The 72,089-nt window shown below is 41.2% G+C and overlaps 2 protein-coding genes across 2 annotated transcripts; both read left to right on the top strand.

Annotated features, from left to right (window-relative positions):
- Positions 1 to 16,717: 16,717 nt before the first annotated feature.
- LMAN1 (lectin, mannose binding 1) lies at positions 16,718 to 46,375 on the top strand. Its single transcript, XM_081320245.1, has 13 exons — positions 16,718 to 16,979; positions 21,773 to 21,927; positions 22,127 to 22,234; positions 22,364 to 22,425; positions 23,124 to 23,223; positions 26,061 to 26,184; positions 27,383 to 27,441; positions 28,778 to 28,910; positions 32,433 to 32,629; positions 32,739 to 32,809; positions 38,849 to 39,005; positions 41,488 to 41,609; positions 43,125 to 46,375. Exons 1-13 carry the CDS (start codon positions 16,739 to 16,741, stop codon positions 43,159 to 43,161), a joined length of 1,566 nt encoding a protein of 521 aa, XP_081176371.1. The 5' UTR covers positions 16,718 to 16,738; the 3' UTR covers positions 43,162 to 46,375.
- Positions 46,376 to 48,796: 2,421 nt separating this feature from the next.
- CPLX4 (complexin 4) lies at positions 48,797 to 61,761 on the top strand. The gene is made up of 3 exons (XM_081316929.1): positions 48,797 to 48,990; positions 51,488 to 51,575; positions 61,112 to 61,761. Exons 1-3 carry the CDS (start codon positions 48,824 to 48,826, stop codon positions 61,337 to 61,339), a joined length of 483 nt encoding a protein of 160 aa, XP_081173055.1. The 5' UTR covers positions 48,797 to 48,823; the 3' UTR covers positions 61,340 to 61,761.
- The last annotated feature ends 10,328 nt before the right edge of the window (positions 61,762 to 72,089 follow it).

The following is a 72,089-nucleotide window of genomic DNA, read 5'->3' as shown; positions in this document are numbered from 1 at the left end:
TCTTTTATGACTCATGGACTTCAACTCCCAGAATTCCTGAGCCAGCCAAGCTGGCTCAGGAATTCTGGGAGTTGAAGTCCATGAGTCATAAAAGAGCCGAGGTTGCCTACCCCTGGTCTAGACTCTAGAACAGACATGTCAAACACAAGGCCCGGGGGCCAGATCCGGCCCGCGAAGTGGTTTCATGCGGCCTGCGAAGCCATCATGGAAACAGTGAGGGAACGGACCCCACTGCCTTGGCCCTGGCCCAGGGACCCTTCTCCTGCCAGAGACCCTCAGATCTGTCCCACTCCTGCCTAGGCCCCCATAGGCACCCTTGATGCGAACGATGTAGAGCTGGCCATGCCCACCCAGTAGGCCGTATGCACTTTAGCCACACCCACCCAGTAGGCCACGCCCATACCATACCCACCCGGCCCCCTGAGGGCAACCGCAATGCTGATGCGGCCCTCAATGAAATTGAGTTTGACACCCCTGCTCTAGAAGAAAGGTTGTAGCAAGTCCCAGAGACCCCCAAGCCAGGAGAGAATTGGGGTGGGGGGCTGGGGGGCAAAGGATCGTCTCCCCTGTCATCTCATAAATGAACTTTGGAGAACTTTCCCTCTTGGCTGCCTTAAAGGCATCACAAGATCCTGTTAGCTCTCTTGAATGCCTCTACTCTACTATGTAAAGGCCTTTCAGTAAAAGAGGAATAGTGCTTTTATCCACCTACATGAAGCCTTTCCCAATGTTTTTCTGCAAATGGAAGAACCGGCATTTTAGCTTTCTGCTTTTAAGAGGAAATTGGGGTCCCTAACCAACCTCAGCTGAATCTTGTCTAGTACTTTAAATTGGACCTGAAAACAAGTCGTCAGTGCTGTGACTGCAACAGACATCAGCATTGTTCATCCTGCCTAGCACTTTTTGAACCATTTCAAGTTCCTCAGCTGTCTTCAAAGGCAGCTCCATGTAGAGTGCAATACGGTAGTTCATCCACACTATTCTCCATTAATAGTCCCTATGATTAGACTCAACAATCTATAGGCAAAATGCTTCTCTATCCAATGTTGAGATGTTTTATTTCCATTTAAATTGGTTTAATGCAAATATTTGTCATCTCTGGCTTCTTTTGGTTTTAATGTTTTCAGGCGTCAACATTTCTCAGCAGGGCTAAAGCACATAGAGGCAGGAAAAGTGTGGCTGAAGCAAAAAAAAAACAACCACCTGATTTAAAAATGAGCAAAGTGTGTATTTTTCACTTGTCTTCTGAGAAAACTATGACTCTCTGATTGTATCACCCAGAATTCATGAAAGAAATAAACAGAAATTGGAATTAAAATCACTGGGAGAAACATCATGACCATACATGCTGATGGTATGTCTTTGATGGCTGGAAGGGGGAAGACTTAAAGGATTTCTTAGTGAAGATGGAAGAGTATAAAAATGGATCTCTGAATATTACAAAACACTTCCTTCCCACCCATCAACAGGTAATGCAAAGCCAATGCAAGTAGGTGGAGTCTCAAATCTGATCTCCCAAGGCCTTAAAAAAAATCACAGCAATGAAATAAACTTAAGATCTAAAACATGGAAGAGCATGGACATCACGCTGATAACAGATCCATATTGTCAAGAACATGGTTTCTTCAGTCTTAATACAGTAATGAAAGCTGGACCATCAAAAATACTGAACACCACCCAAAATGATGCTTTTGAAGAAAATAGTTCAAAATACTGTGAATTCCAAGAAGGGCACGTCACTCAGTATGAGATGAAGTTCAACCCAACTTCTCACTACAATCCCTTGTAATGAAGCTAAAGCTTAAATATTTTGGACACAAAACCCAAAGGCAAGTGTCATTGGAGGAGACTCTGATGCTTGAAAAAGTGAAAGGCAATTTAACCTCCCACCCCTTACTCTTGTAAGAGTAAGCTTACAAGACTGCAAAGAAGCCAATATAGTACAGACAGGCTGCCCTGACAAATAATGGACATTGGATACCAATATTAGGAAGCAACTGAATCGCTCAACAGCAATAATCCTTTAACACAGTGTTTCTCAACCTTGGTCACTTGAAGACATCTGGACTTCAGCTCCCAGAATTCCCCAGCCAGTGACCAAGATTAGAAATGCAGCTTTAATCATCCTCTGCGACTGGGCTTTTCCAGGTATATGGAACTACATCTTCTGGAATTCCTACCAAACAGAGGAGATCAGGTTAGAGGAACCGGTTTTAGGTAGAAATAATAGTGGCGTGCAGGTAAGGGTTATCAGTGGGAAAGGTCTTTCCGGAGAATGAGTCAAAATATTCCCTGATAAATAAATAGGTGACTTTTCACGTTTGGCATTTTACTGTTTGCTCCAGGATTAGTATATTTATTTATTTATTTTATTAGCCTTGCTAAAGGAGCAACATGGATTTCTCTTGATAAAAGATATTTTGACACGTTTGGATTAAAATACAGTCTGCACAGCTGCTTCTTGTATGCCGGTATTTACACAGCCAGGATTATGTTAGAACGTGGGATAATTCATTATTCTTGCATTTTAGTAAAGTATTTATATGAGTTGTGTTGAGTATTTTATCGGTTGTTTGTCCTGTTCGTATCACTGAGAGCAAAGTAACCCAGGAATTAAATAACAGTGAGTCTCCTCAGAAATAACCTTGTTGAGTTCAGCAGGGTTTACCCTGAACTAAAGGATTATAGACTTGGACCTAAATATCCATTATCTGGCATAATAACTTTTATTTATCTCCCTCCATATCAACTGTAGAGCGTCCAAGATTGATTTGATTTTTACTGAGAAGCAATTCTCCTTTAAAGAGCTCTTTCTTATGTGCTAGTTTGGCAGTGACAGCATGCTGGCCAACAGCCAGGGTCTAGCTAAATGTTTACTGGGTAATTTCTATTCACAGTCTGAATTGAGGGCTGGTTGTCTCCAGATTCTCTTCAAGCTTGTGCTTTTGCTTTCTTTTCTAATTGTCACGAAAATTGAGGATTTCCTTGAGAATGGAGAGGGGAGCAGTAAATGACTGTGAACAAATTACAATTAACTGATGTAAATAGAGGTTAATCCAAGGCATTAGCTACAAAGCAGCAGGAGAGGCTGGCAGCAGCAAGTCTGAAGTTTCAAAGAACTGGGCCACTAAAACAAAACAAAACAAAATGCTAGCATGCTCTAACAGACGGATTGGTTAACACTAAGCCATCCTTCCATTACACAGGATCCTGCAGATGGGTTAGACTAACATTCGCATAATTCCTGGACAGTATGGATTTGGTCATATAGGTAAAGGTAAAGGTTCCCCCGCACATGCGTGCTAGTCGTTTCCAACTCTAGGGGAAGGTGCTCATCTCCGTTTCAAAGCCGAAGAGCCAGCGCTTGTCCGAGGACGTCTCTGTGGTCATGTGGCTGGCATGACTAGACGCCAAAGGCGCACGGAATGCTGTTACCTTCCCACCGGAGTGGTCCCTATTTTTCTACTTGCATTTTTACGTGCTTTCGAACTGCTAGGTTGGCAGAAGCTGGGATGAGTAACAGGCCCTCACTCTGCTACGCCGCACTCGGGATTCGACCCGCCAAACTGCCGACCTTCTGATTGACAAGCTCAGGGTCCTAACCCACTGAGCCACATAGAACACAGAATATCATCAAAGTTGGAAGGAACCTTGGAAGTTTTCTAGTCCACCCTCCTCCTTAAGCAGGAGACCTTATTCCATTTCAGACAAATGGCTGTCAAGTCATATTGATCAAAAATGGCGGAGTGACTACAGGAGGTTCAAAAAAGTCAAGATGATGGTTGCAGCCATACAATCAATGTGCATCATTCATGTGATGCTCACACACACACACACACACACAAACACACACAGGGCAAGGCTTTCATAGCACCATTGTGGCCATCATCTTGACTTTTTTTATAACCACCCTTGCAGACTAACTGCTAACATTCATAATCTTCTCTCCGTGCACTAGGCCCAAAGGAAAAGGTTTAAAATGTGGCAAAACAAACGTATCCACATCTGAGTACTCTATATAGTAGGACCATTTATATTTAGGCTGCAAATTAGTAGATGCCAGCAAAGAAATGCATCCCATTGTAGAGCCCATTTGGGTTTGTGCAAGCCAGACATGGTGGCTATATTATATAGCAGTAAATTAACAGGCTTGCTAAAACAGGAAAGCTTTCAAGGACCAGAAGAATACAAATGTACAACTAGATAATGTAGCCTCGCAGGGCAGGGTGCATGAGTTTTTCCAGGCAGTGTGATTACAATTTGATAACTTCAAACAAATTCTTGCTGTGGAGTAGTCAAAAATACACTTGAGCCATTCTTTATCCCATTTATCAATCTGAAAGTAATCAATTCAGGCCTCATTCTGTTAAGTGATTGCTGCATAATTGAAAAGGGATGTGAACTGTAATTATAATTATAAAGTTCATTGAGAAAGGAAAGGTTTAGAATGTACACAAAGAATGTGGAAGAGAGATGATTTATGCAGTGGATACTAGCAGCCAAGACTTGCCTTGTTTGCAAGTGCAGTGTTAAAATACATTTTTGCTCTTAAGAGACTGGGTTTTTTTCCATGATTATTGTAACTCAAGCTCTCTCCGGATGCACTAATCACTGATGACTTCAGAAAGTTACCCAAATTTTACTTCCGAAAGATTCAAAAAAATTAATGATGATTTATTATAATTTATCTTTATTAAGTCAATTTATATGTTGCTTAAATTGCCAAAACAATATACACAAATTTACCCAATCTCAGCTGCAGATTCATAAAATATAGGTGGTCCACAACCATTCATTTATTGACTGTCGGAAATTACAAGTGTGTCTGGAAAAAATGACATGGCTAGTTCTCACACTTATGACCATTACAGCATCCCTGCAGTCACATGATCACAATTCAGGCACACGGCAACTTGCATGAATTAATGATGGTGCAGTGTGCCAGGATCATATGATCGCCATTTGTGACCTTCCCAGCCAGCTTCTTGACAAGCAAAGTCCTAATGACCACAACAAAAAAGGTCATAAAAGCAGTCAATCCTGTGATGATCCACTTAACAACCATGAGCAGGATCCCATTTGGGATCTCCCAATCTCCAAAACCACCATTTAATGCCACATAACCCTGAATGGCTGTCACAAACAATAATACAAATATAAAGAAATAATCAGTCACCATCAAATAATCTCACCCACAAAACAAGGGTTTCTCCATAGCTAATATCTAGAAAATAAAACATAGATTTATGGGGCTGAAGATGACCTCGGAGGTCATCTAGTCCAGCGGTCCCCAACCTTTCTAGCTTTACGGACTGGCAGTGGTGGCGGTAGGAGAGGAGAGGGGATGGCTCCACACAAATGGAGCTTCACACACAAGCAAGCACGCCTGCTTCTCACGCAAATGGAGCTTGTGTACATGGGCACACTCACCCACTACTTGCATGGCCCAGTTGTGAATGGGACACAGCCCGGGGTTGTTGTTGTTAGCTGCAAAGTCGTGTCCGACCCATCGCGACCCTATGGACAACGTTCCTCCAGGCCTTCCTGTCCTCTACCATCTTCTGGAGTCCATTTAAGCTCACGCCTACTGCTTCAGTGACTCCATCCAGCCACCTCATTCTCTGTTGTCCCATTCTTCTCTTGCCCTCAATCTTTGCCAGCATTAGGTTCTTCTCCAATGAGTCCTTCCTTCTCATCAGGTGGCCAAAGTATTTGAGTTTTAGCTTCAGGATCTGGCTTTCTAAAGAGCAGTCAGGGTTGATCTCCTCTAGGACTGACCAGTTTGATCGCCTTGCAGTCCAAGGGACCCGCAGGAGTCTTCTCCAGCACCACAGCCCGGGGACCCTTGATCTAATTTAACCCCCGGCTGAAGGCAGGAGATTTTATACCAACCAGGTCAAATGGCTGTCTAGACCAGGGGTAAGCAACCTTGGCTCTTTTATGACTCGTGGACTTCAACTCCCAGAATTCCTGAGCCAGCATGGCTGGCTCAGGAATTCTGGGAGTTGAAGTCCACTTGTCATAAAAGAGCCAAGGTTTGCCTAGTCTAGACTATTCTTGAAAACCTCTAGTGATGGAGCATCCATAATTCTAGGTAAGCTGTTCCACTGTTTAATCATTCTGTCAGAAAAACTCTCCTTACTTCTAGGTCGGATCCCTCTTTAACAAGCTTCCACCCATTATTTCTTATGGGCCCCAGTCTCACTGTAGCCCAATTACAATATACTTTATAATGGCCTAGAAACATAGATGGTTATCTGCAATTGCATTTGTGTTCCTCTTTCAGACATTATAAAGGATGAGAAGATAGAAGTATCTGATGGATCATTAGAATAGCTTCTCATGGCTCCCCTCCGAAAGTCAAGAGTTCAAAGGCTGGGCTGTTCCATAGTTTTTCAGGGTTCATTCCAGGTCACTGGCTTGATAAGATTCTCAACTTTCCAGCTACCAATGGTCAAAGAGTCTCCAAGATGTCCAAGCTTGTGTGGCTCAAATCTTGTTTTAAGTGATCATGAGCAAAGTTGGTGTTTCAGTTTGACACAAATATCTTTATGCGTACATAGTGGGCAGCACTGTTAATATTAAAACTGGTTTGAAAAGGATTCTGTGCTAAAGAGGAATAATTTACTAAGTGGAGCAGATTTACTGACAAGAAACAATCTGGCCTATTATAAGAAAATCAAGTCCCTTTTTAGAAATGTAAGGAAAGTGGCTCTTCAGGAAAAAAAGAAAAGAAAAGAAAATTATTCTATTGTTAATAGAAAAGGATTGCATGGAAATGATTGATCCCGTGGTACCTGCCCTGTTGAAACAGACAGGATTTAAATGAAAGCTCTAAATCCTCCTACTACAAATTCAGTCGACTACCTTAGGTCTGTTTTGCAAATTTATGATTTAGAAAAAAAGCAGTAACAGCAAACTGAATTGGTCCCATCTGATGTTCACTGCATACAACAAGTAACCTGCATTAAGTAAGGGCCTTTGTCTGGATAAAACTGTGGACCTTGTTCACCTCAAAGCATGAATCCAGCCAGGCACAGAAAAATTTCCACATGTACCAAGTGGTGCACGCTCACATTGGCTCTGCATACAACTGCTTATGTATACAGGAGCAAACTGGTGACATTGTCCAATAAACCTTTTGTGCTGGTTCATGTTCAACCTAGCTGTTGACCTGCTGAAGGTGAAAGGATTGCTTAATGTGCTCAGAGTCTTTAAATACCGGCTCCTTTCCTTTCCACCATCAGCTCTCCCATTTGAAATGACGATGCAGAGGGAACATCAGACCACCAGGTGGGGTAATCTGACCAGAAACCGAAGAAGCAAGTTACATTTATCATGGTGAAATATAGGGAAAGTTTTAAAGCCAGAGTATCTTGACATTTTCATTGTAATTAAATAAGACCAGTAGAAGAGCTGTGCTGGATCAAACTAAAAAATTACCTAGAATATGATTTTCACAATAGCCATTCAATGCCTTGACAAAGCCAAAAACTCAACCTGAACATCTTCTAACCTATGTTCTTTCAGAACTGTGACTGGAACCAGTACATAGCCACCATGATGTTAGTCCAGGGGTCTTCAAACTTGGCCCTTTTATGACTTAAGGACTTCCACTCCCAGAATTCCAGGCAGAGAAATTCTGGGAGTTGAAGTCCACAAGTCATAAAAGAGCCAGGTTTGAAGACTCATGTGTTAGGCTATTCCTGCATATTTGTTTACTACCTTTCAAAGTTAGCAGTTGTCAATAATACAGCTAATATGGAGCAGCAGATTCCTTAATTTAACCATGCATGAAGGAAAAAAATGCTTCCTTTTTCTATCCTAATCTCCTGCCATTCGGTTCCATTAGATCATAGGCCGGATGCATCATGCAGAAGCCGTGCCCACCCCATTGCCAGCAATGGCAAAATTGTCCCGATATGTTGCGCGATGTCACGTGATGTCACGAGTTTGACATGTCTGCATTAGATGGCCCCAAAATTCTGATACCAAAATTTGCAAGTGATATGGTGTGTCACAAGTAGTACATCCATTCTCATGTCCCCATGGTTGTGCATATGAACATCCCATGATCCAAAGCACTTTGTTGGAATAAAATTCAAAGGACTGCTATATACCGCCCTATTATCTACGACACAAGTAATAGAGTATTAACATTTACTGAGTACTAAATAATATATGTGTGCATGTATTTAAAACACATTTATACTATTTCCCTTAAAAAAGAAAAGAACATGCTATAGCCTAGGCCTGGGCCACCTATGATTTGCAATTCCTAGCACGCTCCAATTGCATGACAAGCTGGGAGGGTATGAAGGGTTATGTAGCTTTTTCTCTGCATAAACCAGTTGAACTGTTGCTGAGGAGAACCACACTGTGGCCCTGAAGAATGAAGGTCATTGGAAGGATATACCTCCTCTTTCCCTTGCAGAACTTTTGGGCAGAAAGATAAGAGCTGATGAACTTCACTCATATGAGGGGGCCTTGGTGCTCCGACCTTGGTTGTTTTCTTACAGATTTTTCATTTCCCAAACAAGGTAACATCATCAGTGCTGTGATTTGCATTACCTACTTTGGGTACTGAATTATCTGCAGGAAAACAACCAAACTCAGAGAGCACCAAAGCCCCCTCATTTCAACCTTGAGCTACAATATTCTCCTTTATTCGTACTTAACTGATAGGCAGAAGGTTCTTGTTTTGATCATTGTTTGTTCTGCCAGCCACATTTCAGAAAATATTACATGCCTTTTCAGTAAGAAATAACTAGTACGAATCTTTCCCTTAATTTCATGAGGTAAGTAAGACACACAGTACTGATAGTAAAATGGGGAGGACATTTTCAGATTTTAACTCTCTTCGTCGTATCTGTGTTTCCTTTCCAGTTAGAAGAGGAGAGCTGGAAGCATGTAGGACATACTGTATTATATGGACAAACCTGCAGCACCCTAAACCTGTGCAGATTGTAATGGATTCAACTGTATCAGTGAACAACATATAAGGTAAACATATAAGGTATAAATCCAACTCACAGTCTTCTTTCTTTGTCATCTGTATCCTGAAGATCATTTAATGTAGGACTGTTGCTCCTATGAGAAATTGAGCCATTTCATTAGACAGCTTGCAAGCTGGATGAGGAAGGCTTGAAGATTTGCAAAACCATTGTCATGGCCATAGAGGTCAGCGACCAAATACTCAGTATTGTATCTTGAAAATGAATGGCTGATTCTGTTTCATCTAGGCTCACCTTGTTCCCTTCCACTTTAACTTTCTGTCTTTTTTCTGGGCAGGTAAAAAAACTACCCATCAGTCTTGCTTTCTAAAAATACTTGGGAACCTACATGAGGAGTAGAGGCATTCTTGGAAATAAAGATGATTCTATAGCACTAGTGTTAGCGTTAGTGTTGCAACAGGCCAAATTGTTAATTTTAAAAGGTTAAAACCATCTTTCAAAACGTTTGAACAGGGCGATGATCTGATTCAAAGAATGTATCTGTAGTCATACTGAAGGCACAGGCTACCTACCTCTGCTTTAACTAGAACAGTAAATATTTTGGACCTCCTGCATACAAACTCTATTAAGATTCTTACTCCCTGTCCTTATTTTTGGCAGCAAAAAATTCTTTTAAAAAACTGCATAACCTGAATACATTTAAAGAAATAATTATTTTATGTAAACTTTCTTTTGCATCACACTTCAAAAGCACCATGTTCTCTAATAACGATTTGAGAAAACTGGACCAAGAACTTGTTCTAGTAGTTAGTTAAATCTTCGTCTCATATGGTCTACAGCTTAAATTATTTAGCTGTTCAATATTCAAGTCAGTTATGGTTTAAAACAACTTGGCATCTGCTAAACTATGTAAGTGATATAAACTAATTATGGAAGACAAAATTCATCCTCTTTCCCTTGAAGAAGTTGAGATTCAGTACATCTGGAAGGTTGGGAAAGGCTACCTGCAAGAAATAATGTATTATTCTTCAAAGTGTGAATTAGATAAACCTAAATGGAGTTGAAGTCCACATATTTTTCTTCTAGGTGACCGTGAATTTAGAATCAAAGTGAATTTGCTTGGTCCAGCTTTTAGATGGCAGCCTTTCCTGTTTCAGTTCTACTTTGTCAGGGAAAAAGGAGATAATATTTTCCTTTAAGAAACATTAAATTGACATAAGGATAAGTAGAAGGAAAACAATCCAGGTCAAAATATTGTCACTGCAGGAGTATCCACAACCAAGCTACATTTTTCTATAAACAATGCGTGTCATGACCTCACACCACAAGCTCCACTGCTTACAGACTTGCCTGTGATGTTACAAGTACAAAAGAGGCAGAATTTGCATTACAATGTCTCAAAGCACTTTCATAGCTGTGATAGACCAGGCTTTCAGGTAAAGCTCTTGTTTGAAAACTTTATGAAAAACTGTGGCAGGAAGAATCATAAAACAATCCACCAATTTTTAAGAGGGGAAAAAATTAAACATAATAAACATGATAAACATAATATTCCTGCTTATCAAATGTGCCGAGTTTGTCCTTTTCAAAAGTTACATTTCACAACATTGCCAAAATGCCAATCTTATATTTTCAGACTTTATTTTTCAGAATATTTTAAAATTATCCTAAAAATATTACTGTACGTTCTAAATTAGTTATGACAAAATACGGTTGTAGAATAAGTCAAGTTTGTCACATCAACACTTAAAATTGTCTCTTCTGAACATCTGATTTCTTGAAGTTCCTTTTTAAAATAAGAAAACCCTGTTTTCTTATACAGCATTCACAAGCCAGTCAAGTTAGAATCTTTTCAGCTAAGAAATCTAATAAAAACAAAGTTTACATCACGGGTGTCAAACTCAATCACATCATGTGACGTATCGTGACGTATCTCAACATTTTTTGCATTTGTGGAACCAGGGTGAGAATGGCTTGCATGTGACACATCTAGCCCATGCGATGTTTGACATCCCTGGTTTACATAATAGAAGAGGCAAAAGATTGGGAAGTGGTAGACTTCCTATAACTGAGGAAGTCTACTACTGGTTTCTGTATGCATGAATACCGCCTTACTATCTCTTATGCTCCTACCATACTGTATTTTCCGGCGTATAAGACGACTTTTTAACCCATGAAAATCTTCTCAAAAGTTGGGGGGTCGTCTTATACGCTGGGTCGTCTTATACGCCGGAAAATACGGTACTAGTTTTCTACAGGCAGAATCAGAGATTGCTTCTTACTCTCCATAAGGCATCTTAAAATATTTAATTTGTGGTACAATATAGAAACAATTTATATTGATCAAATCAATGAAAACATTGATTTCAACAACTAATAGAATAACAGAGTTGGAAGGGACCTTGGAGGTCTTCTAGTCCAATCCCCTGCTCAAGCAGGAGAACCTATACCAGGGGTAGGCAACCTTGGCTCTTTTATGACTTGTGGACTTCAACTCCACGAGTCATCAACTTCAGGTTGGCTGGCTCAGGAATTCTGGGAGTTGAAGTCCACGAGTCATAGAAGAGCCAAGGTTGCCTACCCCTGCCCTATACCATTCCAGACAAGTGGCTATCCAGTCTCTTCTTAAAGCCTCTGGTGATGGGGTCCAACACAACTTCTGAAAGCAAGCCATTCCACTGAGAACTAGATAAACTCATTCTCAGGCTAATGAACCTATCAATGAAAGCAACATTGTCTTAGGACGTATTAAGTCTTAACACAGTTATTTTGATATAAGCTAACATGGATTAGAATCCACTTTGTAAGATTCCCTAAGGATTATCATAATTTAGCTGTTATGATATATAAGCAATGTGACTATCATAGACCTAGCATAGCTACTCTCAAAACACTGGTCACCTTGCTTAAACTTACCTAAAGCGAATGGCCTGTCTTTAAACAATTATTATCCAAAGTTTCTGGACAAAAATGGGACGATTTTTGGTCAGAGACAGTAGCTAACGTAAGTCCATTTCTTCCCCCAATTGCCACACCTAAAGACTTGTGAAATCTGTGTACAAAGAATGAAGAAACTTTATTGCAAAATATTAACTCTTTTTTTTTCTGTCTGTTTTAACTTTCCCTTGACCTATCTCAGCAGATCTCTCCCCTTGGACTGAAATCTTTTGTGGACAGTGTTTTTTTTTATAACAGCAGTCTTTGTTTCCCATTATCAAATTGTTTAATGGTCATGCAATTATTATTTCCGCCTGTTTCTAACATGTTTTGTAGTACTCACTATTCCCAGTTCATTAACTGACCGACCTCGGCATTAATACCCCCCCTCTGCTGAGGTTACCTTGGAAACAAAGCTTCCTGTGCATAATCCAAGATTATCCAACTCTTTATCCTACATGTGACCCTTAATTACTTGCTAAATTAGAATGGTTTGCTAAAAATCACAAGAGGAGGTTAATATGTTCTTCCAGAGTTGGTCAACCTAAGATGACACAAAATTTGTAGGGAATTCAAAGTACATGATCCCTGAAGGCATCTCCTTTAAAGCAAAAACAAACTTTCCAACAAGCAGCGGTACCCTTGAGTTTGTATCTGTCACTCACTCATCTGCTTTTTCCAGCCCTGAATTCATCTGCCTGAACAAATCAGGCAAATAGATTGTTTTATAGATTGATTACATGTAAGATTCATTGACTGTTGGTCTTCAGCAATTAACATTTCATTGAAATCAAGGGACCTTTTTCTGTATGAATAGATTGGAGATACAGGATAGCACTTACACAAAGGTTTGTGCATAAAGAAGTTTAAGAGAGAGGGAAAGAGGAATCAAAAGGAATATGCAAATACCAGTTGGTGAAAAAAACCACATTACTCTTTGAGAAATCTGGCGAACATCATGTCTCACATGCTGATAAGATATGCCTACACCGGACTGGAAAATAATTACATATTCTTCTCAGGTAACCAAAAAAAAAACGGGGGGAAAGTTCTGGCAATTTTGTAAATTAAAAAGGCTGTTTATTTTCTAGTTGTATTTTAAGCATGCCACAGAAAAGTAATTTATTGTATATAGCTAGGTGGATCATAACTAGGTCAAAATACTTACAAACTTTTTTAAACAGTACCTTTTCTATATTTTCAGCAAACCAAGCCTCCTGCAATATTTACAATAACCAATTTTAAAAGGAAGAACAAAAACATGAAATGAAATGAAATGAAATGAAATGAAATGAAATGAAATGAAATGAATACCAATATCGGGGGAGGGGGAATCTGCATTACTTTTCTTCCATTTGAGGAAAGATTTTGCTTTTGGATTTTTTTTCCTCAAGAGAAGTTTGGTAAATTATTTATCACATTTGTATGCCAAATAACTCTGAGCAGTAAGCAAAAAAATAAAAACACCACAAAACAAATAGAAAACAATATAAACCATAACAACACAACGAAACAGGGACAGATCCCAAATTTAACATTTGAAAGTAACGGTCTTTATACAGTACATGAGGGCAAATTATTCCACAATAGCTGAATGTTCATGAATGGAGTTTGATGCTCTTGCACTTGTTTAATTAATGAGATGTCACAGAATATGGGTGAACACTGGATAATTCTTTTGCCCAGTCATCTTTGTCACATCAACAATTCAATTAAGTTTTGGGGGAAAGCATCATGACAGAAAACCCCACCACCACCACAAATAGATTTTTCAGATTTGGAAATATGGACAGCTAGGGAGGCATCAGAATCACAGAAAGACACTTAACAGTAAATTAAACAGTTTACTGAACCTCAATATTTTCAGCTGCAACAGTAAATTAAACTGAAATACATCATGAAAAGAAACGCCAAGAACATTTTCAAACAACATGAGAACAGGTAGAAAAATGGAAGTGTCCTTCACAGTAAATCTCTTCAGAAACTGCACTCTAGATTTCTGAATCAAGCCTGAAGATTAATGACCCTAACCCCGCTTTCTTAGTGAACTAGGGAGGAGCCAAAGATTCTGCCAAATATTATCTTGTCCCTTAGGACTTCAGGATGTTTCACCTCTCTTTGCTTATGTAACAGTTCTTCCTTATTTCTGCCAAGTACAGTAATCTCTCTCGGCTTCTACAATTGTTTCAGGTATGAATTGGGGCTGACATAAAGACATTATGAAGACTTGGCCAAAAAAAAAAGTTGCCAAGGTATGTTTATGTTTACGGTTGGGTACAATGAACGAAGGCACCAAGAATAGAAATGGCAATCCTATTTCAAACTTAATGCAATTTTTTACCAATCAGTTGTCCTCCAAGGGAGCAATATTGTAATTAAAAAATGCTAAAAATATTAATAGATTAATGAATTAATGGAATTCATGAAAGAATGGAAAGTAAAGAAAGAAAAAAAGAGATGGAGGGGAAAAGTTATCTTTTGTCTGGGGACTTGAAAAACAAAGAATGTCAGGAAAGATATAGCAACAACAATACTTGATTGCAATACAGTGAATGACCAAATATCAATTAGATTCCAGACAATTGTTTAATATGACAGTTATCCGAGTTCCACAGACTGAAGCAGAAGAGTGCAAGTTAATTTCAGGGAGCTGTTTGAAGAGACTAGAAGCATTGGTACAATGATGTCTCTGAAAACAGATCCAGAATAACAAGGAAAGTTTTCAGACATCTTGAAACTCAGAAGCTTTTAATTGTGAATTGATATGCTAGAGCAGGGGTGCGGGGTATAGAAAAGGTTGGGAAACACTGTGCTAGAGGATATCAGTGGCAAGGTAGTAACTGATTTAAAGATGTTGAGACTCTAGAAAGAGTACAGAGAAGAGCAACAAAGATGATTAGAGGACTGGAGGCTAAAACACATAAGGAACAGTTGCTAGATTTGGGTATGCCTAGTTTAATGAAGAGAAGGACGAAGTCACAATCCAGAAACTCTAAGCTTAAATACAGTATAAAACCAAATATAATATCTGCAGTAATGCAGTTATAATGACAATAAATCTTATCAAATAACAAAACATTTCTGTTTTGGGCCAAAAAAGCCAAGTGAACTGGTTCATGGAGTCATCACTCTAATTTAAAGGAGACTTTATTCATCAGTTAAAAATTCCCAGTGGAAACCCACTAAACTAGAAAGCTTTTATAAATATTAACAGAATCTTCATTTAATGAAGCAACACAAATCAAACAAATCTATCACACCTCCTCCAAAACCTCACATACAACTAAACCTACTTGGGAAAAGAAAGCCACATTTTTTTTTTCTTTTAAAATGCAAGGAATCTAGGAAAGCACCAAAAATATTTGTTTTATCTTTAGATTTTTTTCACTCAAAAAGCGAAAAAGTGACTTACGACCGTTTTTCTCACTTATGACCATTGCAGCATCCCCATAGTCACGTGATCAAAATTCAGATGTTTGACACCTGACTCATATTTATGACAGGTGCAGTGTCCCGGAGTCCTCACCTTTTGCGACCTTCTGGCAAGCAAATAGGGAAGCCAGATTCACTGAACAACCATGTTACTAACTTAGCAACTGCAGTGATTCATTTAACCGCTGTGGCAGGAAAGGTCGTAAAGTGGGGCAAAATTCACTTAAGAACTGTCTCTCTTAGCAACAGAAATTTTGGGCTCTGTTGTAGCTGCAAATCTAGGACTACCTGTATGCAGGCTACCTTTCCTTTTCTCCTGACATGGTTTTGGCCTAGACCTGCCACCTGGACCGGCTGCTTTTCAAAGGCCAAGGACTAAATTCCCGTCACTCCCCACCCAGCACGATACTGCCGGCGAGGATGATGAACCCCAAGCCAGTTAACATAAGCCAGCCGCCTACGTTGCATTTCTCTTTTGCCAATCGCCGTCCGCAAAGCAGCATTGCTTTTTTTTCTTCTTTTAAAATGCAAGGAATCTAGGAAAGCACCAAAAGTATTTGTTTTATGTTTAGATTTTTTTTCACTCAAAAAGCGAAAAAGTGACTTACGACCGTTTTTCACACTTATGACCATTGCAGCATCCCCATAGTCACGTGATCAAAATTCAGATGCTTTGACACCTGACTCATATTTATGACAGGTGCAGTGTCCCGGAGTCCTCACCTTTTGCGACCTTCTGGCAAGCAAATAGGAAAGCCAGATTCACTGAACAACCATGTTACTAACTTAGCAACTGCAGTGATTCATTTAACCACTGTGGCAGGAAAGGTCGTAAAGTGGGGCAAAATTCACTTAAGAACTGTCTCTCTTAGCAACAGGAATTTTGGGCTCTGTTGTAGCTGTAAATCTAGGACTACCTGTATTCAGGCTACCGGCCTAGACCTGCCACCTGGACCGGCCACTTTTCAGAGGCCAAGGACTACAACTTCCGTCACTCCCCACCCCGCACGATACTGCTGGCGAGGATGATGGACCCCAAGCCAGTTAACATAAGCCAGCCGCCTACGTTGCATTTTTCTTTTGCCAATCGCCGTCCGCAAAGCAGCATTGCTTTAAACTAGTTAATTCTTATATAAAATAATCATCATGGAAATATTTTGGTTTTTTTCCCCAATGCGAAAAAGGCTCCCAGCGACCGTTACCGACAAGTCCGAAATAACCGCTCTTCAGCTCCTGCCCACTTGCTTCTCTTTCTGGGCGTGGCTTGAAGGCGTGGCGAACGACGCCACGCCCTCAAACGAGCAAGCTTCCGTGCTCCTTGCCCTTTGGCCGTGGGAGGTACCGCCCTTCTGGCGGTCGGACCAATCAGCGAGCGCCCTGTTGGCCAAGCCGGGTTCCATGCCGCAGAGTCCAAGATGGTGGCGCTCCGGGTTCGGAGGGATGGCTCGGCGGCGGCAGCCAGGAGGCTCTTGATAGCCGCGTGTCTGTGCTTGAGCAGCCGCTTTCTTCCCCCGACAGACGCCACAGGCCAGGCGGAAAGCGGCGGCGCTCCTGCTGCGGCGGGGCCTCACCGGCGGTTCGAATACAAGTACAGCTTTAAGGGTCCGCACTTGGTGCAGCCGGACGGATCGGTGCCCTTCTGGGCGTATGCGGGCAGTAAGTAGCCGTCGTTCCCGAAAAGGGGAGCGAGTCTTCATTATTTTGACCTTGTGATCGGCTTGGGAATGTATTCTGAGGATCAGCGATTATTAGGAGCACAGCTCGGGAAGAGAGGAGCGCCTCTGGGCATACGCAGAGTGCAGCTGGTCCGTGTTTGCGGCTCAGCTTGGCTTGGCTGGCTTATAGATCAAGGAAGAGATTTCGCTGTGGTCGTAATAGAAACATGTTAAAACGATAGAGGAGTGTGTAAAAAAAAACCTGATCCTTTCTGGCAGAGTCGTTTTATCTATAAAGGTAACATCCAGCCCTTGTGGGCTGTTGCCTCATCTTTCTCTAATAAAAATGTGTAAAGGAATTGACATTTTCATTTTTCAATCCCAGATGTGGGTTCAGTTGAGAGAGTGACTGGCGCAAAGTTACAAAGTTGTCTCTCTGTGCTTAAAGAATTATAAAGTATTCTTTCACAACTTGCCCTTCAGGGGTGAATATTACAAAGAATCCTGCGGTACACACATATATGATCCAGCAAAGTGTTTCTTAATGGGACTGCATGTTTCTGAACCATTAGCCCAGACATACTGCCTTCTCCTGTGCAGATTCATCTGAATCCCTAATTCCTTGCCTTGTGAGTACAGAAATAGCCAACAGAAGAATATTACTTGACCCAGAATTTCTCGGCAGAAGCTGAAATTCCTCTGTTGGATGAGGATATACTCACTGTATTGAAAAGTAAACCAGTTTGCTGCAGTAGTTAAGGTGCTGGCTTCAAACTCGAGAGACTGCAAGTTCTAGAGTCCAGCAAGCTGGGTGACTCTCAACCCAACAGACCTCATAGGGTTGTTGTTCTGGGGGAAATTGGAGTAGGGAGGAGTATTAAAAATGTTTGTTGCCCTGAGTTGTTTATAAAAATAATAAAGGCAACATATAAATAATAAATTTGATGCTCTGAGTAGATTGTCATTGGTCCATTGGTTGTTTTGGAGCAACCTTACAAACAACAGGGAAAGTAGGACATAAAATGTTAAACAAGTTCCTGGGCAAATGTACTCATATTCAAATAAAACCCAGATTGACTGTATTACTGTACACCAGTGTTTTTCATACTTGGCTACTTTAAAATGTATGGACTTCAACTCCCAGAATACCTTAAAGTAGCTAAGTTAGAAAAAAACCTGCTCTAAACAAAAATAACAATTTTTGTTACATATGATATAGTGAGTATATGATTACGGTTCAAATGATGATATACTCACTATATCGTGTAGCGAGAATTATTTTTGTATATTCTCTTGCTGCAGATTCCATGAAGTCTTATGTTGGATGAGTGGAATTAAAATCCTCAAAAATCATGTCTATATTAAGATACCCTTTTCATTACTCCCAGTCTTTGCAAGTACACCCCCCTCCTCCTGCTGCTTTTTCTGCTCCATTCTTATTGAACATTGTCATTGAAAAAATCTAAAAATTGCCTCTCTCCTTCTTGAGAAACTAAATTAATTCAAACATTCAACCAAACTTCTAAATCTCATAGTTGAGAAGTTTCCCAACTCTTTTGTTAATAGTTTTCCATTATAGTGGGAGATGGCATTTTTGCCTTTGTGGCATAATGTATTGGCACAGGTACCATAATATTTTATTTTTAAAATTCATGATCTAGTTAAATTATAATTTGTAAAAAGGTTTTTGTTTTCAGGGCCTGCTGGTAGAGTAACTTTATTTCAGCTAGTTACTATTTCCACTGGGAATCCTGTTATTTTTTAAGGCAGGTGACTAATAATCAGCTTTTGTTATATGAAATCAACCATATCATATGGCACTGAGGTGTGAAAGTGTTTCAGTAAGAGGTCTGGTTCCTTCATGGAATTAAATTAATTTATTTTTCCTGCTCTATATTGGAATTACTCTATTATATAAGATAGTTAAATTTGAAACAATATCCTTCTGCCTTTACTCTGATTTATAGCTAGAAATGTCTTTTCTCCATGTTAATGTTCACATGTGACTCCAAAGTGATTATTTTCTGCCATATGGCTAGGGTTCATGTGAACTAATAGCGAATGTGCTCCATTGGATATAGCTGCTTTAATGTAATAATAACATGCTTTCATTTCTTCTTTATCTCATTTAGTCTTGAAGTTAAAGATCAGATTTTGCAGAGTGATTTGTTCACATATGTCATACAGGATGCAAGTATCAAAGTATGACTGAATATCTTACATTCATCCAATATATAAAATTAAGCTGATGTCTTTAAGGGGTTTTTTTGTCAATCAGCTCATGGTTATTTGCCATCCATTTCCTATTCTTGGGTAGCTGACTCAAATTTAGGGAATTGACAGTATAAACAGTGGCTGTATGGTGATGTGTCACTTTCTAGAGCAGGGATGTCTCGGCAACTTTAAAACTTATGGACTTCAATTCCCAGAATTCTGAGAGTTGAAGTTCACAGTTCCCAAGACTGGACACCCCTGATCTGTACAATGAGAGCTCCTTGTCCTGCTTTACATATGATCAGAACACTAATTCCTGGTACACAGACACACTTTTAAATTGCTTATCCATCCTGGTTTATAATAAATTGTTTATCTGATGCTGATAACATTAAATGGTTGCTAATTTTGAACTCTGTTCTTGGTGGACAACTGATTCTAGGCTTTGCTTTTTTTAAAAAAAAAAGTAACGTTGACTTTTTGTTACTGATTAAAAATCAAGACTTGAAATACAAAGCAAATTACATTTGATATTAACTCCAATTACTGGACAAAAGCTAGCATTTAACCTAATAGCTTTTTAAGTTAGAACTGAGGAGCAGTTAAGAAAGTGCTGTGTTAATCTTTAAAACAATTTGGAATAGTATTGAGAAAGATTCCTCAGCTTACACAAATTATTGCCTGCTTACCAACACCTCCCGGAATGTAGTATTGGAACTGAAGAGCAATATTTGGTATATGTTTACTGTAACCTGCAAAATGTAATATAAATCCATATTGTGATCTACAGCCAGCCTGCCTTTCATTAATGAAAATTGATCCTTTGAAGTCTGTTTTCTAGACACTGGCATATAGTATTGGAATTGAAGAAGAAGATTTGGTATATGTTTACTGTAGCCTGCAAAAAGTAATTATAAAAGCCTGCTTTTCATTTATGAAAATTGATCCTTTGAAGTCTGTTGTCTAGACTCTGCTGTACACAGTAGCTTAGCACTGTACATGTGGTGGTTTTTTCCCCACTGTTGTAAGATTATGAGTTTCTTTGCATTAAGTCCTAAATTCCTTTAATCTCGGTGATTCTGAACCCAGTATTTGTCTCTGAAAGACTAATGCAGAGGTTAACCAATATGAAAGAAACAAGTGCTTAAATCTTATTTATTTCATTTTGCTTGTTAATTTTGATAAGTTGGAGAAAATCAAGCAACCCAGAATCACTCACTGAGGTCCAGGATCCAATGGGGCTTGAACCTGGATGTTCCCAATCAAAGCTTACTCCTAGTTCTGTGATATGCTACACTGACATGCTGTTTAATATGCTATATTATTCTTGCTTGAATATGCCTGATTTATGCCAGATCTAACTCTCCAATATCCACAAACTAACAGTTTGGTTTCAACATCCCAAATCTACAGTGCATCTTAGGACTAAGGTTGGGGAACACTGTCTTACAATGTGTAAAGCTAACTTCAAGTTCCAAAAGCACTCCTCAGTTCAGAAATTTCTTTTATATTTGAAACCTGGAAAGTGTCTGGAAAAACAACTATTTCTGAACTTAAAAGCAGATTTTAAAATTGTGAGTACTTTTGTAGCTCCTGATGATTAGTCTTGTTCATTGTGGTCAGTGGTAGACAGGTAGTCCTTGATTTACAGCCATAATTGTTCCTGGGAATTCCATCACTAAGCGATGCACTTGTTAAGTGAGTCGTGTTTGATTTTTACAACCTTTTGGTTAGGCAAATTACTTGGTGGTTAAGTGACTCAGTTTTCCCCATTGACTTTGCTTGCCAAAGGTCCCCTGGGGAAGTTGTAAATGGCAATCACGTGATCCCGGGGACACTGCAGCCATCATGAATACATGCCAGTTGCCAAGCTCCCAAATTGTGATCACGTGACTGTGGGGAAGACTACAACATTGCTAAGTGTAAACAACTGCTCTGCAAGTTACTTTTTACAGCACTATTATAACTTCAAATGGTCAGTAAACAAATAGTCGTGAGTCAAAGACTACTTGTATAAGTAAAACATGTTCTCCTTTTTGCAGACCTTAGAGCAGTGTTGGGGAACTTGAAGCCTACCTGATTATCATGAACTTCAGCTCCCAGCAGTCTTTGAGAACATTTCCTATAATGACATATTCTGGGAACCGAAGTTCAACAGTTGTTGAAAAGTCACCAGTTTTATTGGCTTAGAAATGAAAAGTTGGAAGTTGGAAGTATACACTATGGGTGCTCAAGGTACAAATGGTGTGATTCCCTGCCCTTCAAAATTGAATCTAGAGATAAAGCCAGTTTGGTCTAGTGGTTAAGACACCAGTCTAGAAACCAAGTAACTTGAGTTCTAGGTATGAAAGCCAACTGGGTGACTCAGGGCCAGTCATTCTCTTTCAGCCCAATTCACCTCACAAGGTTGTTTGGGGAAAATAGCAGGAAGAAGGATCCTTAGGTATATTTGTTGCTTTGAATTATTTATACAAATAATAAAGGCCAGATTAAAAAAAATCTAATATAAATCTTTAGAATATTTTTAACAGGTATGATTTTTTTTAGCATACTACTGAAAATTTGAACTTTCTTTTTTAGATGCTATCCCCAGTGCTGATCAGATCAGAATAACTCCTTCATTAAAAAGCCAAAGAGGATCTGTCTGGACAAAGAGCAAATCCATATTTGAATACTGGGAGATTGAAGTAACCTTCCGAGTGACTGGAAGAGGAAGAGTAGGAGCGGATGGATTGGTACGTAACACGAGCTGCAATTTCCAAACGCTGGATTGGTGTTTAGCAAGCCCACGTTCGAGTACTGAGTGCTGCTGCATGTTGTCCAGCTCCTTGATGGGGACAGGAAAGGAGACCCCATGGGGGTCCTGATGCAAAAGTGGCGGTTGCATGGATTGGAGTGCCTACAATTTGCTTAGATTTTCCTGTGTCTGAACAGGCAATCTGGTATACGGAAGGACAAGGATTAGATGGCCCAGTTTTTGGTGCAGCAGATAACTGGAATGGTGTTGGCATCTTCTTTGACTCCTTTGACAACGATGCAAAGGTGAGTGAGAAGACATTGAGTGATATGCTGTGGGTTGAACTTTAAATAATTTGTCTGGACCTGCTTGGTTTTTCCAGTCTTCGTATCTTGTCCTATCTTTATGCTGACTTTTATTTCCTTCCCTTGCAGAAAAACAACCCTGCAGTGATTATTGTTGGCAATAATGGCAAGCTTCATTATGACCATCAAAAGTAGGTTGAATTTGATCTGATATGAATATATATATATATATATATATATATATATATATATATATATATATATATATATATATATATATATATATATATATATATATATATATATATATATATATATTTTAATAGAGTAAATGCCTTGGGCTCCAAGGACTGGAAAATTGGAAAGTTATAAAGTAGAGTGCACAGAAACATAACGATTAGTGCTGCTTCATTTATTTATTTTTCTTAAGTTATGAACTTCTCACCTCCATAACAGCTCTCTCTATTACTGGTGTACAGTAACAAAGTCATTGTTTTAAAAAGTACAAGTAGAAAAGTACATGTGAGTGGAATAAGGGAGACCATTCTAAAAACAACACATTGTCAAAACAATACAGCACACAGGACCTCCTGCACTCTAGAGCAGGGCTTTTCAACCAGTGGTACGGGTACCACCTGTGGTACATTTAAGATTCACTTAATGACCGTGTGATACACTTAACAGCTGCAATGATTCACTTAAAAAACATGGCAAAAAGGAAATGGAAATTCTGGTCTCAATTACGGTCGTAAGTCAAGGACTGCCCATAGACCGCTTCTGTTTTGTTTTATTTAGAATGACCTTGTGTCATTTATATGAGTCTTTAATTTTCACCTGTGGATTATTCTGACTGTTAAATTTGTACTGATAAGATGCTTCTATTTTAAAGTGATGGTTCCACGCAAGCATTGGCATCCTGTCAAAGAGATTTTCGTAACAAGCCGTATCCCGTCCGTGCAAAGGTTGTTTACTATCAGAGGACACTATCTGTAAGTAATTTCAGCTCTCATTATACTTTACTGTGTGCATATTTAAAGATGCATTTTTGAATAACAGGAACTTGTGAGTTAAAAGTACACTTGGAAAATGCGAAGCAGTCATAATGTATCACAGTTGATAACTGATCTTTCTGATCTTGTGGAATGATTTTTGCATTGCTTAAAAGTTTGGCAGAGAGATAAATAATGGGGTTCTGCAGCATAGCAAAGCATTACGTTAGCTGCACCCAGTTTGAAAACTTGTAGCAAAATGGTTCCCAGTTTCTGTGATGACCCAGGGCCCCGAATAGAGGCAAAGCGGTTGACTGGCAAGGGAAACAGTCTTTTAATCAGTGCCCAAGTTCTCCGAAAGCTCCCCCATAAGCTGGCAAGAGTTCAAGCAATGCACACACAGGGCAAGACAGATAACACAAAAAGAAAACGTAAATAGTCCTTTTAACTCTCGGCTTGCCTGCAGTCTGCCAAAGAGAGACTTAGAAATGTCTTCTGTGTTTGTGAAGCAGGAACCAACCGGTCCGGATTTCAAAGTGTCCAGGTTAAACAAGAGCACAATTCACTATCTCAAGATAACACATTTGTTCCCAGCAAATGACCCACCCCACAGCATCTCCTTATATCAGTGATGGCGAACCTTTTAGAGACCGAGTGCCCAAACTACAACCCAAAACCCACATGTATCGTTGGGTGCCAGGTGAACGTGGCCCATTGGGTGGGCATGGCTGCGGTGGTAACGGCAGACTGGTTGGGACTAAAAAGTTCAATCAATCAATTCCAACTTTGCAAGATCTTTTTTTTTCCCGTGAGAAGTTGAAATTGACTGATTGATTGAAACTTTGTTTTGTTTTTTTTGCACACGGCAGCGGAGGCCTAAAGCGAAAAGGTTTTATACAACCCAGCTGAAGGCCTAGGACTGGGGCGACAGTGCGCGTGCCCACAGAAAGGGCTCTGCGTGCCACCGGTTCGCCACCACGGCCTTATATCTTAGTCCCAGGTGTGCCTTGTGAAGTGGGGCAGGACGCTCTCCTCCCGAGCAATTGAGCCTGCCTCCGTTGCTCTCCTTGCTCTAGGATGGGGGGGGAGGAACACTTGCTCCTCGCCTGCACTCTGCCTTCCCTGTTCCACACCTGAAGGGCCCTGGCCTGCCTCAGCCAGCTCTTCCCTACAGTCCTCCGAAGCCACAGACACCCCCTCCTGGGCCTCAACAAAGCACTCTATGTCTTCCTCCGGAGTCAGGTTCGGTGGGAGGCATGACGGTTTCTTTTTGAATGAATAAACTGTAAATGGTCAACCTCCGCTGGAGCTTACATGCCGAAAAGAAAGAGATAATATCTCTAATAAATGAAGAGTGAAATTGTATTCTTAGTTCCAGGACGCAAAGCGCGAGACCCAGAAACAGACTGGGTCTTTGAGGACAAAAGAGATTTCTCATGTAATTCAAAATAACATACTGGCTGACGACGATAATTTTAAAAAGTCACTTTTTTATCTGACTTAATTTAGTATTGCTGCTCAAATGATCACAGGTCACAGGACTGGAGAAAAAGCCTTAGTTTGTCTGAATCAACAGACTGAGCTACAATACAGATCAACTGTTCTGTACCAGCCTGCTACCGGCCTTGCAGAAAGGCAACCCCTGTACAAACGGCAGAGGCTGGAGAGCGTCTGAGGCTGAAAGGCGTCTGCCAAGTTTAATTCACAAGCAAAACAACAGAACAAGAAACAAAATACCGGAACTTTGATCCTCAAACGGAGCGGTTGCTTTCAGCAACCAGCCCTTCCCCAAACACTCCCTTTATTAGAGTTCAGGGCGTGGCCTCCCTGTGCCTCCTTCCGAGGAGTCCCACAGCCTTTCTCTGCTTGTTCCTGCTTGACTGCCTCCTGCGTCGGGCGTCCTTGAACAGGGCCAGCTTTGGGTCATCATCATCCGCACTGTCGGGCTCGCGCAGCTGAGAAGAGGGCCCTGGCTGGGGGCTCTGCGAAGCCTCCAAGCCATCATCAGCAAGTTCGTCTTCAACACCCTCCTCCTCCCCCTCGTCTGAGTCATCCGAGACATCCGAGCCGGCTGCCGGACCCACAGGCTGGCCCTGAATCACAACATCAACTAGGTAGACCAGCGTCTATGGAGATTCTCAATGATCCAGGCCATGGTTGTCCCAAAGCTGCTTTTCCAAAAGGCAACTGGACTTTCTTGGGGTTTTTTTTCCTTGAAAAGATTTCACTTCTCATTACAAGAAGCTTCTTCAGTTCGTAGACCAGTCCTATCCAACCTGCAGTCCGTGGACTGCATACAGCCCTAGGCGGCCCCACAGGATCGTAAACTTTTAATATTATTATGTGTTCTATATACATTAAACTATACTATATATTTTATAGGGACGCGGTGGCTCAGTGGGTTAGGACGCTGAGCTTGTTGATCAGAAGGTCAGCAGTTTGGTGGGTCGAATCCTGAGTGTCGCGTAACAGAGTGAGCGCCTCTTACTCGTCCCAGCTTCTGCCAACCTAGCAGTTCGAAAGCATGTAAAAATGCAGGTAGAAAAATAGGGACCACTATGGTGGGAAGGTAACAGTGTTCCGTGCGCCTTTGGCGTCTAGTCATGCCGGCCACATGACCACGGAGACGTCCTCAGACAAGCACTGGCTCTTCGGCTTTGAAACGGAGATGAGCACTGGCCCCTAGAGTTGGAAATGACATATTTTATATGTCATCCAAGACAGTTCCTCTTCACTCCATGCAGGCCAGGCAACCCAAAAGGTTGGACAACCAGGAAGTTGACAATTGGCCTAATTCTGTATTAAGTGACTTCCATCTCTCTCTCTTTTCTTCCAAGGTATTAATAAACAATGGCTTTACTCCAGACAGAGAAGACTATGAGTTTTGTGCCAAAGTTGAAAACATGGTGCTGCCTCCTCAAGGGTACTTTGGCATCTCTGCAGCAACAGGTGGCCTCGCAGGTGATTTTACCCTTCAGGTTACTTTTCCCCTGAAGATTTTATTTAAGAAATGATAGATATTGAGTCAAAATACCTGCAGACTTAATATCTGTTTTTTAAAAAAACCAACAGGCTGGCACAAAGATGGTCATCTTTCTGGATGGCAACAGAAAGATTAAGCAGACTGAGTGTATAGGGGTCAAGCACTTGTCCTCTTGGCATTTGTTTACACCAGGTAGAAGATGATAGATCTGTCCTTTTCAGCCACACCCTAATCTAAATTGAAGGTGTATTCAAAGGACCAGGTATTCTCAGAAAAAGAATTCACTTTTCAACGGCAGAGGGCTCCATTAATCTCTCAGACTGCTTTGAAATGTGTCCAATTCATTGTTCCATGGATCTAGAGGAGAGGACTGCAGTTTAGAGGAATGTAAGCCCAAAGGAGCAATGGAACCCAGCCGTGTTCTGGTATAATAACTAAGGCAATGTCTCTCAACTTTTACCCAGTGTAAGGTGTCTGGATTTCAACTCCTAGAATTCCCCAACTAGCAATGCTAAGTTGGGGATCCAGCCATCTTAAGATGGCCAAGGTTAAGAAACATTGAACCATAGTGTTTGCCTTAACTCCTCAAACAAAAAGGAAATTGCCAGGACTGAAATCCAGACCATAAGGTGTTTTGAGTGACCAATATTTGAAATTCGCCTTTAAATCTGCAGAGAACTAGAATCTGCCCTTGTGATTGAGCAACTGTTATTTAATCAGCGTACAAGGTCTGCTAAATCATTTATTTAACCTCAAATTATAGGAAACTCCTTTGCCACTTTACCTTCTGCCTTTTGTCAAATGCGACCTTGTGATAAATATGCACAACTGGTTTAGACATTCATCTGTCATCTTATGTATGTATCTACTATCCTCAGGAATAAATTTCCTCCTACATGGTTAGTAAAGCATAGCTTGCTAGAATGAGGAGTGAAAATTCATTCACGTTTACTTGCTGTTATTTGACGTGGATCCCATCTTACTCGTCCACACTGAATGAAGGTGTGTTTTGCCAAATTTTGGCCATAGACAAACATTCATACACAAAACATTTTTAATGTTGGCCAGATAATGCGCGAAATGAGATGGCTTTTAGATTGCTAGGTCATTCTTCTGAGTTAGGATAATATATAGACTAATTAATTCTCTTTGACACATTTCTGAATTTTTATCTAGATGACCATGATGTTTTGTCATTCCTGACCTTTCAGTTGACAGAGCCTGGCAAAATGACGGTAGGTGTCTTTGGATTATGTATTTGTTTTGCATGCTCAGTGTGGGTTTTGGAAGAAAAGGTGTTTCTGCTTTTGTTTTAGTGCTTGAGAATTAACTCTTAATAACATGCAGAGCAAGCATTCCCAATAAAACAGGACAGTAATTTGCAACTGTGTGGTACATCAACTATGCCGAATGCTTTAAAAAAACAGGCTAATTATAGATTTGTAATGGAACTACAGACTTATATGTTTTGTGGCTTTTCCATCTTTGTTAATTTTCTCAGGAAAAGTGGGAAGATGGGAGAGGTCAAAAACAAAAGTTAGAACTAGGAGTGCTTTAGCCTTATTCACGCATTAATCAGCACACAATTATGTTCCCAGAAGGAGGGGAATGAAGCTTTTTTCACCCAGACCTCTCCTCATGGCTTCATCGTCCTCGCTGGCCCTGCTTTTTCTTTGCACTAAAGCAGCAGGTCAGAAGCGGAGAGCCTTTTCTGCGCACATACAAGCCTTCGACTTACAGTCGGTCACTTAACAACCGCTTGAAGTTCCGACGGACCTATCGGGGTTGGGAGGGGAAATTATGTCCCAGATCCAAAGTTCTGACAGTCAGCATCCCTCCATGACCTCCGGCACTTCGGGTACTTGGCAACCAGGCTGCATTTACAGCATCCTGTAGTCACGTGACCATGTTTTATGACGGTTTTGCTGAAAACCATTGATAACTTCCAGCTTTTGGCCAAACCGCACCCATAGCCAAGCATTGGTTTGCTTAATGACCTCAGCATTCACCTATCAACCATGCTGACTTGTGTAATCATGTGACCAACCCGTTTTGCGACCATGATGAGTTACGACTATGATGTCTAGGCTCCATTATGGTTGTAACTCGAGGACTCTGTACACTTCTCATGAGTTTAGAGCAGGGGGTCTTCAAACTTGGCCCTTTTATGACTTGTGGTTTTCAACTCCCAGAATTCCTCATCAGCCAGGCACGCTGGCTGAGGAATTCTGGCAGTTGAAGTCCACAAGTTATAAAAGGGCCAAGTTTGAAGACCCCTGGTTTAGAGGCTTGATTCAGCAGAATCTGCAATTGCATGGGTAAAGCAGGCCCCCCTATTTCAGACTTCTTTCACAAGTGCCAGGATAAATGAAGCCTGGCAGGAAATAAGAAGTAAGAATTGGGGGATACAAAGCCATAGTCCCCTTTACATAAAGGCAGTCAAATAGCGCATATCAGCCAGTTCTTCAACCTGTTCCTTGGACATCCCAAAATGTTAACTCCCGAGTGCCTGATGCCAATAGTACTTGTCAAATTTCAGGATGCCTTTTTTACTCAGAATTGATTTCATAGCCTCCACCAGATGCAGAAATTGCTGAAAAGGACAAAGAGAAATACCAAGAAGAGTTTCAGCATTTCCAGCAAGAGTTGGACAAAAAGAAGGAGGAATTTAAGAAGGAGCATCCAGACATGCAAGGCCAGCCAAGTAAGTAGTCAAGTGATAGAGTCGATGTAGAAAGCCGTGTCTTCGTTGAAAGAGTTGCTTTCTTAAAGAGGCATTCTTTCTGTTGGCAAACAAGATTCCTGGCTAGACAGCCCATATGAGAATGACTAGAGCAGGGGTTTCCAACCTTGGCAACTTTAAGACTTGTGGAATTCTGGGAGTTGAAGTCCACAAGTCTTAAAGCTGCCAAGGTTGAGGACCCCTGGACTAGAGGATCCTGTAGTTCTATGCTTTTCATAGCAGAATCCAGAGGGAAAACGAATAAATGATCTTTGATTTGCAATGCATTCAGTCTGCTATAGGCATCAGTTCCTTTAGCATGTAGGTAAACTACACAGCAGGGGAACTCACACTGCCCCAAAGCATATTTTGGTTGCTTCCAAAACCCCTCCCCTCCACAAGTGTGAAGAAGACCAAAAAGCTCCCTTTTGCTTAATTTTGGATTTTTTTGGTTTGGAGAGATGTGGGATTGGAAGGGAAGGGGTTTAAACCCTTCTGAAAACGGATATGGCTTTGCCTACAGTATTTCCAGATTGTGGCCTTTAACATGTCATGAAAAATTACTGCAGCCTTCAGACCCACAGAAACTGCGAGTTTACCTCCGCCAGTTTGCGGCTTTATTTTCTCTTTTTATAATGCAGCATCGTAAAACTGGTTTAAAAGATGAGAAGAGTCTAGGTCAGGGGTAGGCAACCTCGGCTCTTTTATGACTCATGGACTTCACCTCCCAGAATTCCTGAGCCAGCTAATTCCTGAGTTGAAGTCCATGAGTCATAAAAGAGCCGAGGTTGCCTACCCCTGGTCTAGGTTGCTTTCTGTTGTCAATTGTTCTATCAGACTCCCCCTTGGAAACCACTTATGGACTTCCTGCTTGTGGTGGGGGGGGGGGAAAGGAAACTTTGACTTTGGATTTTGCTGGTTAGATAGGTTTGATGTTATAGAAATGGCTCGTATATATTATTATACAAAAGTAAAAAAACTAGAGGTCTTAAGTTACTAATGTCATGGTTCCAATAGATGAAACCGGTAAAAGAACTTCAAGGCAAGAATTCTTCCTTAAAGAACATTTTATTAGGAAATAAAGTATCAGCACTTACATAGTTGAACCCAAGAATGAGATTCCCTCCTTCCAGATACATAGTAACAAATTGCAATTCCCACAAAGACTGTCATAAATCTCATTCATCAATTAATACAAAATGCTGGCTTTTCTCTCCCAAAACCTTATCAGAACACGTCCTTGAGTTCCCACACTTCTACATTGTTATGGCTAGCTAAACCCTCGGGCATTTACCCCGTCCCCCCTTCTACATCTGAATTTTAAAAGAAGAGAAAAAGGTTAAAAGCAAAAGTAAAATGACTGCTGATTCTCAGTTGTCAGAGCGTTGACATCCATTGTCACAGCGTTGACAACTACCATATTATACTGCACCAAAAGGAGTCGGAAATCAATGCTTTTTTTTCTTTTTCCCTCTGCCCTGCACATTTTTCTCTTCCCCTTTTCCCTCCTTATTTTTTCCATTATCTTTATTTAATTATTATTTTTTTGTATTTTATATTTTGATAAATCAATATAATTTGTAAAGTCAAAATAGTTCCTTCAGATTCCCCCACTTGGTCCTGCAAACTCCTTTGAGACTGAAATTCTGCACCTGCTCACTTGGATGTTAAGCCATGTTAACTTCACTGAGACTCATAAATGGGATTTACTTCAGGCACAGATTAATATAGCTTGTCGATCGGAAGATCGGCAGTTTGGCGGGTCGAATCCCGAGTGCCGCGTAGCAGAGTGAGCGCCTGTTACTCGTCCCAGCTTCTGCCAACCTAGCAGTTTGAAAGCACATAAAAATGCAAGTAGAAAAATAGGGACCATTGCGGTGGGAAGGTAACAGTGTTCCGTGCGCCTTTGGCGTCTAGTCATGCCGGCCACATGACCACGGAGACGTCCTCGGACAAGCACTGGCTCTTCGGCTTTGAAACGGAGATGAGCACCGGCCCCTAGAGTCGGAAACGACTAGCATGTATGTGCGGGGGAACCTTTACCTTTATGCTATTAATAAAACATCACAAGTAGACAGGTCTTATTTAGAACTGTTTTTCTGTTTCCCGCTGACTTGTGTGTCTTAGTTAAATCCCGTCAAAATACAGCAAGTGGTTAAGTATATGCTTAAATGCAGTTACGTTGGAACTATTTGACCCACCAGAATGTCCCACTTGTGTGGGTTTTTCCCCCCCCCGTTTTTATTATTTTGTAATATAAAATGCGGGGGACACGGTGGCTCAGTGGGTTAGGACGCTGAGCTTGTTGATCAGAAGGTTGGCAGTTTGGCGGGTTGAATCCCGAGTGCCGCATAACAGAGTGAGTGCCTGTTACTCGTCCCAGCTTCTGCCAACCTAGCAGTTCGAAAGCACGTAAAAATGCAAGTAGAAAAATAGGGACCACTACGGTGGGAAGGTAACAGCGTTCCGTGCGCCTTTGGCGTCTAGTCATGCTGGCCACATGACCACGGAGATGGCCTCGGACAAGCGCTGGCTCTTCGGCTTTGAAACGGAGATGAGCACAGGCCCCTAGAGTTGGAAACGACTGGCACGCATGTGTGGGGGAACCTTTACCTTTACCTAATATAAAATGCAAAAAGCCAATAGTAGGAAAAATAGGGAAGGGAAAGGAGAAGTGTAGAAAAGAAGGGGGAGAGAAGAAAAAGGCATTGACTTACGACTCCCTCTGGTGCAGTAGAATAAAACAGTAACATCAAACCTCAATTTTTTACTTTAATATAATAGTATAAACTAGCCATTTCTATAACTACAAATCTAATCAGTTAAAACCCAAAATCAAAGATTAATTTGATTTGATGTCCTTCCATTTTTGTGCATAAAGTAGTCTTGCTGCCATCAACATATATAATATCAAAGTTCCAATTTCCCCCCCCCCCCCCAGGTTTTTTCCCATTAAACCCAAAGGAAAAAAATTCTGGTTTTATCTTTATGTTCATTTTAAGAATTTTCTGCATTAGAGTGTGGATCTTACTCTGATATTTCTTTGCTTTAACCCATGTCCACCAGAAATGATAAAAGGTCCGTTCTTTACATTTACATTTCCAACATTCATTTGAAATACCTTTACACATTCTGGATAATGTGTCTGGTGCTAAATACCAGCGATACATCATCTTGTAAAATTGTGCTTTTAAACTGTAATTTAGTGTAAATTTTAACCCTTTCATCCACATATTCTCCCATTGTTCAAGCATAACATTATATCCAAAATTCCTTGCCCACTGAATCATATAATGCTGTCCATGTTCGCTTTCCAAATTCAATTTCAATAAAATTTTATAGACCTTAGAAATAATATGTTCGTCGCTACCACACAGTAAAATTTCCATTTAACCAAGTCAAATCCGTGACTCTTTTTACCTAGTTTAATTCTTTCTTTCAATTGTAAATATGTAAACCAATGGCAGACATGCCCTCCTAATTCTTTGTGTGTTTTTTAAAAAGCGGTGGATGATATCTATGAGACGGTGAGTGATCGTGAGCTGAGACAGATCTTCGAAGGCCAAAATCGAATTCATCTGGAAATAAAACAACTCAACAGGCAATTAGACATGATTCTGGATGAACAGAGAAGATACGTTTCTGCGGTAACAGAAGAGATTTCCAAAAAAGGCTCAAACGTCCCTAGCCATCAAGGGCAGGTATATTGTTGGTGCATATGTTACTCATGTCGCAATTCTGTATTTTGCCGGTTTTGTCTTTTTCAGTAACAGTTCTATTCTCTGTTTCTTTTTGGTTTTTAAATTACAGGCCGCCCAGTTAGAACTTGACAATATCGTAAAAACTCAAGAAGAGCTTCTGAGAAAAGTTGGGGAAATGAAGTAAGAGTTCCTATGTGGAAGTCATAACATCCCAGCTTTTGTCCAACAGAGGTTTCACATTATTATATAACATTATTGTTGAGGTGTGAACTACTATAATAAGTAGAACAGCTCCAAAGAAAATCCTTCCTTTTTATTTTTATTTTATTTATTTTTTTATTCCATTTATATCCCGCCCTTCTCCGAAGACTCAGGGCGGCTTACAAGCTTAGCAGTAGCCTTCATTCTATGTATATGCCTGCATATTAGGGCTTTCACACACACCCCAAGCGGCATTATTACAAAGTCAGCTTAATATTAAGAGCCTTGGTGGAGCAGTGGGCTAATGCCTCCTTAAGTAACACCAGCTGCCTGCAATTATTGCAGGTTCGCATCCCACCAGGCTCAAGGTTGACTCAGCCTTCCATCCTTCCGAGGTAGGTAAAATGAGGACCCAGATTGTTGGGGGCAATTAAGCTGACTTTGTAATAATGCCGCTTGGGGTGTGTGTGAAAACCCTAATAAGCAGGCATATACATAGAATGAAGGCTACTGCTAAGCTTGTAAGCCGCCCTGAGTCTTCGGAGAAGGGCGGGATATAAATGCAATAAAAATAAAAATAAAATAAAATAATTGCCCCCAACAATCTGGATCCTCATTTTACCTACCTCGGAAGGATGGAAGGCTGAGTCAACCTTGAGCCTGGTGGGATGCGAACCTGCACTAATTGCAGGCAGCTGGTGTTACTTAAGGAGGCATTAGCCCACTGCTCCACCAAGGCTTTGTTTATTGAAACTCCACACTTTCTGTTTATTCTTAGGTGGCTTATCTATATACAGGTTTTCTTTAATGACTCTTAGTGTTACTAATGTAGCAAATACGTTTGAGGTCCTTATGGCAGTGCTTGGGTAAACAGTCATATATGTTATTGTGATGGAGGATAGGAGCCTGTGGGACCTGCCATCTTTGCAGCAGAACATCTGTAGGATGAAGTTTATTGAAGTTGGGGGAGAGGTTGAGATAAGGATTTGATTTAAGTTCTGGGTTCCTTGCAGAAGAAAAGATGGTTCCAGAGCTGTTGTATTTCGGAGAGCTTGTCCAGCAAGCAGTTCCTCTGGCTATTTTATTAAGATTTAAGATTTTAAGATTTATTGAGATTTTTATACCGCCCTTCTCCCAAAGGGACTCAGGGCGGTTCACAGGGCATAAATATAAACAACAGTACAAACATTAAAAGATAATTAAATTAATGCCCAAGTTAAAACCAGAATAATAAAACAAACCTATAAAAAACCCAAGTACCCCCATCAGGCCAGACCCGCTAGTTCGAATAAATGGGTCTTCAACCCGCGACGGAAGGATCGGAGGTCTGATGCCATCCGGAGCTCAACCGGCAGTTGGTTCCATAACGCCGGAGCACCCACAGAGAAGGCCCTCCCCCTGGGGGCCACCAGTCGACATTCCCTGACAGGAGGCACCCTGAGGAGGCCCTCTCTGTGGGCGCGCACAGGGCGGAGGGGAGTCGACGCCGGCAGCAGGTGGTCCTCGAGGTATCGCGGACCCATGCCATGTAGGGACTTAAAGATCATAACCAAAACCTTGAACCTTACCCGGAAGACAACTGGTAACCAATGCAGCTCACGGAGCAAAGGTGTAACATGGGAGTACCGGGAAACTCCCAAGACAACTCTCGCGGCCGCATTCTGTACCAGTTGGAGCCTCCGAGTAGTCTTCAAGGGAAGTCCCATGTAGAGAGCGTTACAGTAGTCTAGGCGAGAGGTCACGAGCGCATGAGTGACCGTACACAAGGCCTCCCGGTCCAGATAGGGCCGCAACTGGCGCACCAGGCGAACCTGGGCAAAAGCCCCCCTAGTCACGGCCACTATGTGATCCTCCAAAGTGAGTCGTGAATCTAGGAGGACTCCCAAGTTGCGAGCCCTATCCACAGGGGGTAAAAGCTCACCCCCCATAGAAAGAGGTGGAACATCCCAGGTGTCTCGGGAAGCCGGAATGTACAGCCACTCAGTCTTGTCAGGGTTGAGTTGAAGTCTGTTCCTCCCCATCCAGACCCGAACCGCCTCCAGGCAACGGGACATCACAGCAAGGGCATCACTGGGGTGGTTTGGGGTCGAAATAAAAAGTTGGGTATCATCAGCATATTGATGATACCCAACTCCAAAACCACGAATGATCTCACCCAGCGGTTTCATATAGATGTTGAACAGGAGAGGCGAGAGGACCGACCCCTGAGGAACTCCACAAGCGAGAGTCCTAGGGGTCGACCTCTGCCCCCCTGCCAACACCGACTGCGAGCGTCCCAGGAGATAGGAGGAGAACCACTGAAAAACCGTGCCTCCCACTCCCAATCCCCTGAGACGCTGCAGCAGGATACCATGGTCGATGGTATCGAAAGCCGCCGAGAGGTCTAATAGGACTAGGACAGAGGAATACCCCCTATCCCGAGCCCTCCAGAGATCATTCACCAGAGCGACCAATGCCGTCTCCGTGCTGTGCCCGGGCCTGAAACCCGATTGGTAAGGGTCCAGATAATCCGCTTCATCCAGGACCAGAGGGAGCTGATGCGCCACCACACTCTCAACAACCTTCGCAAGAAAGCGAAGGTTGGAGACTGGACGAAAGTTGTTCAATACAGCTGGGTCCAAGGCAGGCTTCTTGAGGAGAGGTCTCACCACCGCCTCCTTCAAGATGGTGGGGAAACAACCCTCACTCAAAGAAGCAGATATAACCGCCTGGAGCCAGCCTCGTGTCCTCTCCCTAGCTGCATAAACCAGCCAAGAAGGGCACGGGTCCAATAAACATGTGGTGGAACTCAGCTTCCCCATAATCCTGTCCACTTCATCAGGGGTCACAGAATCAAACTCCTCCCAGATAACATTGACAAGACCGCCCGTGTCCTGATCGTCAGACTCTGCCCAGCTGGAGTCCAAACCGGTCCGAATCCGAGCGATTTTATCCGACAGATGTTGACCAAACTCCTCGGCACGACCCTGCAAGGGATCCTCCCTCACCTCCTGATTAAGAAGGGAGCGAGTCACCCTAAACAAGGCGGCCGGGCGATTATCTGCGGACGCGATGAGGGTGGAGAAGTAATTACACCTCGCCTCCCTCATCGCTGCGAGATAAGACCTAATGTAGGTTCTTAACCGCAATCGGTCGGGTTCAGATCGGCTGGACCTCCAGCAGCTCTCTAGGCCCCGTTTCCGACGCTTCATCTCCCGGAGCTCCGCGGAGAACCATGGAGCTCGCTGGGATCTGCGCCGGGTCAGGGGCCGCAAGGGTACAACCCGGTCGAGTGCCTCAGTGGCTGCCCTTTCCCAGGCTTCCACTAAGGCATCCGCCGAGCTGTGAGCAATGGAGGCAGGTGGAGACCCCAGCGCCGCTTGGAATCTCTCAGGATCCATTAGGCGTCTGGGGCGGTACCATCTAGTTGGCTCCGTACCTCCACGGCGGGGGGTGGCAAAATGGAAGACCAGCCGCAGGAGGTGATGATCGGTCCATGACAGGGGCATAATAAATGGAAAGCCCCCACCAAGATCATCCAACCACCGTCCAGATAAGAAAATCAGGTCAAGGGTGTGGCCTCCCCCATGAGTTGGCTCAGAAATTACCTGCGTCAGGTCCATGGCCGTCATGGAAGCCATGAACTCCCGAGCAAGCTCAGATGAACCTCCCAGGGATGGTAGGTTGACGTCTCCCAAAACTATAAGTTTGGGGAACTCAACCACCAACCCTGAGAGGACATCGAGCAGCTCGGGCAGGGCTGCCGCTACGCGACTAGGCGAGATGTACACGAGCAGCAAGCCCAACTGCGCCCCAGAGCCAAATCTCATGAAGAGAGACTCACACCCGACTATCTGAGGAACGGTGGTCTCCCGCGGACATAAGGTCTCCCTAACGATCACCGCCACACCCCCACCCCTACCCTGAGCTCGAGGCTGGTGCAGCACCCGGAAGCCTGGTGGGCAAAGATCAACCAAAGGGACCCCACCCTCTGGGCCCAACCAAGTCTCCGTGATGCAAGCCAGGTCCGCATGCTCACCCTCAACTAAATCCCTAATAAGGGGAGCCTTGTTGACCACGGACCTGGCATTCAAGTACACCAGCCGGAGCTCAGGAGGCTGCACATCATCGCTCCCGGAACCTCGGGAAAGAGGCAGAGGGTCGGAGCGCCCCACCGCTTGCAAATAGCGGAGCCGGCGCTCCCGGTAACGATATGGCCCCCTGTCTATCCGCCTGCTGCCATTCCCCATCGTGGGAATTGGTAATCCCACGACCCGCTCATGAGCCCCGGAGACAACGACCCCTCGTTCTCCCCCCGCGCGGTCAGACCCAAGTCTGGCCTGAACTATGGTTGATTGGCCGCCCCCCAAAGCCAGACAACCCCTATCTCCCACCCCCCTCCCCAACCCCGTAAAAAATTTTGATAAAAACAAAATCAGGGGCCTCTTATTACATTTATGTTGACGGCCCCTACCCCTGCCCAGCCATCTCTCAGAGACCCAAAACTCGGGCCCTTCATCGAGGTTAGAATTTAAAGAGGCGGGTCGCACCCAGGCGAGGGGGGCACCCCTGAGGGCGAGCAAGTCCGTGCTGGTATATTGTCGCATGTTAGTCCAGCAAGTCCAGAATAGGTAGTCCTGGAGATGATCAAGTCCATAGGAGGGTCGAAGGCCGGAAAAGAAAATATCTGGATCCACACCCAGCTGCACTGCCACTTAGCTGGGTGCCCCAGTAAACAGGTCCCCCCCGCCCTCTCACGGCAAGTATACTAGTTTCAGAGTGCTTTATGGATATAGTCAGAGAGCATGTATTGTCTTTTCCTTCCAAGAGGGCGAATTTTATGCCGTGGAAAATAAGTGAGGATTTTCTGAGCAGTGATTTCACAAAGAGAATTGGGGGAGGAGAGAGAGCAGGGGAAAGGAAAGGAAAAGAAAGGAAAAGGGAGAAGGGAATGCTAATACTCCCTGCCAGCTTCCCGCAAAGAGTCAAATTCAACCCACATTTTTTTTATTTAGGAACTATCTCTGAAATGATGACCCAGTGGGACAAGGGTTGGCTAGTAAATTGTATTATGTGACTTGCAGTCTTGAATGCTGAACATGCGAGTGTGGGTACCATTTGCTATACAGAAATACTGCTGTCTCCTGGAAATACATATATAAAAAATCACATTCTCCCCCATTCGATTCAGAGTAATACAGCTGCGGTTTTTCCAGCACTCTAGTCAGATTGGGAAGATGAGTTTTCCTCTGAAGTTTTCAACAATTGCTGGATCTTAAGCAACCTAAGCAACTCATAGAAACAGTTTTAAATAATATTGTGTACAAAAGCACAAACACTGTCATTTTGTCCCTGCGTATTTTTGTGTTGCAAATTTTAAAAGGTGGCCCTGGTTATTTAGTCTTGGGAAATCCAGCCACAAAGCTCTTGCTAGAGCTTTCAATTGTAATGGATCGATTCAAATGGAAAAGTCCCTGCTTCGATGTCAAATATCCTAATTGTGCCCATAGTAATTTTTTTTTAAACTTGATCACTTGCCTTTTTTGGGAGAAAATGAATGATAAAATCTAGGGATGAAGCTGAAAGCCAGGAAAGCAAAATGCCACACCGTTGGGTGATAATGATAACATAGATAATGAAAAACTTGGTGTAGCTTAAATTGCTTTTAATTTTTTCCAGTGTGTAACTTTTCTCACAAACTCACTGGGACTTTTAAACTATTTACGTCTTGAGATTTTTTTAAAAAAATTACATATTTACATCTACAAATCAAAACAATTTCCTTGAAATCATTTTTCTCCATGTTTTTATTACCCTGATTATAAATTTTCATAGAGTCATTAAAACTTATGGAAAGTGCATGAAATTCCCTCAGATTAATGACTTGATAAATGATCACATTCTTGCACAATAGCAGTATGTTGCATTACAGAAAGTGTAATTATCATCATACAATAGCATAACAAACAGTGCTTATTTTAAAAGTTCAGGTGCATTAAATGGCTTCTCTAATGTGAGCGTCCTTGACTCTCTTTCCAGAAATTCCATGGGGGAAACTCTGCGGCTAGTCAGTGGCATTCAGCACCACCCAGGGTCATCTGGTGGGGTCTACGAAAGCACCCAGCATTTCAATGATATTAAGGAACATCTCCATGTCGTAAAGAGGGATATTGAGCATTTAGTCCAGAGGAACATGGTATCTATTGCTATTTTTGTCCTACCTTTTTTTTTGCGGGGGGGGAGGTACCCCCCAAAGTCAACATGACGGCTGAGACTGCAAAACCCTGCCCCCTTTTAATTGTAAAAATGGCAGAGGACTGCAATTACATGGTTGCAGTTATGTCTTGACTTTTCCGAACTCCTCTGCGGATGCTCCAGTCAGTCTGTTCACTGTGTCCCAAATGCTTCCCTATGTTGGAATCTGAGAAAGGGCTTCCATATAAAATGGTCAGATGAAGTCTTAACATTTTTATTCATCAGTATTCAGATAGTAAAACTCCACTCTTCAAATGGCAATACGTTTGAGAGAATATTTGAATTATTTTTTTCCATGGAGGAGACCTAAACTTCCAAAGTCCAGGGACCGCCCCAGAACCTCTCCAATATAGCCAATCCTCACTTAACATCCATTTGTTTAGCAACCATTTGAAGTAGAATGAAAGGACTTGCCATTGCAATCAGTCCTCAAAAGTTCCTGTTATTAAAAAATGCCCACGATAGCATAAATTTGGGCCAACCTGCCAGGCCCAAATGACCATAGCCACACAGGAAGACTTCAATCAACCATTTTATTGCTCAAGCCTATAACACAGGAATCTTCTCAAACTGATGGTTTATACCTGGATAAAACAAGATAACATTTAGTGGCTTTCAGTGTGTGGGGGGTAGACTTCACCCTCTTGTACCCACATAGGAGTTCCAAACTAATTCCCCATTTGACTCCTCCCTGGCTTGGCCAATCTCCCGCCAACATCCTTCACTTACGACCGCATTTGGTTATCTGCCTACCTGCTTCTGCCAACTACTCCTGCCATCCAGCTATACCATATTGCACTCTACTATTGTAACACTCAGAACCTTTCGCACAACCTTCTTTTGCTCCACTGCAAACAGGACCTCTCTTGCCTGCTGGCCAGGGCCTCCATTTGCACCTCACCAAAGGCCTCCTTTCACAAGAGAAGGCCCTGAATGGAAGGGCATTTCATTTGTACCAGTGCGGTCCCTTCTAGCACATTGGAGAAGTCCCTGGTTGCACTAGCGCAAAAGAAGGCCACATGAAAGAACGGTACAGTGTGTGGCACACAGTGCAGCGGGCACAGTGGTGATGGGAAGAGGTGGGCAGAGCTGGCAGCAGTGGGTAAGCAGGCAGCGAAAACAACAAAGATGGTGGGAGACAGGTGGATGGAGGAGTTGAAATGAAGGGAGAATGGTTTGGATCCAGGTTAATCCTTGCTTTGGCTTCACTTGGTGACAGCAACTGGGATTGCTGGAACTGCCACTGCTAAGCTGAGTAGTCTCATGGGGTTTTGCTTAACGACCATGTCACTTAGTGATGGGATTGCCATCCCAGTTAGGTTCGTGAAATGAAGACGACCTGTATTTGATGTTAACTTACAATTTGTAATCTACCAGAAGGGACTATTCACCTCAGTATTTAATGATTTTAAATTAAAGCTTTATTCCGGCCTTAAGCATTTCTTTGCCTGGTCTGTGCTTGGAATATGGTCCTTATCGCATCACTCAAAAGGCTTTGGCCTGAAAAAAAAAAGCTGTCCAAAACAATTTCATGGCTTTTATGGGTTTTCTGTGGTAAATCTATTAAATCTTTTTGACCTACTGAGGCGCGTGTCTGCAACTTGATAAATTGGCATCTTTAAATGATTTTGGGCCAGAGACAGAATCTCACATACAGTAATAGGGCAAGGACTGAGGTTTATTATCTGCTGCTACATCTCCTTATAGCTGCCCTTTCCTGGCCTTGAACACTGATAAAGCAAATTCTCCACAAACAGCTTTTTCTTGGGGAAAAGGAAGGCAGCAGTGTTGAGCGGCAGCAATAATACTAGAGAAGGGGCAACAGGGAATCGGCACTATAGTTTGGACTAGTGCAGGGGTAGGCAACCTCGGCTCTTTTATGACTCATGGACTTCAACTCCCAGAATTCCTGAGTCAGCTGACTCAGGAATTCTGGGAGTTGAAGTCCATGAGTGATAAAAGAACCAAGGTTGCCTACCCCTGCACTAGTGTATAGTTTACAGTGCACAGTTTAAACCAGCTTGGTCTTATGATTAAAGCACCAGGCTAGAGACCAGGGACCTGTGAGTTCTAGTCCTGCCTTAGGCATAAGAACCGGCTGGGTGACTGGGCCAGTCACTCACTCTCAGCCCAACCCACCTCAAACGGTTTTCATGTGGAAAATAGGAAGAGGAACAAAATATTAGGTACGTTCGCCACCTGTGAGTTATTTGTAACAATAATAAAGGGATAAAAATAAATAAATACAATACAGTGGTACTCCAAAAGTACCGCCTGGGCTTTTTTTTCATGGGGTTTTTAAAACACACAAACACACACGACATGTTTTTAAAGCATGCGTGCACAGCCATCAAAATGATTTTGAGTACACTCATAGGTTTGGCTTGTTGAAAAATCGTATCGTCGTCTTGTTTGTTTTTCAGCCATCGAATGAAAAACCTAAATGTCCAGAGTTGCCACAGTTTCCATCATGTTTATCCACAACACACTTCTTTATATTTGTAGCAATCCAGACGCTACTCTTTATTGGTTACATCATGTACAGGTAAGTGTCGACTTGGGCACATGTTGCAGACTGGCTCAGAAATGAACCTGTCCGTTCTGGGCAAACACTAAAAATTTACGAGGCACATAAAACTAAATTTTAAGAAACACACAGAGACACCAGTGGATTTAAGATGCTGGTCCTCGGCACAAACGTACTTTTGCCATTATGTTTGTGGAGTTTTTGCTATATAATTTTTTTTTAGGAATTTTCAAAAGTGCGTTTGTTTGTTTTTTGTTTTTTTAAAAAAAGATCTTGCACGCTTCAGCTGTGTTTTTGAAATTGGCATTCAGAAGGGTATAGAAAAAGGGACAGGGTAGACAAGATTTTGAGCCCAGTCTTTTGCTGTCATGGAAATGCAATAAGTGTTTGCATTTCTCCCTCCCCTCCTCTCCTTTCTTGAGTCTTAAATATGGAGTCAAAGTTGGGAGGGGCTCCGGATTGGGGAGGGTTGAACTGAATAAGCTGACATTGGATCCAAGGGGGTCTGGGTAAAAGACCTGGTGATGAAGCAAATCTTTCTTAACATAGCTTTCACTATAATATTGTTATGTGGATAAAACCGAGAGGACAAAATATTAAATAAGTTGCCTAGCACTCCTTGAGGAGAGATTGCAGTAGAAATGTGTAATGCAAGATCTGTGGGGTCCTTGGTGCTCTCTGAGCTTGGCTGTTTTCTTACAGATACTTCATTACCCAAGTAGGTAACTTAGTTGTATAATAAAACATCTGCAAGAAAACAAATCAAGCTCTGGGAGCACCAAGGACCCCACAATTCATCCCTCAGCTACAAATACTCTCTTCCACCGGCAACCAAATGAGTTTTTGCAAACACCTGCAGGGAAAAATTAAGCACCATCTTTTCCTATCCCTTTTGTGAGTTATTTCCCTTCTGTAACATAAAGCAGATAGAGTGTGTTCCTTCTTTGTCGCATCGCACTCGTGTCTTAAGCATCGAGGTGCTTCCGGGTTGAAAGCATTAGCTGTTGTCCAGGGGGCACCCAGTTGGGAGCTCTTTTCATGTCCCCGGCAGGAGCTGGAACGAAGGACAGGAGCTCACCCTGTTCTACAGCAGCACTCAGGTCTCGAACGCAGGCTTGCTAACCTCCAACCCAGCGTCCTACCCATGTGAACCGCTGTGCTCTTAGCCTTCTACAGCAGTCTAATTATTAGTTTCTCACTACAAGGTATTTTGTGGGAAATAATATTGGTCTGAGTGGCTCGGCTTCTGTCAGCCACTTCACTGTGATCTGAAGTAATTGTTAATCTTATTTCAGTAGATAGCCTAAGTTGGTTCGGAGGCCTTGGAAGACTGTAGTGAGCTTAATTATTTCAGATTAAAGTACTAAAAAGGCCACGTTCAGCCCAAGAAGCTTATGGAGGGGCTGCCCGGCCTCCTCCTCCGAATTCAGAGCATTTTCTGGTTCTGAAAGAGTCACTGCCTTATTGAGACAGACAAAAAGCTTTCTAAAGTCAGTTGAGCTAATGGATTTATCTGTCTGTTGTTCTCTGCAGGAGTCAACAAGAAGCAGCAGCCAAGAAGTTCTTTTGATGGCCTCTCTGTTGTGCATTCCAGAGGTGCATGGAAAGCATTGCACTAGTTGGAGAGGAGGGAAGGGATCCTTAGTGTTGAAAATGCTTCAGTATTTTAAATTATTGAGTTCTTTTTTAATCAAGTACCGTGAATTATGGATTGCGATGTTATAAAATGGACAGATTCCAAGGCAGAAAAGAGGTACATTCTGTCTTTGAGTATCCAGGAGAGATGGGTCGATGGGGGGGAACCCTTTACTTCATTGTCAAAATACATCCCAAGTAAGGTCTTGGCCCAGGAGTATTTCTCACACTTATTTTTACATTCTTATTTGGGGAGATCATGGAAGGCAGAAAGTCTTGCTGTATAATATTTGTTGTATGTCTAAGAGAAGAGGGGAAGCAGGCAGGCAAGCAGGCATTGAGGTTCTGAAACCGCATTCCCCTTTTAGAGCTATAAGAGTTTACAAAATAAAAATAAAAATCATGTAACCTTGTGGACAGCATTAGATGAGCCGAGTTAGATATTGCCAATTCAACTTAAAAAAAATAGCCCTGTTGAAGTATGGAATGAGGAAGTTTGTAGAACAGCTCAATTCTTAATGATGAAATTTTTCTGTATAGAAAAGGGTAGGCGGAAACGAGCTCTTTTTAGCGTGTTTTGATACAGTTATTTGTATTCATTGTATTCACATCGATCATAACTTTTGTAAAAGTGTTTTTTAAACTCTCTTCAACGAAGAGATCCTAGCTTGCATGATCTTGAAAGTCATCTGACTTGGGAGAATATGAGACAGCAGTGATCTTCAAAATGTATCATTGAATGTTAAAAATCAAACCAACCTTGCATTGTGTTCTTCAAAGTGGTGTGGTCCTCTCCAAAGCCAGGGATATTGTGTGTACACACTGATGGCATTGTTAAAAAAAAATAACTCAGGCTTGTTCTGCTTTTGTTGAACCAGTATTGTTTTTCATCTCAAGTATTCTTAAGTCTTAGCCACTAATTATGTAATCCTTCTTAAGGTTGTTCCAGAACAGCAAATGTGATTTTACTCTGCCTTGCATTTTGCCTGTATAGTATTGACTTGAAACTTCATTTTTACGTACGTAGAAATCCTAATAGAATAGCTTTCCCATATTGCCAAGTGCTCAGATTCCTCTGAACTTAAAATATTAAAAGGTGAGCAATGTTCACTGTATCCAGTATTACATATTTTGAAGGCATTGTTTGCAGTTTTGAGAAACAGAACAAATCTATGCAATTCTCTCCCTTTAAAGATATTGGCAGCGTTTTGTTAGGATTTATAAACAGGACGTTTTCCACCAAGTTTTGAAAAACAAGCAACTAAAGAATACCTTCCTACAACTCACAGTTGAGGACAAATAAGCAGACTTATTTTTCTCAACTCAAATCATTCTATTTCACACCAGCAAATATTTTTACAGGTGCCTTGGACAAATTGAAACCAAATGTATGTTGTAAAAGTGGTGTAGTAAATCAAGGGTCTGTGCGATTAGAGTTTTCATGAAAGAAGACACTGCTTGCTTTTGTGCAGAAAAAAGTGGATTCTGTTGCATTATTTTTCTTTGGAATATGCTTGGATCATGATGCCAATCTTGTAGATAAACATCTATATTTTCTTTCAACACAACGTGAATCTACCCAGCTGAGAATTAAAATATTGAAGCAATCGGTGGTATTGTATCTTGCGTTCAGAGGGTAAAATACAGTAAAGCTGTACTCAGAAACGTTGTTAGACTTGAGTTAATATCCCAACAGTAATTACCGGTAGTTCCCCAGCAAGTGGACAGATTTCAATATAAGGTCCCTGAAGTCCTCACAAATACATGAAATGCACGTACTTGTGAAAGGTTATTACAACATAACTTGCATTTTCACACATGTATAGTTCCGTGTATGGACGCGGTGGCTCAGTGGGTTGGGACGCTGAGCTTGTCGATCAGAAGGTCGGCAGTTTGGCGGGTCGAATCCCGAGTGCTGCATAACAGAGTGAGCGCCTGTTACTTGTCCCAGCTTTTGCCAACCTAGCAGTTCGTAAAAATGCAAGTAGAAGAATAGGGACCACTACAGTGGGAAGGTAACAGCGTTCTGTGTGCCTTTGGCGCCTAGTCATGCCGGCCACATGACCACGGAAACGTCCTCGGACAAGCGCTGGCTCTTCGGCTTTGAAATGGAGATGAGCACCGACCCCTAGAGTTGGAAATAAGTCTTATTGCTATTGCTATAAGGCAGGGGTGACAAACTCGCCGCGTCACATGTCATAATGTATCGTGACTTTTTTCCCCTTGCCAGAGCTGGGTTGGGTGCGGCTTCCTTGTGACGCATCCGGCCCATGGACCGGCAGTTTGACACTCCTGCTATAAGGCATCAGGCTAGAAACCAAGAGACTTTGACTTCTAATCTTTCCTTGGGTACTGATCCAATCTGGTGATTTTGTGCCAGTCACCCTGAAGAAGGAGGAGACAATGGCAAACCAGTTCTAAAAAAATTCTTGCCAAGAAAACTGCAGGGACATGTCCAGGCAGATGCTAGGAGCCGGGACAAGCCAAAAGTGTCTCTGCGTGCACACACATCACACAAATGCCAATAATTGCAGAATTCTCTAACTGGAAGTACAGTTCATCCACTGGTGAGATGCAGTTTTTTATAGAAACTTTGGAAATGTAATTGCCAATTACTGTATGTTTTTGAAGAGCACTGTTCTGTTTGTGTGTTGAAAATATGTTGAGAAAATACAGAGAAGGGCAACAAAGATGATTAGGGGACTAGAAGCTAAAACATAAACGGTTGCAGGAACTGGGTATGTCTAGTTTAATGAAAAGAATGACTAGGGATGACATGATAGCAGTTTTCCAATATTTAGGGGGCTGCCACAAACAAGAGGGGGGAGTCAACCTATTCTCCAAAGCACCTGAAGGCAGAATGAGAAGCAAAGGATTGTTCCAACTAATTAAGGAGAGAATTAACCTAGAACTGAGGAGAAATTTCTTGACAATTACAATTAATGAGTGCAGCAGATTGCCTTTAGAAATTATGAGTGCTCCAACACTGGAGGTTTTTAAGAAGAGATTGGACAGTCATTCGTCTGAAATGGCATAGGATCTCCTGCTTGATCAGGGGGTTGGACTAGAAGACCTCCAAGATCCCTTCCAACTCTGTTGTTCTGTTGTTTCCAAATTAAAACATCTAAATAAATCAAAAATTGATTTGATTTGATTGACTTTTATTTGAAGTTATTCTTAGGAAAACGTTTGGTGATTTTTATACGGTAATTTTGCAATGGCGTGTGCTGATGACGAAAGGAAGACCATTAACTTAGTCTAGATTATTCTATGTCTAATCCCCCTCCTACAAATTAAAGGATGGTAACATTCTACCACGATTCTGGAAAAAAAAATCCAACTGAGATTTGATTTCTTCAGGCTGAGGGTTTCTACATATGCTGGCATGTGATATATCTAGCTGAGGGGCAATTTAGATCAGCTCAATTAAAAACAATGGGAAGTTGATATGCTGCAACAGTGCCAACTTTCATTTTTAATTAAGAGAATGCTTCTGGATTCCAGAATTAGTAGAAAGTAAAGAAATACAAATAGCTACATCAAGTGTTTTGCCTGGAAATATGCCCACTTCCTCCTTACTCAAAATATCCTTAAAAGTGAACAGGGGTACTAGTAGAAATTCTCTGGGGCTAGAAAATTGCCAAGGGATAATTTTATCAGTGTGCCACCCAATAAGTGGATATTTTGTAATTGGCTGCCCTCCAATATTGGTTAGAGATGCCGGTGTGCTTATGTTGTGCTCTCAAAATTCCAAAGGTATCTTTTTGGCCCAGAAAAGTTGGTTATTTATGCTCTATGTGATAATATGCAGTGTGTATTGGTAGAAATTGCAAGGTGATTCTTTTTTTAAGTACACAAACATCCAGTCCAATAAGGCAGACTCAAAGCTGCTCTGTGATTATTTTAGTCATTTCCAAATGAAAGACCTCTCCTGCTAATAAATTGTTATGCTAAGGAGTGGATTTGTTTTAATTTGGTACTGAAGTGCATTAAAAGGATCAGCCAAGGCTGACTTCTTCTTTGTGGCCTGTTGTAATGGTGACCAATAGACTCACTCAACATAAAAATACAGTAATTCAGTTAGTTAACTTACATTTAGTTTAATAGTACATTATTATCTGGGCCATGCTGGTGTTCAGATTAAGAGAGGTTGTTGCCACCATCTTTTTTGACACAGTGCTCTCAATGCTATATTTTTTCTGTACGTGTCCTGCTTTCAATTAAATTTTGATTTGATTGAAATCTGTTTCATTTCTCTATTTTCAACTACAAACTTAAAATCCCTGTTTATGAGTACTGGGTCATACAATGGTCTGTTTCACATCTCTCTCCTTTGATGCCTTGCCTTGAACCCATCTGAGTAGCTGTTCCTGTGCCATGATTACTGAAGATGAACCATTTTTCAATCATTCAGTCTTCAAAGTTTGCACAAGATCCCAGACTAAATAAACCACACCCACCCATTTAACAGTGTAGGTTAAAGTAGGATTGGCTAGCTTGCAGATCAATCAGTCTGAAGAAGACAGCCACTTGAGTTTGACAGGATAAAGGATGCTCTTGATCTGACCTGGAGAATAATGGTAACCTGGAAGTGATTGCCATAAAACCTGAGAGATTTGTAGCTGTTGCCAGATCCTGAAGTTGAAACTCAAATACTTTAGCCACCTAATGAGAAGGAAGGACTCACTGGAGAAGAGCCTAATGCTGGGAAAGATTGAGGGCAAGAGAAGAAGGGGACGACAGAGAATGAGGTGGCTGGATGGAGTCACTGAAGCAGAAGGCGTGAGCTTAAATGGACTCCAGAAGATGGTAGAGGACAGGAAGGCCTGGAAGAATGTTGTCCATGGGGTCACGATGGGTCAGACACGACTTCGCAACTAACAACAAGAAAATGTGCTAAATCTTTAGAAACCACAACTATAGAGAGCTATAGAGCCTCGTTCTAGCATAAATTTCTAATCACCACTTAGTCTGGAAAAAAAATACTGGAGGGAAATCCAATGCCAATGGATACAATATCCACGAATGGAAGGATTGGTTCTCATTTAAAGAAGCTTGCTGCTCCTTCCAGAAACATTGAAATCTCTGATCTTTCTCTAACCTGATTTATTGTTGACCTGTTCCACAAAATTCACATAAGTCAACCGCATCCAGCCATTAGAATTCGAACAATGGAGCCATTAATGGCTTATTTTATGCCTGAATGTATGAGAACAAAGGAAAAACAAATCAGATCTCTATATTTCTCATCTCTCCCCACCATCTCCGGCCCACCCACCCCTCCACATCTCTTGAAAGAATAAAAATTAGCTTAAGGCATTAATACAAAAAGTAAATACAAAATCTAATGATTCTCTCCCCCCCCCCCCTTTGGTTAATCTGAACCATCTGCTTCTGGCTGCTAAGGAGTACACCACCATAATCCAGATTAGAGTTGACGAACTCTTTCTGGCATATGAGTTTTCCCTAATACTGTGCCCTAGAAGAGCTGCTCGGGGCCGTTGAAATTTCATTGGTTCATTCTTTTTCCTTCGGGTTTCCTGGTGGCGTGGCTTTATTTTTTCCATTTGGCCAGGTGAAAAGAAAAAGGGGAGAACATGGCTTTCCTAATGAAAACTATGCTGACTAACCAGGTTAAAAATCTGGGACTTTCTGGAGGGGGCGAAGAAAAGAAGGAGGATGCTGCTCCAACTGACCCAGCTGCAGCAGCTGGAATGACCAGGGAAGAATATGAGGAATATCAAAAGCAAGTGATAGAGGAGAAGTAAGTGCATCTTCCTATGTTTTCAGTGTGTAAACTGATTTAGATTGTTTAAATTCACAAGACCAGAAATCCAGGGAGGTAGATGCTTTAATGCCTGTGAGTTAAGGCTGTACCACTACTTATTCTCCAGAAGCATGTCTAATCATAGTATCTCCATGGAAATGGGATCCTTTCCTTTGAACGTTCCTCTTCCAGACTTCTAGGTTGAGGAAAGAGAAATACTTAATACACCCAAGGTATTTCCTAAATATAACCACAGTTACAAGCTTGTTTATGTACGGAGCTTCAAAGGCTTCTTTACTGTCCATCTGAATCAAATACATTTCAGGATTTTTATTTTCCTGCATTGGTTGGAATTTTAAAGTTTGTTTTGTGTAAGCTAGTTAAATCCAATAAAGTTAGATTTACTCTATTTTAAAACATACATAAAGAAATAATGACAAAGGTAACATGAATCTGCCTCTTAAAGTCTAAAAGTACTGTGCTCTTCCTTTAAAATGTTTTTATTCTGAGGTTTATATAATGACGTAGGAAACCATCTACAAAATCAGCATTTTAAATAATATTAGGAAATTTGCAATATTAGTATTAAACTATTAGTAGTAATATTAGTATTAGTACTCAACCAGTAAAGCCATATGAAATAAAATGAAAATATATTGCTGCTATTGTAGCTACAAAAATAATTGAATTTCAAGTCTCTAGGACATCATTTCACTAATGATCAATTACATAATGCTTAGCTAAAGCTACAATGTAAGATGATTAGAGGTGAGAGGTTAATGATCTCTGGAATTTGTCCGACCAGGGTTATATTTAGTAGGAGTCCTTTTCACAAGATGGACCTTGAGCCACAGGAAATTTTAAGGGAAAGCTCTTTCTTGCATGGGAAAATGAAAAATGTATGCAGGGAGCAAAGTAAATCTGTATCTTTCAAGATCTGGATTCATTCAATATCTTTAATGAAGTTACCTTGTTTCTACTATGGGTATTTGATTTTAATAGTGAGGGAATCAATCAAGTATCATATTTTCAGATTAGCATGTTTTGCTTATGCCTTTTAATAAAACTGGTTAGTCTGAAGAGGTCCTCCCAGACACCTGATTTTTATTTATTTTAATCCCATTTATATTCCGCCCTTCTCCGAAGACTCAGGGCGGCTTACAATCAAAGCACAAATCAATGTGCTTAGCAATAGCCTTCATTCTATGTATATGCCTGCTTATTAGGGCTTTCGGCCCCATCTCAAGCGGCATTATTACAAAGTCAGCTTATTGCCCCCAACAATCTGGGTCCTCATTTTACCTACCTCGGAAGGATGGAAGGCTGAGTCAACCTTGAGCCTGGTTGAATTTTTCAGACATTAAATCACCCATAAAAGGTTGCAAGATGACTCAAGTTCATAGCCTGGTAGTCCTGTTTCCTGTAACAAACCCCTAGTAGTCCTGTTTCCTGTAACAACTACATTGTCAGTGTTCAAACCATAGCAAGGTCATCAAAGTATCCCCTTCAAAAACATACAAAAGGCAAATGGTTTAAGAAGGTCTCAAATTATACATAATGAAATGCTGTAAATTTGTGTGTGTGTGTACACGCATACACACACACACACACACACACACACACACACACACACAGAGTCTCCTAGTTTTTAGCCTGATGCACTAACCACTAGACCAGGGGTAGGCAACCTTGGCTCTTTTATGACTGATGGACTTCAACTCCCAGAATTCCTGAGGCAGCCGTGCTGAGGGGAAAGGGAAAGGTTTCTAAGATGAGCCATGCTGGCTTAGGAATTCTGGGAGTTGAAGTCCACAAGTCATAAAAGAGCCATGGTTGCCTACCCCTGCACTAGACCAAACTGGCTCCTGCTCTAACTATTAGCCATAAAACTAATGGCTCAGTTAAAACACAACTGGAGCAGACAACATGAGTGTGATTTTTAAAACCATAGATTTGTCATTATGATTCATTTCAGTTAATAAACTCATTCATTAACTCACTCAGAAAGCCATAAATATTAGAACTGGTTCCACACATTCCCCCCCCCCCCCAGCATTCTAAACTCAGGTCAAATGGACGTTCCAATGGAAAGAAAACTTGCTTTCTATCATAAGAAGGAACAACAGTTTTGTTCTCTGCTTTTAGTTTCGCAACTTTGAATGGTCACTAAATGAACTGTTGTAAGTCGAGGACTATCTGTATTCTGTCAGTTAGTCGGGAATAGTATTTAGATAAATACAATTTATATTATATTTTAATGGTTAGCCACTCATAAACACATTGACAAGGCAGGCAGCCATATAAGTCAATATAAATAAATCAACGTCCAGATTTTGAGGGGTCTTCTTCTATGGGTCTTCTAACCAGATGCATGAATCCAGAAGACACCACAACGCCAGTTGTTTCTGGATGCTCCTTAAGAGTGTCCTTCAGCCTGATGTTTAGCCGGACCTGCTCAGTTGATTCTTACAAAACCTCCCATTTGTGCCTTCAGGATGGAAAGAGACGCAGCTTATATGCAAAAGAAGGCTGGACGAGCTGTTTTGCGGGTTCACTTGCGAGAGAAATACAGACTTCCAAAGGCAAGACCTCTCTCAAAAATACCGTTTCTTACATCCATGTACTCGAGAACACATAACATTCATATAACTCAGTGGTTCTCAGACTTGGCAACTTTAAGATGTGTGGACTTCAACTCCCAGAATTCCCTTGCCAGCATGGGCAATTCTGGGAGTTGAAGTCCACACATCTTAGTAGTTTGCCATGTTTGAGAAACAGTGATGTACCTGTTTTGGTATTTACCTTTTCTGCCCTTTCTCAGTGACCCCGAAATTTTACACGATATGTAACATGCTGAATGTGCCAGCCAACACTCAGATTAAATATCCTTTCAGGAAGGACTTTAAAGAGCATTTTATTTGTATTGCAAAAATCCGTGCCATAGAGATAGAAATGGAAATAAAGCCACAAGTCCAGTCAGAATGATGTACAGGTAGACCTTGACTTATAACTGCAATTAGGACCAGAATTTCTGTTACTAATCAAGGTGGCTGTTAAACAAGTTGCCCAATTTTACAATCTTATTTGCCACAATTGTTAAATGAATCGCTGTAGTTGTTAAGAGAATCATGTCCTCCAGTTACAACCACAATTCAGATTGGAAGTTTTATTGCTATGTGACGTGGTTGTTAAGGGATTAGCACCTGTTTTTACAGGCTTTTTTGTTGCAGTCATTAAGTGAGTCACATGGTCATTTTAAGTGAATCTGGCTTCCCCCACTCACTTTGCTTGTTGGAAGCTGGCTTGAAAGATGGCGATCACCTGACCCCAGGATGCTGCAACCATTGTAAGTACATCCCAGTTGCCAAGAGCCCAAATTTTGATCACGTGACTGTGAGGAATGATGCAAAGTCATAAGTGTGAGGACTAGCTATAAGGTACTTTTTTCAGCACTGTTGTAACTCTGAACAGTCACTGGGTTAATGATTGTAAGTTGAGGACTGCTTGTGATAATAAAGCTGGGGGGTTCAGATCCACCCTCAGCCAAGAATGCCTAGAGCTGGGTTACTTGAATGGATGGAAACTAATCCAGGAGAGAAGCAACCTGGAATTAAGGAGACGCTTCCTAACAGTGAGGACAATTAACCAGTGGAACAGCTTGCCTTCAGACGTTGTGGGTGCTTCACCATTGGAGGTTTTTAAGAAAAGACTGGTCATGAACTGTAATAGTCAAACTCGCGACGTCATGTGACCTCGTGTAACGTATCAGGACGGTTTTGCCATTACCAGCAATGCGGTAGGTGCGGCTTCCAGATGACATGTCCAGCCCGCAGGCTGGCAGCTTGACACCCTGGACTCCTGGAGGGTTGAGCAGGGGGTTGAACTAGAAGACCTCCAGGGTCCCTTCCAGCTGTATTCTGATTGACTTTCTGCCAAACTCAGTCCAACTTACCTCACAGGTTAAAAAAAAAATTAAAGTATGGAGCTGTTCTGTACCAGCCTGCTACCGGCCCTGCAGAAAAGGCAGGGACAACCCCTTTACAAACGGCAAGAGGCTGGAATTACGCCTGCCAAATTTATAGCTACAAAAACAAACAAGACACGAACCAAGAAACAGGAGCTTTAAGAAACACAAACTATCCAAGCGGTTGCCTTCAGCAAACTAGCCCTCCCCACACATTCCCCTTATATAGAGTTCAGGGCATGGCTTCTCTCTGCCTCCTTCCAAGAAGCCCCATTGCCTTCCTCTGTTTACTCCTAATTGACTGCGTCGGGCGTCCTTGAACAGGGCCAGCTGTGGGTCATCTTCATCCACGCTGTCAGGCTCACACAGCTGGGTCTCCGTGGTGACCAAGTGGGAGGGGCCTGGCTGAGGGCTCTCATCAGCAAGATCTTCAACCCCCTCAGCAAGGTCTTCAACACCCCCCTCCTCCTCCTTTGAGTCGTCCGACCCAACTGCCGAACCCACAGGCTGACCCTGAATCACAACAGGAGCATTACATGCACTGCCTTGAGCTTCTGGGTTATATATATCTCAAAAATTATAAAAATGATTCCAATTATTGCACATTCGAACTTCATGAAGATGCTTTTAGCCAAAGGCTGGCATGATTAAGGACTGAAATGGGAAGACATTTGCTATTGGACTCTCTTGTTAGAGTCAAAAGGAGATGGAGCCCCTCTTCTCCCCCGCCCCCATTTTTTCTTTCGTTCCCTTATTACCATCTTTTCTACTCAAACGTCTGCTGGGTAGCAATCCTGGCCAAAAGGCTGAATTGTTTTCTGGCAAAGAAGCTTGGAAATTAACCCCATTAAATTACACAGAAGGGTAAAATTCTCAGGTAGTGACCCCCTCTTTTTGGTGATGCTTTTTTCATGGAGCCTCCAGCTCTTTCCAACTTCTCCTGTTGATCCAAAGGTCATCCTTAATCCTCTGCCTTTCCTTTTTGTCTTTCTCTCTTCCTCAAAATCTCCATTTTATATACAGTCTTTAGCTTCCTAGGAACATTTCCATTTTTCCAGTCCAGTGGCTTTCTTCATCACAGAGCCCCTTTAAATACCTTTTGTGCCCACGGGTCATGGTCAAGACTTAACTCAAGATTAAAATCATAACATTTTTTCAATCTTTTTCAGAGCCCCTGCGATGATATCACAGACCCCCCAGGGGTCTGCGGACCACAGGTTGAGAACCACTCTCCTGATCCATTTATAACAATAACAAGAGTTGGAAGGGACCTTGGAGGTCTTCTAGTCCAACCCACTGCTCAAGAAACTCTGTACCATTTCAGACAAATGGTTGTCCAATCTCTTCTTAAAAACCTCCAGTGTTGGAGCAACTTCTGAAGGCAAGCTGTTCCACTGGTTAATGGTCCTCACTATTAGAAAGTTTTTCCTTAATTCCAGGTTGCTTCTCTCCTTGGTTAGTTTCCATCCATTGCTTCTTGTCCTGCCTTCAGGTGCTTTGGAGAATTGGTTGACCTCCCTTCTTTGTGGCAACCGCTGAGATATTAAAACACTGCTATCACATTACCACTAGTCCTTCTTTTCATTAAACTAGACATACCCACTTCCTGTAACCGTTCTTTGTATGTTTTAGCCTCCAGTCCCCTATCCCACTTTCTATATGCAAATGGATTTATAGTTCTTCATGAATGTTGAGGTGAACTCTTTTATTCAGTTGCCAAATGTCTGAATTTTGATCACGGGACCACGGAGATGCTACAATGGCCCTAAGTGTGAAAAACAGTCATAAGTCACTTTTTCCAGTGTCATAACTCCAACCGGTCACTAAATAAACTGTTGTAAATTGAGGACTATCTGTAGTGAGTAGCTCTTGAACCGGGGATACCTAAGGCTAGATTCCTTACCTCAGATTACTGTGGAGATAAAATGGATTTGTTCCCATAATCCTATCTTGAATTTCCTGGAGGAATATAATAAGTCGATTTTGCTAAAAATGGAGACAACATGCTGTGGTTACAACAATGCCTGTTTTGCACAGATGTTTCAAGAGGTACTTACAAAGCCATAATATGAAGCCATAGAAAAGTGCAAGATGTAAAGCTTAAGGGTATTAAAGGCCATCTTACATGACAAAACATGTCTGTAATGAGCCCATTAAATCCTATTAATGGGACTGTCAGGAAAGATTTGTCATTGGGAAGATGTTTTCACCCATGAATCATTTAGCTTGTTCTGGAGTGATGGTTACCATGCTGATCCAATCACTTTTTTTTCCTCCTTTGATTGGGAATGGTGGGAAATATCTGCTATCAAACAGAGCTGCGCATCCTCCAGAAATGATTCAGAAGAAATGCTTTGACACGCAAGAAGCAGGAGTATAGGAGCTCTTTAAAGCAACTGCATCTTTTTGCAGAGTAGGGAACGTGGCTTTAAAGAGGTGCTGCTGTTGGACATGTGCATCTGGTCAAATATGAGAGGATTATGTCCAAAACTCATGGTTGTCCCCAACTAGTCAAATGGCTTTAACTGCTAGAAATTATATTCCTGAATTCTACACTAAAAGAATTAGTAACAGAAGATATAACTGCACCTCAATAAAGAAGAACAGAGGTAATTGAGAATGAGGAAGAGAGAGAGAGAGAGAGAGAGAGAATGAAAATTCACGTTCACTGCATGAAAAGGGATGCCTTCAAGAACTGAATAGCTTGGCTAACTACAGATAGTCCTTAACTTATCAGCACCTTTAACTACAGATAGTCCTTAACTTATGAGCACAATTTCTGTTGCTAAGAGGTGTGATTGTTTAAGCCAGTCACTGCACTTTTAAGTAAATCCGGTTTGTTGAAAGCTGGCTGGGAAGGTTACAAATCATGATCGTATGACCACAGGATGCCGCAACCATTGTAAATGCAGTCATTAGGCAAGTCATCATTAAAGGAATACAGTTTCCCCCATATTTTTTGCTTGTTGAAAGCCAGCTGGGATAGGTGCAAATCAGGATGGTGTGATTGCAAGATGCTGCAACGGCCATAAAACTGAGCTAGTTACCTGAATTGCCACCACATGACAATGAGGGTGGTGCAACAGCCATAGCTTTTTCAGTGCCAGTATAACTTTGAACCATCTTTAAACGAATGGTCATAAGGATTACTTATAGCTGTATCTTTCTAGTGTGTATTTCCAAACCGCACTTTGAAGATACAAAGGCAGATATCAGCTGCTTTCAGTGGAATCTTACAACTTCTTAAAGGGTCTCTGAGTAATTCTTCTCTCCATCCCGTTCTCCACGTGCAGGTGGGCTTGGTGGGAAATATGGTCCAATACATCTGTAGGACACCAGGTTAGGGAAGGCAGCTGTAGGTAACCTTAATTTATAGCACAACTTAGCTTGGAACATCTGGCCGTTAGATATACAGTATTTTAAATGAAAGGGCAGCTATAACTTTGACACTGCTGGTGCCCAGCAAATACTAACAAGCCCCATAAAACCCATTGCAGCCATTAGGCCAGAATAACAGAGTTGGAAGGGACCTTGAAGGTCTTCTAGTAGGCCACCCACTTCTCAAGAAGCTCTGTACCATTTTGGAAAAATGGTTGCCCAATCCTCCAATTTTAGAGCACTCACCACCTCTGGAAACAGCTTGTTCCCTTGATTAATTAATCTCACTACCAGGAAATTTCTCCTTACTTCTAGGTTGGTTCTCTCCTTGATTAAATTCCACCCATTGTGTCTTGTTCTGCCTTCAGGTGCTTTGGAGAATAGGTTGACCCCCCCTCTTCTCTGTGACAGTTCCTCAAATATTCACCCCTAGTCTTTCTCTTTGTTAGACTGAACATACCCAGTTCCTACAACTGTTCATCTTATGTTTTAGCCTCCAGCCCTTTAATCATCTTTGTTGCTCTTCTCAGCACTGTTTTAGAGTCTCAACATCTTTTTTCTATTGTGATGACCAAAACTGGATGCAGTACAGCAGTTCGTTTAGTGACCGTTCGAAGTTACAACGCCACTGAAAAAGTGACTTATGACCATTTTTCACACTTATGGCCGTTGTAGCGTCCCCATGCTCACGCGATCAAAATTCAGGTGCTTGGCAGCTGGTTCATATTCATGACTAGCAAAGTTAATAGGAAAGCTAGATTCACTTAACAAAGGTGTAACTAATTTAACAACTGCAGTGATTCACTTAACAAATGTGGCAAGAAGGATCATAACATGGGACAAAACTCACTTAACAAATTTCTCACAGCAACATAAATTTTGGGCTCAGTTGTGGTCATAAGTTGAGGAGTACCTGTATTCCAAGTGTGGTCTCACCAAGGCAGTTTACAGCGGTACTAAATATTTCATGTGAACTAGGTGCTATTCCTCTGTTGATGCAGCCTAGGACCGCATTAGCTTTTTTCCCCTTCTGATTGTCCTAGTCAGTTGATGAAGACAATGAAATTGCTTTGGGCTCTTCTTCAAATTCATCTTTCTCTTCAAAGGTTAGGATCCACATGCAGTCCTTATCTCTGTAGATGACTTATCTTCAAAGATGTGTCATCTAAGGAGGTAACGAAGAAAAGGTGTAGGTTTTCAAGCTTGGTATCTATCCAGCTGAGTCAATGGAACCATGATGGATTCCTGACATTTCTCATCCTCCTTCCAATCATATTGGTGACCATCTTTATTGAGATGGTGAGGACACTAGACTAGCAGGGTTTTTACAATTTGAAATAACTGCAAAGGCAAACAAGTTGTGTCAAACTGCTTCTCTGTGGCTGCCAGTAAAAATACATTTAGATATCCATTTAGACTCAGGATGTTGAATCAACTCAAGAGAGTTGAACAAATTATGCCCTTTACATGGTATAGAAATATATTCCACCTGAGCATATGTATCAAATAAAAAATTACCTTGGTAACTTAAGAGAACATTTTCACTCCCACATTTCTATAGAATCTGGTCTGTCCATAGCCAGGAATTGTGTTGTCTGGTGATATGATGTAGTGGAAACAATTTTGGAATGGTACAAGAGAGTGGACTGGAAGTGGGGGTGTTAGAAAAATAGAATCAAAATGTGTCTAATTTAAGGCTGAAATTTGATTGGCTGCCATGTTACACTGTCTTTTTGAATCTAGAGTCCTTCTTTGCAAAGACTTTTCATGAGCAATTAAGTTCTCACCTAGATTTTATGCATGGCTGGGCAGAACTAATATATGCTTTAAAATAATCAGTGTTCCTATAATCATAAGAAGAAACACAGCTGGCCTTTGTACTAGGCAGTCCTGATGTAGTTCATGAAAGGAATTGTATACCCGGGGTGTCAAACTGCCAGCCTGCGGGCCAGATGCATCATAGCGAAACCGCGCCCACCCCATTGCGGGCAATGGCAAAAAAGTCGTGACACGTCACATGATGTTGGAAGTTTGACACCTCTGCTGTATACTCTGGATTATTCTCCTCAAGAGAGAGAGATTATTCTCCACTGACTTTACAGTCTTGAAATCTCTCATTTTAAATTTGAGCTTGCCCCATTTCTCCCCCCCCCATCTCAAGTCTACTCTATTGTCATAACAATTTGCATAGCATTTTGTGCACTTTTCTTGTAAAACCCCACCTGGAACAGCATACCCCTTCCAGATCAGATTGGCCTCTATTCTGCTGCACTTTTGTAAAGTGTTGAACACCCAGATTTTGGGGGTCCGGGAAGTTAAATCACCCATTAAGAAGTCTTGGTGAATTGTTTTGTTGGGCTTGGTTTCAGATGACCATTGTTAGTTTTTCATTCTTTGCTAATGTTATTATTGTTTTAACATTTCTCTATTCATGACAAGGGCAGCCATATAAATAGATTTAATAAATAAATACATGTCCCTAATATATATATTTTTTGCAAAATGTTTTACTTATATAAAATATTTTTTGTATGCTTGTTCACCAATATGTTGAATTTTTTTAAAAAAATTCCTTACCAAGTTAGTTTCTGAGCTGGGATCAAAAAAACCCAAGCAGCTGTAAGAATTAAGTTATTTAATATTTCATCCAAGAGCAATGACAAGCTGTTAGGTGAGTGGCCACAAAGACCCCCGCCATCCAGCATAGGTTATATATATTCCAGTCCTATAGAATATCACTCCCTTATACTGTCAGCCATTTCCCATCTCAGTATCATTTCATATATGGAACTTCCTTCTTTACCAAGGCCTCTAACTTTTCTAAGAATAGGTAAAGTAAAGGTAAAGGTTCCCCCGCACATGCGTGCTAGTCGTTTCCAACTCTAGTGGAAGGTGCTCATCTCCGTTTCAAAGCTGAAGAGCCAGCGCTTGTCCGAGGACGTCTCTGTGGTCATGTGGCCGGCACGACTAGACGCCAAAGGCGCACAGAACGCTGTTACCTTCCCACCGCAGTGGTCCCTATTTTTCTACTTGCATTTTTTACGTGCTTTCAAACTGCTAGGTTGGCAGAAGCTGGGACGAGTAACAGGCGCTCACTCTGTTACACGGCACTCGGGATTCAACCCGCCAAACTGCTGACCATCTGATCGACAAGCTCAGCGTCCTAACCCACTGAGCCACCGCATCCCTATTTCTAAGAATACAATTATCCAAAACAGGGGTATCCAGCCTTGGCAACTTTAAAACCTGTGGACTTCAATTCCCAGAATGGATAATTTATTAGAATATTTTATAGAATATAAAATATTTTATAGAGGAACATTTTAATAGAGCATTTACATTTTTATTAAGACTCTGAAACCATTTTTTATTTTAAGATTTTGTTGGCATTCTCCATTGTTCCCCAGGCCTTGAAAGTAGCTTATTTTCAAGGAACTTAAATTGTATATTCTAGGATACCTTCTCTGTAGATTAGGATATCCAACTTTGGCAAGATTTATAAGATCTGATCTACAGAAAAGATATCCTCAGAATATATCTTATTTCAGTTCCTTGAAAGTAAGCTACTTTTAAGGCCTGGGAACAATGGAGAATGCCAACAAAATCCTAAAATAAAACATGGTTTCAGAGTCTTAATAAAAATATAAATGCTCTATATTAAAATGTTCCAATACTACATTTTATAAAATATTCTAATAAATTATCCATTTGTTCCACCTTTTTCAACTACAATTCCCTGTACATTTTTGTGTTTGCAACATCACATTTCAGAATCTGGAGAAGTACAACACTGATTGCTAAGCTTCAACATTTGCCATTGTCTTTGATGGAAATGCATGTTTCAGATTAATTCTACAGAGGAATTACTAAGTGTGTCATTCGTACTTCTATAATTGCCTGAGTATAGTTAGGATCATAGAAAGAAAACTATTGCAACCAGCCTGCATTCCATTGAGGACTTGTATATTGCATGAGTCAGAAAGAGGGCTGAGAAGACGTCTACAGACCCCTTACATCCTGGACATAAAACTGTTTCAACTCCTTTTGGGACACCACTATAGAGCATTGCATGCCAAAACAAATAGGCTCAGAAACCATTTTTTTTTCTTGTGCCATCACTCTGCCGAACACTTAATTTCCACAGTTCTGCCTTGTGTCTAAGTAGATTACCCATGTAGTATGGCTGTATTACTTTTATCTTTCTCATCTGTTCCATTACTTTCCCTATTGGTGTCATTTTTCTGATTATTATCCTTTGTTCTTATTGTTATTACTTTTGTTTTGCATGTTCATTAAGAGCTTATGCACTGGATGCAAATTCCTTGCATGTCTAATTACACTTGGCCAATAAAGCTATTCTATTCCATTCCATTCCATTCTATTCTATTCTATTCTATTCTATTCTGTTCTGTTCTGTTCTGTTCTGTTCTGTTCTGTTCTGTTCTGTTCTGTTCTGTTCTGTTCTGTTCTGTTCCGTTCCATAAGAGTGCCCATACAAATTCACATTCAGTATTAACTTCTACACATGCTGATTAAGACACAAGGATTGTTAAATGTAGTAGAACTCCTAAGTAAGTTTGAAAATAATTGCTGCTTCAGGAAGAACTGTTCACCCATTCTCATATGTCTTATTTGGCCTGCGGAACTTATATTTTTCTTGTCTTAGAATTTTAACACAGATTTTTTTTAAAAAAAATGTAGTTACAGTAGCAAGGGAGCTACAAGCTTCCCATCCATATTTATGGATTCTTATTTTTATTTTACTTCCTTTCTCAGAGTGAATTGGATGAGACTCAGATTCAGTTGGGTGGAGATGAAGTGGACTTGCCAGAAGACCTCCAGAAGATGGTAGCAGAGGATCAAGAAGAAGAAGAAGACAAAGATACTCTTTTAGGACAGCTTCAGAACATCCAGAATATGGACATGGATGCTATCAAAGAAAAAGTCCAAGCGACTTTCACTGATATTAAGCAGTCAGCTGAACAAAAATGTTCTGTAATGTAGTGAAGAAATTTCACAAGACCTAGGTACAAGTGTCCATAGAAATGGATGACTAGTGGGACAACGGCAACAATTGATGCTGCTGCTTACTCATCACACGCTCCCTCTTTATGAGAAGTGGTGTTTTGTTTTGTTTTTTTCCAGACAACATTAAAAATGGCCACTGAGAGAAGTCATGATGATGATAATTGATTCCAATTTTGTAGATTATTATCCATTCCTATACCCCTTCGCTCACATACTTAGACTGTGTGTAGTAACATTTGCAAATACTTTGCACTAATATGTAACATTTCAAGCATCAAATCCAGAAAATGATGCAGCTAAACAAGTATTATAACGAACAAAATATTCTTCCACAAGCACTCAAAGATTGCATTTTACTTATAAGATACAAGAACCATTTTTCTGAGGGGTGTGTTATGTGTGTGTGCTCACGCGCGTTTGTACATGCGTGTGTATGTCTGTGTGTATGGTTTTGTGAGCATCCATCCATCTGTGGCTAGGAACTAAAAGCAGTGAAAGTCAGTTTAATTAAAATTAAGGAATAGACTGAAAATTACTATAATGACAAATACGGTAATAAAAACATTTTTTTCTTTTACTAGTGAATTGATTATCTGATTATATACAGTCTTCGCACTTTTAAAAATCCTTATGCCTGCATTCTATACGGTTCATTCCCAGGTAACTTCATATTTGTAGTTGTACAGTTATTTTTTTCCTTAAATTAAAAAACAAAAACCATGAATACTTATATTTCCAGTACCTATTTCCGGCATTTTTTTTAGATCCCTTTCTGTAGAATTCTCTTTGGGAAGGAATGTTGCTACCCAAACATTGACATATTAATTGTTGTGTGTTTCCCTCCTTCCTCAAGATCTCCGTTTCTTTGTTATTTTAAATAGATTATATTGTTGTTTTAATCCATGTAAGGCCACCCAGATTGTGCACTTGGAAAAATCCCTTTCTGTTTTATTAAGGGAAGGAAATGTTACATACGAAAATAACATATTAGATTGCAAAATATTAGATTGTTTTCTATTTCTGTAACTTCATTGACACAGGCTGTCTCATTTCAAGCCATTTTGAAGACCAAAATTCAAAAATCTTCCATCAAAGATTTTTCTCCATTTTTTCTTAATGAGTTTATTGTCCTCTATCCCCCTCTAGTGTCAAACATTCAAAGTTCATTATCATACTTCCTCTTTAAAAGAAAAAAAAACCCAAACTATCACCATTTCCCACAGGATGAATTCTTCTAATTAATTTAGAATTATAATTCCAAATCCATCCAAATTTAATCCACAGTTAACTATCCAAAAACCCATATTCTAAGCACCCTTTTTCTGTTTAATTAAAAAAAAATTCAAAATTGTGTTTAAAACTCTTTCTTCGAGAAGGCAACCCGTCCAATGTCTAGAGTAAGAAATTGCCAGTCTGAAGGGTCCTAATGTTTCCTGTTCCGTAAAAGAAATACTCAGAAAGTGATTAAGAAATTAGACTTGGTTGAGTTTTATGTCTTTAGAAGGCTATATTACAAATGTGTTTAATGAAGAGAAGGGTGAGGGGTGACATGATAGCAGTGTTCCAATATCTCAGGTGCTACCACAAAGAAGAGGGAGTCAAGCTATTCTCCAAAGCACCTGAAAGCAGGACAAGAAGCAACGGATGGAAACTAGTCAAGGAGAGAAGCAGTCTAGAACTAAGGAGAAACTTCCTGACAGTTAGAACAATTAACCAGTGGAACAACCTGCCTCCAGAGGTGGTGAATGCTCCAACACTGGAGGTTTTTAAGAAGAGACTGGACAGCCATTTGCCTGAAATGGTATAGGGTTTCCTGCCTGAGCAGGGGGTTGGACTAGATGACCTCCAAGGTCCCTTCCAACATCATTATTATTATTATTATTATTATTATTATTATTATTATTATTATTATTATTATTATTATTATTATTATTATTATTATTATTATTATTTCCCTTAGCTCCCAGCCATTCAACTTATAAGTCAATTACAAAACAATGATTCCTGTAATCTACTCACAAGAAGCAGCTGCTCAAAGTCATATGGGTTATCCCAATTATCTCTTTCCTCCAAAAAGATTATGCCAGTACAGATCAAGCATCCAGCTGCAGTTTTCTTCATAATCATTGTCCCACTGCCACAGGATGTCAACTTGTCATAGTACTCACCAGAAATTCAAAAATACACTACAGGCTGATGGACATCACTAGGATTTTGGGTGCTTTGACAAAATAGCAGACCCAATGGATATAGCCATTCATTTAGTACAATGTAATCTTGCCACCTTCCTAGACTCATTGATCTCTCCTAGCACCAGCTTACCTTTGCGTTTCATTGTTTTCTGGAAAGGTAATGACTGTTCCAAACAAGGCTGAGTTACAACAATTCACCACTTTAATATTTGAGAATATTTACAGGGGTTTATATAAGTCAGTGCAAATGATGGTGGTAAAGTCTAGCTAGCAGCTTGCCTCTTTTTTCTTTACAAGATATTTAAGTTAAGTGAATGAGGTGTTCTGGCATATAAAAATGGATGGCTTCCTCTTCTGGAAACAGATGGATTCCTAGATCAGACATGTCAAACTCGCGCCGTCACATGACGTCGCGAAACGTATTGGCAGAGTTTTGCCATTGCGGCTTCCGGATGACACATCCGGCCCGGGGCCCGGCAGTTTGACATCCCTGTCCTAGATGGTCACAGTTCAATTATTGTTACTGGCAAGATCTCTTAACATTCTTTCAAAAACTGCCATTCTCTATAAAATCAATACTTGAATGAATAGTATTACAGTAGATACATTTTAAAACATCATTAGTTTTATTTCTATTGTCATTAAATGGTTGGAGGTTTTTGTAAATCTTATTGTTAATTTGCTTCAAACACTGGGTGGGAGATGAATTCAGTATTTTAAATAAGAACATAAATATGTGAAGTGGTAGTCCCTTGCTGTACACCACCATTTTTACTTAATTAAACCAACTTTCATTCCTCAAACAGGCATAAAAAAAGGTAAAACAATAAAGTTGTTGTTGATAGTGGCCATGTGATACAACCCTTATCCCATTTGATACACATCGCAGGTGCAACCAATGTAAAAAAAAGCTTTCATTATGTGATAATGGTCACCATCTCAACTTTTTTGATGACCCTAACAAACAGAACACTACCTTTTATCATCATCTGCACATTTTAAAATTGATTCCCTTTATTTCCCCATCATCAATAAGCAGTCTCTCCAGCCACAGGATTTCATCTGTTTGATCTCGTTTTGGGAGCCTTGTCTTTATAGCCTGGGGTGGCATGGCGGCGCAGTGGTCAAGATGCTGCGCTTGTTGGCTGGAAAGCCAGCAGCCCAAGTTTGAGACCAAGTGCCATGCGACAGGATGAGCTCCTGTAATTTTCTCCAGCTCTTGAGAATCTAGCAGTTCGAAAGCAGGCAAATGCAAGTAGATAAATAGGTACCAGGAAGGTAACAGCATTCCGTGATGTCATACTGACCACATGCTCGCAGAAATGTCTTTGATGTTGGCTCAATGGTGCTGAAACAGAGATGAGCACTGCCTCCTATAGTTGGCAACGACTAGCAGAGTAAAATCCCAGGGACTCCTTTACCTTACCCTTTATAGCCTTATGCCATATTGGCATACTTACCATCCATATAACTTATTATTCTTATAACATTTTTTATAATTATAATTACATGAGATGTAATTATGTAACTTAATATCACTGTGAGTTGGGTGACCATATCAATTTATTTACGAATACAAATAATAAATACATAATATCATATAATTTTATATTAATTTATTATATTAGTCATAATCAGAAAAGTCAATAAAAGTAGATCAAAACTATTGTTAAAGTATTTAAAACATAAAAAGAAAATGCTATGAAGAGGAAGCTGGTTGCTGGTGGTCTTTGGAAGCCTCAAGACAATGTAGTGCTTATTGCCCTTGTAGCCTGTGACCTTCTCTGTGATATTTTGGGGTCCTGGACTTCTGACCGAAGACCCGGCTTAAGTTGCATCCTTGTGCATCAAGTGTTGATCTAATAAGATGCAAAGGGAACTACTTTGGGTTTGACGTTCTGAATAGCAAATGTCTGCAAAATAGGCAGACGTGAAAGACTGTTTTTCCACCCTAGAAAAATGGTGTTCCGGCAAAACTGTCCATCTTGCATGCTTCCTAGAGGTTTACTTGACAAAGGTGAAGTTTCAGTTCTGAAACAAGGTGAGTCCCCAAGGGATCAAAAGACAGCATAACCAGGACTGGCATCTTAAGCAATTCTGATCCATTACAGTTGTTTCCCTGAAAAGGGAAATCAAGGCAACAAATGAGAGAAAAGAAACGACACGCAGGAGCAGAAAGTAAATTGCCCCTGAAAACATCCCAGAGAATTACAAAACAGTCTGGAGATCAAAGATTAGCAGGGAAAAGCAGGAGATTGAAAAGAGAGTGTGTCTCTGTCTTGTGTTTCTCTCTCTACCACCTTTGTTTGATGGTAGGAAGGGCATCTTCTCCATACGAAGAGGATATTTTGCTTTATTGACTTGCCCAGCGCTACCCTGATTTTTTTTTAATCTCATCCTGTACTATACAGCTAGTCCTCGAGCTACGTCCACAATTAAATCCCAAATTTCTGTTGCTAAGTGAGACATTTGTTAAGTGAATTTTGCCCCATTTTACAACCTTTCTTTCCACATTTATTAAGTGAATCATGGCAGGTGTTAAAGTTAGGAACACACCTGTTAAGTGAATCCTGCTTCCCCATTGAATTTGCTTGTTAGAAGGTTGCGAAAGGTGATCACATGATGCTGGGGAATATATTTATTTATTTATTTATTTATTATTGGGACTTATATGCCGCCCTATCTCCCGAAGGACTCAGGGCGGCTAACAACAATAACATACAATAAATACAGAAGTTAAGATAAAATTAAAATTAAAGGCCTCTGTACAATAAATTAAAATTAAAATTAAAATAAATTAAAAATTAGAGTTAAAAATTAAAAACATAATTAAAATCCCTGTCAGTCCAGGTCAGCCTGGTGGAAAAGGAGTGTTTTGAGGCCGCGGCGAAAGGACTGGAGATCTTGGGCCATCCGAAGCTCATGGGGGAGCTGGTTCCACAGGGCTGGCGCTCCCACAGAGAACACCCTCCCCCTGGGGGTCGCCAGCCGACATTGTCTAGCCGACGGTACCCTGAGGAGGCCTTCTCTGTGTGAGCGTACTGGGCGATGGGAATTCGTTCCCGGCAGCAGATGGTCCTGCAAGTATCCCGGGCCTAAGCCATGTAGGGCTTTAAAGGTAAGTACCAGCACCTTAAATCTCACCCGGAGGGCAACCGGTAACCAATGCAGCTCACGCAGGAGAGGTGTAATATGGGAGTATCGGGGTGCTCCCATCACTACCCGTGCAGCCGCACTCTGCACCAGCTGAAGCCTCCGGGTGGTCTTTAAGGGCAGCCCCATGTAGAGAGCATTGCAGTAATCTATACGGGAGGTAACGAGTGCGTGGGTGACTGTGCGTAGGGCATCTCGGTCCAGAAAGGGGCGCAACTGGCCTACCAGGCGAATCTGGGCAAATGCCCCCCTAGCCACGACTCCAATATGATCTTCAAAACTGAGTCGTGAATCCAGGAGGACGCCTAGATTGCGTGCTCTATCAACTGGAGGTAACATCTCTCCTCCTATAACCAAAGATGGAACCTCTTGGACTAAACGAGATTGCCAAGCATCCAAATTGTGTTCACATGACCACATGGATGCTGCAATGGTCTTAAGTGTGAAAAATGGTCATAAGTCACTTTTTTCAGTGCTGTTGTAACTTTGAACAGTCACTAAATGAACTGTTGCAAGTCAAGAACAACCTGTATAGCAGTAGCACTTAGCCTTATATACCGCTTCACAATGCTTTACAGCCCTCTCTAAGCGGTTTATAGAGTCAGGCTATTGCCCCCAACAATCCGGGTCCTCATTTTACCGACCTCAGAAGGATGGAAGGCTGAATCAACTTGAGTTGGTGAGAATTGAACTGCTGGCAGCTGGCAGTCAGCAGAAGTAGCCTGCAGTACTGCATTCTAACCACTGTGCCACCAGGGCTCTTATAGCAACTTCTCTCATGCCCTTGAAGTTGATCAGTACCTTGCCAGTTTGGATCAATTGTGGCTGGGTGATGGCCATCAAGCTGGTCATCTGAAAGTACCCTCAGTGGTCCTACTGGCAAGGAGTAATGGCCCCACCCACCTCAACTTTTCTTTTGATAAGCCTCCAAAATACTTTTCAATGTATTCCAAAAATAATTGACAGATAAGCAATCCCATATTGTAGGGACCATCACAATGAAAGTTGACCTTCCTCCCATGTTATATAGGGTGTACGATGGGCACCTGCAACATCTCTCGGAATGAACAAGTTGGGGGAGCTTATTCATGAAATTTTCACCAAAGCAAATCTTCAAAACACTTCAGGGGAAAAAAATGTAAATAATGTTGGCATTGCAAATGAAGGCAAATATATACGTTCCAGAATAATATTGCTGGATCCAATCTGAATTAGTCACTGGAACCAAAATTTTTATTCTTCCAGGCTTTCGGACTTGTGCTGGAACCCATCATTAGGAGAAGTTTCCTGATGATGGGCTCCAGCATGAGCCCCAAAACTTGAAAGAATAAACCTTTGGTCCTGATGACCAACTCAGGTTGAATCCTGCAATGTTGTCATTTTTCAAGCATCTTTCTTGAAAGTCAAGTTTAAATCAATGCATCCAAATAAATGAACAAAATAAAAAAGTTAACAAGCTGCTAATTCAAGAACACCCAAATCACCCTTAGTATAAAACGGGAAACAAATCTACCCCAAACATCTGTAAAACTCACATTGGTTTTGCCTTCTTCTTTGTTTTTAGCATCTTGAGCTTCCTGACTGGTTAGAACTTTGCACATCTTTTCATGATTTCACAGAGGGAAAAACCACTGCATTAAACCAGCCCCAAACTCTTGACCTTTGAATGAAAATGTGACAGGAACATCTTGAAACTCTGAATGAAAGCATGTGGTGGTTTAGATGAGCTAATTAAATTTGTCAGCAAAGATAGGATAAGCATTTTTGTGGTTTAAGAGGTCAGAGAAGAGCACATAAGCAAAATCATCAAACTGACAAGATTCCCTTAAACTGAAAGACCGAGTGGAGTTAACAGGTTCAAAATATAATTATCTAGACAATAGTTGGAAACCAGGATAGGTGAGAGCTGTTCTATTTCGTTGCTCAGTATCTCATTATCTCTCTTCCACAAGGTCAGTGATTTGTTATATGGTTGATTATATTGCAGTGAAACTCACAGAACCAACTCTGATCTTAACTAATGAACATATGCTAGTAAAGGTATCCTCAAATCCATGAAGTCACAACTTCATCACACGCATCTGCATGCCAAGCACATGGACCTCCCATGACAAATATGTTTGCAGTATTAGATATGCCAGTAGAGACTTAAGCGTGGAAAGAGTTCAGAAGAAAATCAGCCCACTAAACTCCCATCATGTGGACCTAGTGTGTCTCTTGTTGGCCAAAAAAGCAGCTGCCCAGTTGGGGATTTTCATTCCTCTTACAGTTAATAGGATTTCTGGAGCTCAAAAACATCATCCCATCAAGATAAACGTCTTGGGTGCCCACTTTTAAGCAATCTGAATGCAATTAGGCTAATTAGAAAACAAGTAAAGAAGGATTGCATTAATGTAGCTTTACTGGGTGAAACTCAGAAATCTTTATGAGAGGAGCAGGGGGAAGAAAGAAGAGGGAAGCGATGAATTTTACAAATCACTGCGGTTTATTCGCAAATGCCATAAAACCAGTGACTTACTTAATGCTTGCTCTTGTTGCTACTTTAGATTATTAAGTCCTCAAATAGCAGATCGCATTGGAAGACTCTTTTAAGATTTAAGCAAAGTATGAAGAGCACTGTTCTTCAAATAGCCAGGTTGTAAGCTAACACTTTCATTTTTTTCTAAAAACTGACTGGGAAAGCCAGTGGATTTTTAGATGTGTGTAAAGTATGGTTACTCATCCCAGCTTCTGCCAACCTAGCAGTTCGAAAGCACGTAAAAATACAAGTAGAAAAATAGGGACCACTACGGTGGGAAGGTAACAGCGTTCCGTGCACCTTTGGCGTCTAGTCATACCGGCCACATGACCATGGAGACGTCTTCAGAAAAGCGCTGGCTCTTCGGCTTTGAAACGGAGATGAGCACCAGCCCCTAGAGTTGGAAACCACAAGCACGCATGTGCGGGGGAACCTTTACCTTTATAAAGTACGGTACCTGGTGCCCATTGCTATTTTTTTTAACACCTTGTCATCTCCATTCTGAACCAATCCTGTAGATCTCTAGGAAATGTGCAAGATTCTGTTTGATATTGGATTCACAATATATTGACTAGTCTTGTTCCTTCAGGGTGTCCAAGCAGTAGTCAATATCTCCTTGAGCAAAACAGGTGCTTCTGCCTACTCCTCAAGAGACTACCCTTTGATCCAACACTGAAAAAGTTGGAATGTAGAATAGAATAGAGCTGGAAGGGACCTTGGAGGTCTTCTAGTCCAGTCCCCTGCTCAAGCAGGAGAACCTCCATACCATCTCAGACAAGTGACTGTCTAGCGCCTCTTCTTAAAAATCTCCAGTGATGGACCGCCCATGAGTTCTGGAGGCAAGCTGTTCCACTGGTTAATTGTCCTCACTGTCAAGACATTTCTCCTTAATTCCAGGTATGCAGTAATAATAAAGCATGAGCTTTATGGAGAAAGCAAAAAAGCATGAGAAAGAAACTTAAGTTGGCCTCACCTTCATTCTTTTTTGGTATAAGAGAGAGGGAAGGGGAAACGCTACCAGACTTTCAGGATTCTGTTATTATAACCTCTATCAATAAATGAGGCCTCTAATATTTCTGGTAGTCTCTGTTTTCTAATCTGGCTCTCGTGAAGAGCTTGCAATCTGGAGATCCTTCTGAATTCAATTCAGATTCGATTCCTGATAGGAAAGGTGGAAGTCACAGCCAGGAGGATCTTTGCCCAGCTTCAGGGTGTATCAATTCCACAGCATTTTTTGGTACTAGATATACTGAGAACAGACACCCACTCCTTCATCATCTCTCATTTGAATTACTGCGAGGGACTTTGATGGAATTGCCATTAGACACACCATTTAGAAACTGAATTGGCTACTGGCGTATTTCTAAATGGAATTCAAAGTCACAGAATCCCAGAATTTGGTGAGACCACAAAATAGACAAAGTCACCGAAAATGAAGAAGCTAAAATGCTCTGGGACTTTAGAATTCAAACAGGTAAGCTTCTGCCACACAGCACCCCAGGCATAACAATTTTCGATAATGAAGACAGAAAAGTCTAGATAGTGGACACTGCTATCAGTATTTACTCGTGAGCAAGGGTACGCCATTACTGCTTCTTCGTCATGCTGTTGTTTGTAAGCAGTCTGTGAGATCTTGTGTCAGCAGCTAAATATGTGATCCACTGTTTCTTCAGCTTCTTTGCAGAGACAGCATTTGCCACCTGTTGCTGTCATCTCAATTCTGGCATTTTTTCTTCTTCTCATTTTTATTACTTAACTGGCCAATATCTCTGCAAATTGATGGAGCATAAAAGAATTCTCAAATAAGTTCTTTAGCATTCTTAAATAAAATTGTGCAAAATGGTGGTAGGAACATCAAAAATTCATGGGTTTTCTTGATCTCACACATTTTCATTCATTTATATTATAAATATGTTTGTGCTTGTATGTATCCATACCCAGATAGGCATACTCACATAGCATGATATGGATAACATGTAAAAAGCATACATGGTAAAACCAGCATGTTGCTAACCCATGGCTTTTGCAGTGATCCTCGACAGCTTCCAGAGGTAATAAAATAATTTGCAAAAAGGAGACTGGAAAACAGTGATTAAACTTTTGGACTAAGAATGGAAAAACCTTTGCATAGATGCAGATAATGATAGTGACATGAAGATGTAGAAGATATATGTATACACACCTGTGGATTTTATTTTACCTTATTTATAATTAGACTTCCATGGCTGCCCAGTTGGAAAGATTCAGAGCAGATTATATTAAGAACACCAGAAAAACAGGCTTAAGTAGTCCAAGCTGCCCAATTATGACCAAATGCCCTCATTAGGCACAGAGTGCTGACTATTGGGGGGGGAGAGAGAAGGATGCTAAAACCTGGGGAATGGGGAACAGACTGAGATACCTTGGAACCTTGCTTAACTTACTGCAGCAATGCAAACACCCCACACCGCAAAAGTTGGTTGCAGCTGCATCTGCTCTTTAAAAAAAAAAATTCTAAACCAACCCGGCAATGCATCAGAAAATCAAGAGTGATTCCTGCTTCCCACCAGAAAGATGAAACAAGTGAAAAAGCCAGAACGGGGAAAGCAAGACTTTGCAGAGCAGCGAAACAGAGCAGGGACTGAAGATGGAGAAGATGGTGAATCTTTTTAGGGGCAGCCCAAAAGAGGGCTTGGGAAATCACAGTGGCAAGAACAAAAAAGGATACCGTCTGACATCAGGAGTTTTTCAAGTTCTTCAAATCAGGAGCTGGGTGGCATTGGTACAGCGCCTTTAAAACAAAACCAAAAAAAAGGAAGAAAAAAAAAACAGTTGAAAAGACAACATATTAGGAACATCGTACCAGCTATTCACTGGCACTACT

Source organism: Vipera berus (assembly GCF_964194415.1).
Source record: "Vipera berus genome assembly, chromosome: 2".
In the NCBI taxonomy this organism is placed as follows: Eukaryota; Metazoa; Chordata; class Lepidosauria; order Squamata; family Viperidae; genus Vipera; species Vipera berus.
The sequence above is the reverse complement of the archived record's forward strand: the minus strand, read 5'-3'. Positions and strand labels throughout refer to the sequence as shown.

What these genes read in the sequence shown, in the direction of transcription:
- LMAN1 (XM_081320245.1), top strand. Translation starts at nt 16,739, where the DNA reads ATGGTGGCGCTCCGGGTTCGGAGGGATGGCTCGGCGGCGGCAGCCAGG. An exon ending in CTTCTGGGCGTATGCGGGCA is followed by an intron (nt 16,980 to 21,772) that starts GTAAGTAGCCGT and finishes TTTCTTTTTTAG; the next exon opens with ATGCTATCCCCAGTGCTGAT. An exon ending in AGCAACAGGTGGCCTCGCAG is followed by an intron (nt 26,185 to 27,382) that starts GTGATTTTACCC and finishes ATTTTTATCTAG; the next exon opens with ATGACCATGATGTTTTGTCA.
- CPLX4 (XM_081316929.1), top strand. Translation starts at nt 48,824, where the DNA reads ATGGCTTTCCTAATGAAAACTATGCTGACTAACCAGGTTAAAAATCTG. An exon ending in AAGCAAGTGATAGAGGAGAA is followed by an intron (nt 48,991 to 51,487) that starts GTAAGTGCATCT and finishes TTGTGCCTTCAG; the next exon opens with GATGGAAAGAGACGCAGCTT. An exon ending in AGAAATACAGACTTCCAAAG is followed by an intron (nt 51,576 to 61,111) that starts GCAAGACCTCTC and finishes TTCCTTTCTCAG; the next exon opens with AGTGAATTGGATGAGACTCA.